General features: G+C 44.4%; 3 protein-coding genes across 5 annotated transcripts; all 3 read left to right on the top strand.

Annotated features, from left to right (window-relative positions):
* Positions 1-19,340: 19,340 nt before the first annotated feature.
* On the top strand, positions 19,341-49,968 carry LOC120982122 (gastrula zinc finger protein XlCGF28.1-like). Of its 3 annotated transcripts, none has more exons than XM_040412073.1 (5): positions 19,341-19,351; positions 36,919-37,019; positions 41,885-42,494; positions 45,053-45,130; positions 45,229-45,905. In XM_040412073.1, the coding sequence occupies exons 3-5, from the start codon at positions 42,023-42,025 to the stop codon at positions 45,750-45,752; spliced, it is 1,074 nt and encodes a 357-aa protein (XP_040268007.1). In that variant the 5' UTR covers positions 19,341-19,351; positions 36,919-37,019; positions 41,885-42,022; the 3' UTR covers positions 45,753-45,905. The 3 variants fall into 3 exon arrangements, with proteins under 3 accessions (XP_040268007.1, XP_040268005.1, XP_040268006.1); XM_040412072.1 differs by lacking the exon at positions 19,341-19,351 and adding an exon at positions 33,748-33,769; XM_040412071.1 differs by lacking the exons at positions 19,341-19,351; positions 41,885-42,494; positions 45,053-45,130; positions 45,229-45,905 and adding exons at positions 33,641-33,769; positions 48,725-49,968.
* A 2,890-nt stretch (positions 49,969-52,858) lies between these two features.
* Positions 52,859-56,980, top strand: LOC120981475 (REST corepressor 1-like). Its single transcript, XM_040411016.1, has 7 exons — positions 52,859-52,874; positions 52,974-53,051; positions 53,228-53,280; positions 53,574-53,735; positions 54,679-54,773; positions 55,043-55,122; positions 56,967-56,980. Exons 1-7 carry the CDS (start codon positions 52,859-52,861, stop codon positions 56,978-56,980), a joined length of 498 nt encoding a protein of 165 aa, XP_040266950.1.
* A 7,747-nt stretch (positions 56,981-64,727) lies between these two features.
* Positions 64,728-65,563, top strand: LOC120981474 (REST corepressor 1-like). Its single transcript, XM_040411015.1, has 3 exons — positions 64,728-64,825; positions 65,002-65,054; positions 65,348-65,563. The coding sequence occupies exons 1-3, from the start codon at positions 64,789-64,791 to the stop codon at positions 65,561-65,563; spliced, it is 306 nt and encodes a 101-aa protein (XP_040266949.1). The 5' UTR covers positions 64,728-64,788.
* Positions 65,564-72,089: the final 6,526 nt, after the last annotated feature.

The raw sequence follows: 72,089 nt of genomic DNA, 5'->3' as shown, positions 1-72,089 counted from the left end.
GCCCAGACAGATGTCAGTTGTGCAAGAAAGAGGGAGGCCGCTCCTGAGAAGAGCACAGACAGCAGAGCAAGGAACGCTGGTCCCTGGTCTCCCGCTCACTGTAGCCCGCAGGGTCCTTATCCTGTAGTGAAGAGTTGGGTGCTGCATCCATAGCACCTGCTCCACTGCAGTCAGGCAGACTTAGCCCCATCCCCTTCCTCTCTCTCTCTCACCGGAGGCCCTGCACTGTGATGGCCTCCTCTAGCCTGCTCCTGAGGTTCACTGGGTCTCTGGTAAGTTCAGAATGTCACCCTCTAATGACCTGACATATTTGCTGCCGGCCCCTCTCTGTGCTGCAATAAATGACAAAGGCTGTTTGTTGTCAGACATAACCTGATAGAGCCTGCAGAGAATATACAGAACTTGTCCTCTGCACCTCCCCCCCCCCCCCCCCCTATTTGCTGCCTGGACACAGTTGTGTAAATGTAATGTAATATTTATAATATATCTAATGTTTGTCTATCTCACAAATATATTTCTTCATCATCTATCTACCCATATATCTTTATCATCTGTATCTATCTATCTAATATTTATCTATCTGTCTATCTTTGTACAAAAGAAAATTCCACGGCACTACCAAAAGTTGTTCAGTGCAACGTTTCAGTCCTCTTACCAGGACTTTTCTCAGTGGTATAAAAATACTGCTTGAGAAAAGTCCCAGTAAGAGGACTGAAACTTTCCATTGGTGATTAAAGAACACTACTTTTGAACAACTTTTGGGAGCACTGTGGGATTTTCTTTTCTATTCAGGGCGGGTTCACATCAGCGTTATGAATTCTGTTATTGCTTTCCATTATAACATTGTTATAACAGAAAATAACGGAATTTGTAAGACGGAATTCAAAACAGAAACTTTTAAGAGGCATTCCGTTTTGATCCATCATAATAGAAGTCTATGGGTCCTGTCGACCTCTTCCCTTGCATCACATGACCAGGAGCAGATCATATTCGTGGCACGTGACTGGCTGCAGGCTGCGTCAAAATGGATGTTGATATCCAGGGTCCCAAGCAGAGCAGCAGGTGCCAACCTCATTAATCAGATAAGTATGCTTCCTTTGGCAGGTCTGCCCAACCGTCCCCTTCCCCTCAAAATTGGGAAACCCCTTTAAGTTCTGTGTTCAGGCTATTGTTTGATTTATTTTTAATTTCATTTGTTCAAAACAATGAAATCTATTCCTATTATATTAGGCGTATTTCAGGTGCAGAATTATAACCGTTGTGCCACAATCTGCGACTTTTCCCTGTTAGGAAGCTGGATTACTTTTAGAAGTGGCGTTGGATGCGCTTTAGTTATGTGGAGACCAGCGCCTCTACATAACTTCTGCGATCCACTGCCAGAGCAGGGGATTTAATAAGACCGGCATCTAATAAATGACCCCCCTATGTTTTACATTACTATATTTGTTTTAATTTACGGAAGTGAATAAATGTGTCTGTTGGTACAATACTTAAGAATATGGGGCCCCACTTTTAATTTTGCCCAGGGCCACATTTTGTCTAAAACCGGCCCTGCTTAAAGGGGTTGTCTCATCTCAGATCATGGGCGGACTGGTCATAGACCCTACAGGGAAATTTCCTGGTGGGCAAATGCCCAAAGGGCCACCCAAGCCCTCCTCTTTGCCGCCAGCCAGATACATAAAGATCTGATGATCTCAGCATTAATTAATGTAGGATCATCAGGCACTCAAACATCTATCCAGTGGCCACAGTATTTTGTGCTGCACTGTGGTATCTGGTTCTGCTGGGATAGCGGAGCAGGCGCCATAGCAGACAAACCGCAGACATTTAACACTTCAGATGCCATGGTCAATCCTCCCGATCAGAGGAGCCGGAGCTTGTGTGCAGCAGCCCCTGTGATTTCCCACAAAAATTAAATAAAAACTGATCAAAAAGTAGAACTCACCCCAAAATGGTATCATTGAAAAGTACAGATCAACTTGCAAAAAATGAGCCTGTACACATAATTACAAATAAGTTATGGGGGTTGAGATATGGCAACGAAAAAATAAAACAGATTTTTTTCCAAGTTTTTTATTTTATCAGTATCAAAGCACAATAAAAACTATACATATAAGGTTTTACCGGATTTGTACTGACTTGTAGAATGAAAGTAACCGGTCAGTTTTATTGCATATCGAACGTCAAAAAAAACAAAAAACTTAAAACTGTGAGAATTTTTTTTTTTTTTCCAATTTCCCCCTATTTGGATTTTTTTTTCCAGCTTCCCACTACATTATATGCAATATTAAATGGTGGCGTTGGAAAGTTCAACTTGTCCCACAAAAAACAAGCCCTCATACGGATATGTGAACAGAAAAATTAATTAAGCTATGGCTCTGGGAAGGGCAGGGAGTGCAAAACGAAAATGCAAAAACCTCCATGTAGAAGGGGTTAAAGGGTGTGTCTAGACTTTTGCCTCACCCTATATTGAAGGGTTATCCCATAAAAATAAAAAATCTGTCTTACAGTATTTATGAGCATCAGTTGTGGTCAGTTTTCAATGGTTTGTTGTAAGAGACATCAATTATTTTTGAAAAAAGTAAAAAGGCCTGACTAAGGCTACTTTCACACTTGCAGCAGTCTGATCCGGCGGGCAGTTCCGTCGTCGGAACTGCCCGCCAGATCCGCCGATCTGCCGCTGACTGAAAGCATTTGTGAGACGGATCCGGGTGCGGACGGATCCGTCTTTCCGCTTGTCATGCGGACCGACGGATCCGTCTTGCACATTTTTTCACATTTTTACCGATCTGAGCATGCCGGAGCGACGGATCCGGCATTCCGGTATTCTGAAAGCCGGATCCGGCGCTAATTCATTCCTATGGGAAAAAATGCCGGATCCGGCATTCAGGCAAATCTTCAGTTTTTTTCGCCGGAGAGAAAACCGTAGCATGCTGCGGTTTTCTCTTTTGTCTCATCAGTCAAAACGACTGAACTGAAGACATCCTGATGCAAACTGAACGGATTACTCTCCATTCAGAATGCATGGGGATATGCCTGATCAGTTCTTTTCCGGTATAGAGCCCCTAGGACGGAACTCTATACCGGAAAAGAACAACGCAAGTGTGAAAGTAGCCTTCAGGCTAAACATAGATGTGAAAAGAGCCATTTACATAACTTGGTTCTCAGAATCATTTTCTCAAAAAAGTCCAAGAGAACAGTTTGACATTGCTCACCTTGAAAAGCATGTATGAGGAGAAGAATTTGGGCATGCTACCTCTACATGATGGACTTTTGGTATCATAATTCATTTTGTAAGTATTCATAAAATGTTTATCATGTGGAGTCACATCTTGTATATACAATAAACCAAAAACCAAACCAAAAACATTTCTTAACATATGAGATTAATTAGCAGTATGTAGTATGCATGCATAATATCCGAAAAAGCAAAGGTAAGAATGATGGTACAGAAGATGCTTCAGTACATTTCTTTTTGAAGCACCATTCTACTTTTTCAGGGATTAGCATACAGTAAATCTCATTGTGCTAAAAGTTGATTTGTAGCTACTTTAGTTTTTAGAGTTAAAGTGAGTCTCAAACCAAAACCAAAAAATTCTCATTACTCTTGAATTGTAAAACTCAATCACACTTTGAAAGCAGGACGTATTTGTCAATTCTTGATGTAGGGACTGTGTGGTCAGTCATTTCCCTGGGCAGGACCTTTCTTGACCCTAATTCCGAAACTCACAATAAGTATTATTTCTGATTACATAGTAACATAGTATATAAGGCCAAAAAAAGACATTTGTCCATACAGTTCGGCCTGCTATTCTGCAAGTTAATCCAGAGGAAGGCAAAAAAAAACTCTTGCATGACTGTATGACAGGTCCTGGTTGGACTGTAGTGAAGCTGCTTCTGTGTGGATAAATGGATTTATTATAGTCTTTCAAGCAGCTACATAGCTTCAAAAGGTAGAGGACAAATTACAACAGCAAATCAATTAGTGTATTTGGTTGCCATAATACACAATAGAATTTCTAGTCAAGCCTCCTCTGAGGCATCACAGATTGTATCTTTTTCTGTAATTTGCTGTTTCCTCGTATTAATATTGGCACACATAAAATATGACAGAATGCATACAAGCAGGGGAGAACTTGACAATGGAGTCTGAATAAATGCATTATCATTAAAACGATCAGTAAGGCAAAATAGAAAAGATTAAAAGCAAGTAAGGAGGTTATGGTCTTCACCGCAGTGACATGAGCCTCAACAGTCTGACCTCTAAAATCTATGGTGTTACGTATCTGTTTAATATGTCTTTGTAAAGATAAAATGATATTCAGATCTGAACTGAAAAAAAGAAAAAGACACAAAGAAGAAAACAAAATGTAAGGCGTGAAATCAAGTAAAAGTTCTAAGAAAGCACGGTCCGCATTCTGTAGAGAACCAGTTGAGTTTAGACTTTGTATTTGTGTTAACCTCAAGGCAGCAGGAGCACTTATAAGAAATGAAGCAAAGATGGATGGAAGGAGGATCCATGGAAACATCTTGGGGAACCTACGTTGAATATAGATGTAGACTTTGTAGTTGATGTTCACAATCTTCAGGCAAAAGTAAATGGCGAGCCATGTGGAGAACAGCAGAGTGCAGAGTATTAGAGACAGATACAAAATAGTAGTTGTAAACTGATCATGAATAATTTGATAATGTCCTGCTGCGAACACAATGAAGTCAAGGCTTGCATGAAGGACTCTGTGGAGAAGGTTGAATAGACTAATTCCAGAGATGAGTTGATCACTTATTTCAAGTCTTTTGTTCTTCATCCAGTCGAGAAAATTCACAATCAATATGAACATATATCCAGGGAATGTTATCAATAGAGAAATCAAATGTGCAACCAATACAGTGATATCCCAAATTGTAGCCATATTTGTATTAATGTTAGTAGATTGGTATTATCAGACTATTATATATCAGACTGTATAGAAGGCAAAAAGTTGTGTGGTGACTACTCGTCTTAAAGAAATGCTTCTGTCTTATAAACATGGAGAAAAAACATAAAGCTGAGATGGAAAGATGCAAAATATATGACTATCGGATATATGAAATGCAAATATTTTTCCATGTTTGGATAGTTTCATTGGAATTTGAATGCTCAATTGAGGCAGTGTGCCAGGCCGAGAATATAATGTCCATGAACTGATGGGGTCTGTCCATAAAAAATATGTATTATGTATCCACAGGATATGTGATAAATCTATGGTCACTGGTGGTCCGAGCACTGGGAGCCCCATCGATCTGGAAAACAGGGGTAGAGTGGCCTCTATAGATCACAGGAAGGATATCTTCTACCATTGCTGGCCCTGTCTGACATTATTCACAAGGTTGCACCAAGGAGAACCACCTTAACTTGCAATTACACAAACATTTTTGGAATGGAAAAAAATCAGGATGGCAAAGCTGTGTAAGCATCAGGTGGATAGTTTGAAGGTGGATAAATCACTCTGGTTTGACATTGCTCACCATGTTGGACACTTACTGTTTGTATGTGGAGATGTTCTTCTGAACTACATTATTACATTACGGTGTGAAAGGTCCTGGTTAGACTGTAGGGATGCAACTCTGGAGTGCAGAAGTGTATGTATAACAGTCCATGAGCAACTTCACATCGATGCAAAGTAGAAAAAAATAGGTTTGATACAAGATTTTAATGAAACACATTTACTAGAGTATACACTGGGGCAGATACCTTGAGGTTTTCTTGTTATAGCCACTGAAGGTTCACTTTGATCCTCTCTAGATACACTGACTGACAAAACTATTAACACACCCAGATTAAAATGTCAAAGTGCTGCAAAACTCTACATGCAGGTATGTCTCAAGCAGATGTGTAATTGATTCCAGATGTGGTCTGATTAGACACTAGATGTTACCACAAGATGGCATAAAAGTTCTTCCCCACTGCCCTATACACAGGCTCTCAGAGGCTACTTTTGGGTAAAGTACCTTTTGGTGAGAGATCCTTTACTGCTAGATATGCCTCTATGGCACACTCAGACATTTTGCCCAGTTGGCAGACTTTGAGAAGTGGCACATCATTTGACTGAAAGAAGTAGGACTATAATTTTGATAAATGGCCCACCATAAGGGATGAGTGAACAACTTTGCGATTTCGGGTACCTGAATCCAGACTTTTTCACTGAAGTCCGGGTTCGGTGTATGAGTGATTTTATTGTTTTCCATTATAACATGGTTATATTAGAAAATAATAGCATTCTTAAGACAGAATTCAAAACAATATGGCCTTTTAGGGGTAAAAAAAAAGAAAAAAGCAACAACTCACCTCACCAACCTGATCGAGCTGCAGCAGCTTCATCTGTCGTCACTGAATAGGACCTGCCAAAGGACCTGTAATGTGCGCGATGACATCACCGCATTCTCCCATGTGGTGATGTCATCACACATATCACAGGTCCTTTGGCAGGTCCTGTTCGGTGAAGACAGGAGAAGCTGCCGCAGCCCGATCAATTGGATGAGATGAGTTGTTGGTTTTTTTAACCCCTAAATGGCCATATTGTTTTGCATTCCATCTTAAGAATGCTATATTGTTTTGCATTCCATCTTAAGAATGCTATTATTTTCCCAGGGACCGTGGGGATCAGAAACTGCAAAAAGCGCATCAAACCGCAGGTCTGAATTGACCTGTGGTTTGTTGCGATCGCCGACATGGGGGGGTCACGGGACCCCCCCGTGCATTTAGCCTAGGTGCCTGCTCAATGATTTGAGCAGGCACCTTGTTCCGATCACTGCCGGCCGGGCGGCAGTGATCGGAACAACACATGACGTACCGGTACGTCATGTGTCCTTAAGTACCAGGACATCATGACGTACCGGTACGTCATGTGTCCTTAAGAGGTTAATGGGGTTTGGGTCAAATTCAGCCGAACCCGAACTTCCACGGGTTCGCTCATCCCTACCCACTATATATGCCTTTCTGACAGTTTTTGTACAGTTTTCTTCAATATTATCAGTACATTCACACATAGAAAGTGTCTTTCCATTCCAATGACTCCTTCTTGGTGTATTAATTTTTTTGGACAAAGAGTGTATTCGACATTATTGCATATAAAAAGAATTATGATTACAAATGGGATTTATTATCCTTCCATTTTGTTTTATATTGTTCCTAAGTACAAAAATTTTATTTTTTCAGTTGTTTTATAAATGCTTATTTTTATCATAATTAAATATTAGACATTGAAGGGAACCGTACTGCAAAAATATAGGACATCATAATACAGAGGATAAATTACCGATGTCTAATTAATATATTCCGTTACCATATTATACAATAGAATTTCTAGCCAAGCAATAGCAATTAAGCCAAAGAGTGTGCAGCCTTTTCTGTAACTTGCTGCTTCCTCTTATTAATAGTAATAAGCCGAGAATATGACACAATGCGTATAAGAAAGGTAAGGCATAAAGCCACAGCGGATATAAAATTGCTATAAATATAGAGGTCAGTAAAGCAAGATAGAAAAGATTAAAAGTAAGTATATAGATGAATGTCTTCATTGCAGTGGCATGAACCTCAGCAATCTGAGCTCTAAATGTGTTATCATTTATGCGTTTAATATGTCTTCTCAATGATAAAATTATATTCAGAGCCGAACTAAAAAACAGTAAAAGACACAAAGAAGAAAAGACAATGTAAGGTGTGTAATAAAGTAATTCTAAGAATAAGTGATCGGGATTCTGTAAGGCTGTAGAGTTTAGAGTTTGCTTTTCTGCTAATTTCAGGCCAACAGGAGCACTTATAAGAACTGAAGCCAAGATGGATGGAAGGAAGATCCATGGGAACATCTTGGGGAACCTACGCTGAATATAGACGTAGAATTTATAGTTGGTGTTCACAATCTTCAGGCAAAAGTGCATGGTGAGCCATGTGGAGAAGAGCAAAGTGCAGAAGATTACAGCCAAATAGAGAATATTAATGAAAAGAAGACTATGCGCAATTGTATGATATCCTTCTGTGAACACGACATAGTCAACACTTGCTAGAAGGAATCTGTGTATAAGGATGAACAGACCAATCCCAGAGATGAGTTGATCACTTATTTCCAGACTTTTGTTCTTCATCCAGTCCAGAACATTCACAATTAATATGAACATATATCCAGGGAATGTTATCAATAGAGAAATCCAATGTGCAACCAATACAGTGATATCCCAAATTGTAGCCATATTGGTAATAATGTTAGTAGATTTGTATTATCAGACTATTATATATCAGACTGTATAGAAGGCAAAAAGTTGTGTGGTGACTACTCGTCTTAAAGAAATGCTTCTGTCTTATAAACATGGAGAAAGAACATACAGCTGAGATGGAAAGATCCAAAATATATGACTATCGGATATAGGAAACGCAAATATTTTTCCATGTTTGGATAGTTTCATTGGAATTTGAATGCTCAATTGAGGCAGTGTGCCAGGCCGAGAATATAATGTCCATGAACTGATGGGGTCTGTCCATAAAAAACATGTATTATTTATCCACAGGATATGTGATAAATCTATGATCACTGGTGGTCCGAGCACTGGGAGCCCCATCGATCTAGAAAACAGGGAGTGGAGTGGTACATCACAGCTTTATTCACACAGGGGACTTGGGGACCCTCATTCTCATAATTGGTTGGGTCCCAACTGTTGGACCCCCAGTGACCATACATTTATCACATACCATAGGTGATATATTAGTAATAATTGTTAATGGGATAGTGGCCACAGTATATGGTGATATGGTGCCATGTAAAAACTATGGGGGTCATTTATAAAACAGAAATACACTTAAATTAGGCGTATTTCTGGTGATGATTGTTGTCAAAGGTGCTTTGCACTGCAATCAGCGACTTCTCCCTGCTCATGCAAGGTCTAAAAAAAGTAGGCATGGTGTGGACGGTGAAGCAGACGGGCCTGTTTTAGGTGTAGAAAATGGTCTAAATGTAAGACAGTTAGGAAGCTGTCTTACATTTGGAAGCGGTGGTGGATCCGGTGGATCCGCCGAATCCTGGTCTTAATAAATGTGCCCCTATGTGACACATGTAGAAGGGGTGGTACTAGAAATCATTTATTTTCTCAGGTGGATGCAAAGCACTGTGGGGTCATTTATGGGCATATTTCAGGCATAGATGGCAGCACAGAGGTTAGTTGTGCATTAATCTGCGACCTCTGCCCGCTCACACCAGGTCTAAAAAAGTGGGTGTGGCGCAGGCGTGGAAGTGGACGGGCGGGTAGGCCAGTATAATTACCGTTTTCTACTGCTGTTTCAGGCATAGAAAAAGATCTAAATATAAGACAGCTAGAAAGCTGTCTTACATTTAGAACTGGCGGAGGAACCGCCAAAGTTAAGAAAAGGACGGCGCCTCTTCCTAACTTCGGTGGAACCACTACCAGCTTAGGGGTTTTATTAAGACCGGCGTCTAAAATGGCACTCTTAATAAATGTGCCCCTGTATTCTTAAAGGGGTTGTCTCACTTCAGCATGTGGCATTTATTATTTAGAAAAATTTAATACAAGGCACTTACTAATGTATTGTGATTATCCAAATTGCTTCCTTTGCTGGCTAGACAAATTTTTTCATTACATTAGGCACTGCTCATTTCCATGGTTACTGATATTATTATTGATACGTGTTTTGATACCTGTGCCGTCTTCTTGATTGATTGATTTGATTATGTTACTATGTTACCTTGAATATACCGCCTTTTTTTGGGCATTGACGTCATAGGGAGGTTCCTATCCTCAATCATTGATGTGTGTATATATATCTGTTACCTACAATGTACATCTACTTGTTGAAAAAGGCAGTTTAGCCGAAACGCGTCCTTTATTATGGGACATATTGTTATATGAGAATAAATTTCTACGAGCATTCAAGTCACGTCTGCTGGGATTTTCCTTTTAACTACACATGGAACCGGTCCTATCCCGCGCGGCGTGCATCTTAGCGTGTGCCGGCCGATTTATCTTTACACTTGTCTACAGGAACGTGTACCGCTATCAACAGATGTCTTCCGACACATCAACACTGAGTTTTGCAGATGTCGATGCTGAGAGGATACATCCACCTCTGAATTCCTTAATATCCCTAAAAGCGAATTCCAGAAGCGGCATTGGGAACGCGAACGCAGGAGACTTACCTCGTATGAGTTACATGCGACCACCTTGGCAGAGTACTTTAAGGTCAAAAGGATCCCTAGAGGCTTAAGGGTTCATTTACGCCCTACTTTCTTCTCCAACGATCCTGAATACACTAGTAATTTCGAGAAAATTATTAATAAATGCTCTTATGACCTTATTCTGATGACAATCAGACGCATACATACGGCGGTAACCGAATTACAGACACAGATTGCAGTTACCGAACAGTAGCTGAGAGACTCCTTAACCTCAGAAGAATTCGGGAAATTGAAGGAGTCCGTGCATAATTATATCTCCACATACCGTAAAGAAACGGAGATAAAGAAAAGGTCCAAGTTCTTGCGTGATAGCGAAGATTATCATTTAAATCTTGTTTACAAATGGCAAGATCCCTCATGGCATCAGAAACCAGGTTACAGACGGCCCGCAAGACCCGGATCCTTTACCTCCAGCTCCGGAAGCGAGTACATGGGACCACAAGACACCCGCTCTTCTTCTTCTTCTTTTTTTTTTCGGAGAGGCAGTCAGCGTCCACAAGGAGGAGGAGGCCCGCGGGGCGCAAGCACCGCAGCCACCGCTTTCCTCACAGATCTTGAGTCCTGTACAGATGTCGGCCCTCCAGAAGGGACTTTCATTTAGTCCTTCTACTCATTTTGACACTTTTCAGTATGATATTGATTTAAACCATTTTTTTCGCAAATTGCGATTAAAAGCTCACTTTTTGGATCATGGTAACAGAACTGCTGGTCCGGATGATGGAGAGAGACCTAGTAGCCTATGCTTGAGAGATTTAGGTCTGAAGAACCCTAGTAAATTTATGCCCCCCAAATTCTATCACCCGGTTGAGACTTATATAGAACTGGTCTATAGGGACATTAAGAAGCATATAGACAAGATTAAGAGTGGGGAACTGCGGTTTACACACAATGTGACACCACAAGAAAGGACTACTATCAAATCACTAATGGATGATAAGAGTGTGGTTTTAAAGCCAGCAGACAAAGGGGGCGCCATTGTCCTTATGGACAGGGCAAAATATGTAGCAGAGGTGAATCGACAACTTTCAGACCATAACACATATGAACTCTTGACCACAGATCCGGTTTTTCGTATTAAAAGAAAAATACTGAAGATTGTAGATCACTTTGCTACATTAGGTGTTTTTGATAATAATATGCACACCTTTTTGATTAATCAAACACCGATAACACCCGTGTTTTACGTGCTCCCCAAGGTGCATAAAACCTTAATTGACCCCCCAGGTTGCCCAATAGTGGCCTCAGTGGGATCCATCCTGTCCCCATTGGCAATAATGCTTAAGAAGATACTTACACCCCTGATAAGGGATATCCCATCTTTCTTGGCAGATACACAACATTTTCTCAGCACTATTGCACAATTAGGTCCTGTTCCGCCAGACAGCTTGTTGGTGACGATTGATGTGGTCAGCCTGTATACCTCCATTGAACACAGTGGAGGTATACAGGCTGTTAAGTCATTTTTGGAAAGAAGGAATTATTCCATCATTGAACGTGAATTTTTTATACAGCTGCTTCACCTTCTCTTATATGAAAACTATTTCATGTTTGAAGATTCTTATTACCTGCAGAAATGGGGGACCGCGATGGGGTCGAATGTGGCCCCGCCCTATGCAAATGCATATATGTCGAAATTTGAGGATGAGTTTGTATACAACACTGAATGGTACCATAATCACATTTTATTGTGGAAAAGATTCATCTATGACATTTTTTGCATATGGGCGGGGCCACATGAGACCCTAACGTCTTTCATCCTACATCTGAACCATGCGCGCACTGGTTTACAGTTCACAGTCACGTATGATAATCACACGGTTAGTTTCCTGGAAGATAAAACACCAAGAGTGGCATTGATCCATAAATACCATCCTTTCAACCAAAAATTGGATAATATTGTAAAGAAACATTGGTATTTGTTAAAAAAAAGCACACCCCCAGATTGATGAATTCAAAAATCCGCCCCTTATTTGTAATTAAAAAAAACAAAGTTAGTACGTGCGGATATTGGGAGTATTCGAGGTACCCTCAAACAGAGTGTACTGGCCACACAGCGGAAGGGCACTTTTCCGTGTCTGCATTGCTTCCAGTGCTCTAACATAATCAAAGGGATCACCCACATACTGGACGCACTTACCCAGTGGATGGCTTCTTCACGTGTAAATCAGCCAATGTTATATATTTAATAAAATGTCCATGTGGGTTGTTATATATTGGGGAAACAATACAGAGCGTCAGAGATCGCATTGGAAAGCATAAGTCAAACATCAGGACCAAGAATTTACTTTTACCAATTCCCTCCCATTTTGAGAAATATAACCACACAAGTGCTCAATTGAAGTTTCAGGTTATAGAGCAGGTCACCAGACCCAGGCGGGGAGGTGACATTAAAAAACTATTATTGCGCCGGGAGGCTTATTGGATCCATACCCTAGATACCTTACATCCAAGGGGTCTCAACAGAGATTACGAAATTATGCATATTTGAGGTCTGATTTTGTTTACCTGTGCATTTTCTGTTTACCATCAAATATTAATTTATGTATTATTATTTTCTAGACATCGACTACCTAATGAAGGATTTTCTCTGCTGTACTGGTATTTAATAACATTTAATAATTATTGATATGTGTTTTGATACCTGTGCCGTCTTCTTGATTGATTTGATTATGTTACTATGTTACCTTGAATATACCGCCTTTTTTGGGCGCTGATGTCATAGGGAGGTTCCTATCCTCAATCATTGATGTGTGTATATATATCTGTTACCTACAATGTACATCTACTTGTTGAAAAAGGCAGTTTAGCCGAAACGCGTCCTTTATTATGGGACATATTGTTATATGAGAATAAATTTCTACGAGCATTCAAGTCACGTCTGCTGGGATTTTCCTTTGAACATTTCCATGGTTACGGCCACCCTACAATCCACCATTGGTGGCCGTGCTTGCACACTGTAAAAAAAGGCACTGGCCGGGACCGTGGGAGCTCACATAGGCTGGTGCTTTTTCCTATACTGTGCAAGCACGGTCACTGATGCTGGGTGGTCGTAAACATGGAAACCAGAAATGTATAACCTGATGGAAAAAGGAATCCAGCCAGCAAAATCAGCAATATGGACAATCACAATACATTAGTAAGTGGCTTTTATTAACTTTCTCTACATGATAAATGCCATTTGCTGAAGTTAGACAATCCCTTTAAGTTATATATTAGCATATTGTTTCTTGAGGAGGTAACAAGCTTGGTTGTTCCTCTCACACTTGGAGGGCACCATTGCCCTAATAGTAGAACAGTAGCCGAAAAGCCTACAGTATACAGTCTCTTTGTGAGGCCTATATTTCTGATCATGTCTAAGATGGTTCCCAATCTTTGTATGAACCCTTCATGCCTCTATAGATCATAGAAAGGATATCTTCTACCATTAGTGATGGACGATTCGTATCCATATCCATACTTCGCCAGTTTACTGAGAGAGTGACAGATTGGGATGCCCCTCTGCCAGTAGACCTACTGCCTAAATGGGAGAAATGGAGAAACTCCATTAAGGTACTGGAAGAACTGGAAGAAATATCCCACGCTGCTATTCATCCACTTCAATTTCAATAAGTCTGAGGAAAGAGATTCACATCTTTTGTGATGCATCTACCGAGGCAATAGCGGCTGTGGCTTATCTCAAGATCATAGATCCCTCTGGAAGATCCCATGACGGTTTTCTACTAGGAAGGGCTAAGATAGCTCCAAAACCTGCTCACACTATTCCAAGATTAGAATTGTATGGCGCAACCCTGGCTGTCGAAGTTGCAGAATTCCTGCAAAATGAAATGGACACTGAAATTGATCAGGTTAAGTACTACACTGACAGCAAGGTCGTACTTGGCTACATATGCAACAGTGTAAGGAGGTTCTATGTGTATGTGGCTAACAGGGTAGAACGAATAAGGAAAATCAGTAGACCTGAACAATGGAACTATGTCCCGACTGGTTTGAATCCCGCAGACATTGCTACAAGGTCAGTGCCAGCAGTTGTCCTCACGCAAACCATTTGGTTTTCAGGACCCAAGTTTTTAACGGACCAGTCTTCTACAAACTCAGAAGAAGATATCGATTTCCACCTGGTGGATCCAGATACTGATCCAGAAATCCGCCCTGAAGTAATAACATTGAGTTCCAACATCTGCTCAAGAAGAAACTTGGAGGTGAGACGTTTTGAACATTTCTCTTCTTGGAAATGATTGGTGAAGACCATAGCAAGATTGAGTCATATTGCACAGACTTTCCGCAAGTCTAATCAGACATCGTCTTGTCATGGATGGCACACCTGCAAGGAGTCACCTAATGCATTAGAGTATGAGAAGGCAGAGTTATTTGTCATACGTTGTGTGCAAGAAGAAGCCTTTGCAGAAGAGATTCAGTGCCTGAGAGGCAACAGACCAGTCTCAAAGGGTAGCCCACTATTCACAATAAACCCAGTAATCGACAATGAGGGCATGCTTCGAGTCGGTGGACGGCTGAATAAGTCAAACCTGCTAAGAAGAGAACAGAACCCCTTGATAGTACCAAGAAGCCACCATTTGACAACCTTGATTATCCAGCATTACCATGAGAGAGTCAGACATCAAGGAAGACACTACACAGAAGGTGCAATCAGAGTTGCAGGGTTCTGAATAGTTGGAGTGAAAAGACAAATAGCCGGAATCATTCACAACTGTGTCAAATGTCAGACGTTAAGAGGTAGACAGCAGTATCAACAGATGGCTGACCTACCCGCAGACAGACTGAGTGAAGATACACCCTTTGCATATGTCGGAATCTATATATTTGGACCATGGACAGTAACGGCTAGAAGAACACGTGGTGGTCAAGTCAATAGCAAAAGATGGGCTGTAATGTTCACTTGCTTAAGTGTAAGAGCTGTACATATCGAAGTAATCGAGTCAATGGACACTTCGAGTTTTATCAATGCTCTAAGGAGATTTCTTGCTCTAAGAGGTCCCGTGAAGATGTTGATATCGGATTGTGGAACTAACTTCATTGGTGCTTGTAGAGAGTTACAGATAGACCGACAACAAGTTAAAAATTATTTGAGTGATCAAGGCTGCGTGTGGAAATTCAACCCACCACACTCTTCACACATGGGCGGAGCATGGGAACACATGATAGGGATGGCAAGGTGCATACTGGATTCAATGTTGCTTGATGTGAGTTCTTCACGCCTTACCCATGAGGTGCTCATCACATTTCTTGCTGAGGTTGCAGCAATAATCAAGACTGTTGACCGCCATATCTACAGACCCAGAACTTCTGACTATTTAAACTCCAGCTACATTATTGAGCCGGAAGATTGGACAGATTCCAGCGCCAAAGGGTATCTTTGATGAAAAGGACATATATAAACGTCAGTGGAGATACGCTCAATACCTTGCAGATTGTTTCTGGGACAGATGGAGGAAAGAATACTTCACACTTCTCCAAGGACGTAAAAAGTGGCAAACCCAGAAGCCTAACTTAAAAGAAGGGGACCTGGTCCTGCTAAAAGACCAGCAAACTCACTGGATCCAGTGGCCAGTTGGACTTATTACAAGTGCCAGTGCCAGTGATGATGGAAGAGTTCGAAGTGTGGAAGTCAGGATCGTTAAGGACGGGGACGCAAAAACCTTTCTGAGACCACTCACCGAGACAGTCCTAATTATGCCTGCTTCCAAAAATTTCTGATCCAGTAATATAGCTAGCTTATAGACTTGAGAAGGCTGGATAGCGTTTTACTGTATGCAATGTTAATAGTATGTTAAAAGGAAAATAATTGTAGTGGTATCTCACGATACCAGGCGGGGAGTGTGCTGCCACGCAGCTTTTACTGTCTAGCACAGGGGTGGGCAATTATTTTTTCGATGGGGCCACATGAGAAACTGAAAATATTTTGGAGGGCCGGGCCAAAAGGCTAAACTCAATACTGCATAAAATCAATTGTATTTCTTTATAAAAAGCAGTAAATATCATTGTTGGACAACTGGTACGAGTACTTGTTATAGTTAAACAATGAAAAAGTGAGGTTGCCTTACAAGAAAAAAATTTAAATTTATTAAACAAAATTTCCCAAAACAATGAACATTTTTCACTATTTGTGACTCATATTAGTGAAAGCCATTGTCCCCCTGTGAATCCAGCCATTGTCCCCTGTGAATCCAGCCATTGTCCCCATGTGAATCCAGCCATTGTCCCCTGTGAATCCAGCCATTGTCCCCCTGTGAATCCAGCCATTGTCCCCTGTGAATCCAGCCATTGTCCCCTGTGAATCCAGCCATTGTCCCCTGTGAATCCAGCCATTGTCCCCTGTGAATCCAGCCATTGTCCCCTGTGAATCCAGCCATTGTCCCCCTGTGAATCCAGCCATTGTCCCCCTGTGAATCCAGCCATTGTCCCCCTGTGAATCCAGCCATTGTCCCCTGTGAATCCAGATTCCAGCCATTGTCCCCTGTGAATCCAGATTCCAGCCATTGTCCCCCTGTGAATCCAGCCATTGTCCCCCTGTGAATCCAGCCATTGTCCCCCTGTGAATCCAGCAATTGTCCCACTGTGAATCCAGCCATTGTCCCCATGTGAATCCAGCCATTGTCCCCTGTGAATCCAGCCATTGTCCCCCTGTGAATCCAGCCATTGTCCAATGTGAATCCAGCCATTGTCCCCTGTGAATCCAGCCATTGTCCCCTGTGAATCCAGCCATTGTCCCCTGTGAATCCAGCCATTGTCCCCATGTGAATCCAGCCATTGTCCCCTGTGAATCCAGCCATTGTCCAATGTGAATCCAGCCATTGTCCCCTGTGAATCCAGCCATTGTCCCCTGTGAATCCAGCCATTGTCCCCTTGTGTACAGAACACCCCCCCGGCCCCCCCATCATATACAGAACACCCCCCCCCCCCTTACAATAGTACACACCCCTCCCCCCCCCCTTGCCTTTAGAAACGTAATGCTCAGAGATGATCAGCCATGTGTTAGTCACACTGACTACACACAGCACAGGGGGAGGCGGCCGCAGCTTCATGCTTGTCGGCTCTGTGACTGTCAGTGTCAGACAGTCACAGCCGATACTATGAGAGCCGCGGGCGCTGCGCTGTTACAGAGAAGGGAATAATTGCGGCCGGCCGGGTCCCGGGTACGGCTCGCACGAGGCACCCCCCCCCTGCTGTGTCTTACCTAGACAGTACTGCCGCTGACGCTGCCTCCCTGCCACCGCGCCATGCCACACGCAGCACGCCGAGTCGGAAGTCCTCTTCATTCGCGGAGGAGGGGTATCGTTGCTTGGCACGCCTCTGGCTCCGCCCGGGGGCCGGATTAAAAGGTCCGCCGGGCCGTATACGGCCCGCGGGCCGTAGTTTGCCCAGGTCTGGTCTAGCAGTTGTTATTACAAGTTATGTTACTATATTATTTGGTATCATCCTTACACCCCTGCTGTTTCTGGCTATTTGGTTGCTCCCACCCTCCATTTCCTGCTGTAACTCCATTTTGTATAGTTGTTATGAAGTGACTGCAGAGTGTGGGAGCTGTGTAACTTCATTGGAAATTTACAGATGAAAAAGCCTCTATGTTTATACCCTTGCTACCTTGAAGCATAAAGAAGCATTGGAAAACACCTATGGAGTCTTTATTCATTGAGTAAACTATCTGTTAAGGTGATCATTCAACCTGCTGCACACATCCTTACAGACTGGGTCTACAAGAAGCCTGGGGCACTTTATACTGGTACATTATGGGGGGCATTAGAAGGAAGGGGGAGAGGAGCATTATGGGGGCACTGTATAGGGGCATTTTATACTGGCACATTATCGGGGCACTATGGGGACATTAGCTCAACTGGTGGCATTAGAAGGGGGTATTTTTTTCACTGTCACATTATAAGGAGAATTATTACTACTGGGGGTGGCATTATGGTGGGCTTTATTACTCCCCCATGGTATGACCCCCTAGTAGCAGCACCATCCTCTTCCTGCTCTGCTATCCCTCTGCCCCTTCTCCAAATCCTTATTATGAAATCTTTCTCATTAGGATAAAACTCATCAGCTCCACCAAGCCCCCGGCCAAAGTGTGGAAGTGGCGTCCGAGATCCCCAAGGGCCAAGCCAAGTAATTGTAAGTTTTCATATGAAATATGTTTGTTATACACATATAGCCTACACTGTGCCACACAATATACAGTATAACTTCCGCTACTTCGACCGGCGCAGGTGGATAACATCACCGACCAGCAAACCACTCTCTGGTCGGATCACGTGAGACGCCGCGAAGAACGAGCAGAGTGACTACCTCGTGGCAGGAGGTAGGAAACTAACCGCAATATTAAGCAACATAGTTGCTGAGACTATCTATCAGACCAGGCTCTGGATCCGCCACTGGACACAGCTCGCAGTCGGTCTCTTACAGCAGGCTGGCCTGAGATTGTGTGAAAAACTATTTGTTACAAAGATTGTTTTCCTCTTTGTGTATGTTTAGGTAAACCGGGGGAGGGGGCGCCACAAGATTAACTTGCACAGGGCACCTGAACACCTAAGGCCGGCCCTGTGGATGAATATCGGACGATTCGTTTGCGTTCGCGGCGAGCCCCATTTACTTTAATGGCAGGTGAACCTGAAAAATATTCAGGTCCTATTTGCAGCCAGTAAACACTTACTAGAAGTACACAAATAGTCCCACAACATGGACAGTGATATACCAGAGGGGGATCACTGGCAAAAATTCCCACGAAAAAAGTTTATTTTAATCAGGGGCCATTTTTATGCGTCTTAAAGGGAAACTCTCAAAAATGTGTCCTGCTGGTGCCTAGAAATTTTTTATTTCCTATCGGTTTGATGTATACAAATGTGCAGCACTCCACGTTTTTGTATCGTTCAAAGTCCATAAAAAAAATGCATATGTTAACATAAATTTTATTTTTACCATGGAACTGTATGGTGAATGGACTCCACTGTACGGCGTCAGTCTGAGGCATCTGTTAACGCATACATTTTTGGTATACATTAAATGGATGGCAAAAATAGGATGTGAACCCAGCCCTGGTGTCAGAATAAGCACCAGTACACAGCGGAGCAGAGAGGGGATACCGCCATGTATTGACAGAGCGCTACCTGGTCCTGGTGGTCAGGGGTGAGGAATGTGTTTCCCAAGGATCATTTTCTACTGAGAAATACAGGGCACAGTATACTACACTAGAATCTATATAATATAAAGATATTAGCCCTAACCCCGAATAATAATACAATTTGGTGGTCATTTATTCTATAGAAATATGTCTATGTTAGGCGTATTTCTGACACAGATTGTGGCGCAAAGGTCCTTAGCACTGCAATCTGCATATTTTCCCGCTAATGCCAAGTCTAAAAAAGGATGGTGTGGGCAGGGAAAGGGATACAGTTATGGCCATACAGTTTTTGTATACCACCGCCATACATTGACCGGATATCACCTCTGTATGGTGACTGGATAACACCGCCATACTGTGGCTGGATAAAAGGGTATAACAGGGCACAGTGCAGGGAATGACTAGGGGCACTGCACAGGGTGTGGTAAGAGGGCACAATGCAAGGTATAAGGGGGCACAGTACGTGTTGAGGGGCACAGTACGGGGTGGGGGCACAGTCACATGACCCTGTGACATTAGAAGGTCCTTATGGTGAATGCGGTGCATACACCACCATAATGAGAGGCAGAGGAGTGAGACAAAGGTGTGATTATGTGGCTACAGCTAGAGATAAAAAATGTAACTGTCGGCCAGTACAGGCACCAAAAATTAGGCAGTAGGCATTCACCTGACAGCAAAGAACTTTGATTCTGTGGCTGGAGGTACATTAGGCGGTCACAGGATAAATATGTAACTGTCGGCCAGTACAGGCCCCTAAAATTAGGCATTCATCTGACATAAAAGGCTTTTTATGCCTCTGTATATACATAAGGCAAGGACCATTGTTTTTTCTGCGTGGTGGCAGATATGTGTGGGCTGGCATGAGGAAATTCAATTACACATGGTCATCACAGGTGTTGAATTCCTCCGAGATCTATGCCTAATTCACTTTAAAAAATGTGAGGTATTCCACACTGTCGTGAGCTAAGCGAGTGCACTTATTGGTCACAATCCCGCCTGCTGCGCTGAATGTCCTTTCGGACAGGACACTCAACGAGGGGCAAACCAAGAGTTCTATGACAAATTGTGCCAGCTCTGGCCACAGATCAAGCCTGCACACCCAGTAGTAATGGGGTTCCTCGCTTTTCAGAGCGTCCACATCGGCCGTTAACCTGATGTAGTCAGACACCTGTCGGTCTAGACATTCCCTGAGGCTGGATCAGCAGGGCGGCTGTCGATGGGTTGGCTGCAAGAATGATCTCATATCCGAAGTGACCAACATTTTAAAACCGCCCTCTTTTTGCAGGTGCGGTAGGATTGGTACCAGCACCTTTTTCGCTGTGGTGGAAATTCATCTGCCAGTGGCGGAAACAGAAGAATGCAGCATCTCTCGCATCAAGGCCTGGAAATGCTGCATTCTGACAGCCCTCTGTGATGCTGGTAACATATCCGCCATTTTGAGTTTGTACCAGGGTCTAGGTATGTTGCCACCCAGTACAGGTCCTTGACCTTTATGCTTTTTATACGGGGGTCCCTCTTCAAACACTGGAGTATGAAGGCCCCCATTTGCACTAAATTAGAAGTGCTGGAGCGCTCTGGCTCCTGCTCTTAGCCCAGGAGAATGTCGTCCTCGGTCTCCTCCCCCCCCAGCCACGGACAACACCAGGGATCCCTGAAAAGTTTAAAGCCTGCTCTTCTTTCTCCTCCTCCTCCTCCTCCCCCCTGCCACCATCCTCCTCTGACTCCTCTTCAGACTCCTGCTGACTTGTCTCAGATGGAGTAGCTAGCCTGGGAATTCATTCAACATTGTGACTTCCTCATCTTCCAGCTCCTGGTACTCTATGGCTTGATCAATGACACAACGCAATGCACGCTCCAGAAAGAAGGCATAAGGTACGATGTCACTGATGGCGCCCTGGCTGTGACTGACTAGTTTGGTGATCTCATCAAATGGCCGCAGAAGTCTGCATGTGTCTCGCATGAGCAAAAAAAAACAAGCTCCCCAGAACCTGTCCTGCTGCAAAGTTCGTACAGGTAGTAGTTAACGGCACATTTCTGCTTGAGTAGCCTATCAAGCATATACAAGCTGGAGTTCCAATTGTGATATGTGTCATGCTCATGGGTCAAAGGAACCCCTTAATATATCACAGGCATACATAAAACAAACTAACAGATCCAGAGTAGGCCAAAAGGAATGCTTTTTTAAACAAATGATCAGACCCCACCAATAGGAATAATCTTGGACAAACAACTAGGAAACAATGGCAGATGTAGAACCACTGGGCCAAGTGACCAATTTGACTTAGGGCCAAACCCTAAGGCCTCATTCAGACAACCGTATGTGTTTTGCGGATCCGTTCTTCCGTGAAAAACCGGAACGGATGGTGTATTTTTGCGGATAACATACGGAAGCACTTCCGTATGATCCGCATTTTTGCGGAACCATAGACTTGAATGGGGCTACGGAACGTTTAATGCGGACAACTATAGGACATGTGAGTTTATTTTTGCGGATCCGCGGAACGGAACTACGGATGCGGACAGCACACGGTGTGCTGTCGGCATCTTTTCAGAGCCCATAGAAATGAATGGATCCGCATACCATCCGCAAAAATGCGGAACGGATGCGGATCCGTTCATACGGTCGTGTGAATGGGCCCTAAGGGCGTAATTCCTGTGCTCTCCTGGTATTCATTCTTTAACCCCTATACAGGGATCTGGTCTTCTCTGCAGGGGAGTAACCGGAGCAACTGCTAAACAGTCCTGGTCATTTGGCAGTTGACCTGCAAGGAAAAGACACTGTAGAAAGACACAAACGGTCCAAACCAGGAACACAGGTAAACAAGCAGGAACCCAAGCCAACATGCAAGATAGGACACTGTTCAGACACAGACCAAGTAACAGGAACCCAGAGAACCCACATCATCAGGAACCCATGCGGAACTGGATACAAGGAGCATGGCACTCACTGACAGACAGGACAAACTCAGAGACATGCAGACAAAGCCAGGACCCATGTGGGTATGGACACAGAGAGTATGGTGTACACAGGCAGACAACATATAAACATGTCTGGACACCATGTGGAACTGGGTGCATGTTGGTCAGACATGAACATTGAACATGCAAAATACAAAACAAAGTAGAAAAGTACAAACACCCAGACAGACTAGGACCTAGCGACATTGTACAAACTCCCAGACAGACTAAGACATGGATGAAATATCAGGATGATGACTCAAGTCAGGGTCGAATCACAAACACTCAGGTCAGTAGAATGCACCCTACACACAGAATTCCTGGAGACAGACTGAATCAGGCACACAGCTCACAGGTCTAAATAACAGGTTGATTCCAACACTTGACCACCTCATATCCAGACGCACAGATCAGGGAAATATTAACACTACGTGAAAACAGAGCGCATTCAAGTCACAGGACGCAGTTCACATGCTAGAACACCGCAGCCAGCAAGCACCAAGCAGCCAATACGCAAGAGTACATGCAGCTAGCCGACATGGCAACAAGTGTCACGGGGCACTGCACTGCGACAATATGTTTGCTACTAACAGGCTACGGAAGCGTTGGTGAGATATTATAGAAAACAATCTAATCAGTTTTCACATGACAAATATAAAATTAAAGTAATAATCCCCCTCTGCATGTTACAGTTTGTGTTTATTCTGTTTCTCACACTGGAATATCAGTCAATGAAATGCTAAACTATGACATAAAATATATCTAAACTGCATGAAAAGTCCTGGACAGGCTGTAGTGAAGCTTCTCTTGTATGAAGAAAATAGATTTTTGAAATTTTAGGATCACTTATAAACTGGTTAAATGCAAGATTTTTATTTTTTATCACACAGCGTTTTAACTTTATACAGTTTTCTCCTTATAGTCAATTAAGATTTATTTTAATTAACTGTATGAGGTTCATCGCAATTTAAATATAATATATTTTCCAGCTTTCATTGTCTCTGAAACAAATAAGTTGTATTTATGAAGCTGTTTTATGAAGGTTTACTTATCTGAGAGCTAGATGTCCAACTCATTGCAGGACTGTACTGGAAGACAACAAGGTGTAAAAAAAACCTAGAAGGGGAGTTTTCTGAGATTTAAATACTGACGTCCTATCCTCAGGATAGGTCACTGTTTGAGAAGGTACCGGTGCTCCTGTAAGTGCTGCTGCCTTCTCACAACTTACCAAGCACAGTCCCTTACATTGTATAGCGGCTATGCTTGATATCGCGCTCAGCCCCATTCACTTGTGTTTGGCTTATCTGCGTCTAAGCGAGGAGACAGATGAAAGGGTCGTCACTTGGCCTTGGCGAGGAGTCCCGAGTGTCAGACCTCCACTGATCAGATACTAATCACCTATCCAGACTGTACCAGTTATAAGAGCATACACGGTCAGCACTTCCCCTCTAGCACCAGTCATGCGGACATAGGTGGACCAATGGTGGACCAACAACAGTGACGAGGTATAAGTATAAGAAAAAAAACAAAAAGATCCATGGAACTCAGCGATCTAATTTCATTTATTGCAGAACATAAAGTGCTTGGTGCATGGGGAGAAATAGCACTGGGTGAATAGCAATCGGCCAAGAGGATAGGTCATCAGTATTTAAATCTCGGGAAAACCCCTTCAATGCAGCAAATTGAATTTCTGCATTTAGTTGACTTATTATACAGCAAAGCTTTTACTTAGAAAAACAGATCCAAACAGCATGTAACTTTTTCCGTAGCTTGCTGCTTCCTTGTATTAATATCGGTACGCCAAGAATATGACATAATGCATAAAGGTAAGAGATAAATCGAGTCTTAAATTGATATAAATGTGCTATGATTAAAATGAGCAGTAAAGCAAAATAGAAGAGATTAAAAGTAAGTAAGGAGACAACTGTCCTCACGGCAGTGACATGAGCTTTTACTATCTCAGATCTTAATGCTATGGTGTTATCATTTATGTGTTTAATATGTCTTTGCAGAGATAAAATTATATTCAGAGCCGAACTGAAAAACAGTAAAAAACACAAAAAAGAAAACACAACATACGGAAGAAATTCTAAGAATATATGGCCTAGATTCTGTGCAGTCTGGGTAGAGTTTAGAACTTGTTCTTGTGTGATTCTCAGGGCAGCAGGAGCACTTAGAGTAACTGAAGCAAAGATGGATGGAAGGAGGATCCATGGGAACATCTTGGAGAACCTGCGCTGAATGTAAATGTAGACTTTGTGGCTGATGTTCACAATCTTCAGGCAAAAATGAATGGCGAGCCATGTGGAGAAGAGCAAAGTGCAGAATATTAGAGAAAAAAAGAAAAGATTATACCAGCGCCAATATTTTCTAATTGTATAATAGTCATATACGAATTCCATGTAGCAGAAGATTGTATGTTGCAGCCTGTGAACAAGGATACATAGAGTAATCCCAGAGATGAGTTGATCACTTATATCCAGCCTTTTGTTCTTCATCCAGTCCAGAATATTGACAACTAATATGAACGTGTATCCAGGGAATGTTATCAAAAGACAAATAAAATTTACAACCAATCTAGTGAACAAAATTGTTGTCATATTGGTATCAATATTACAAAATTGTAAAGAAGGCAATAAGCAGCTCGATGAGCAAACGTTTCTGTTCTGCACAAACCTGAGACAGAATATACTGTGTATCTGAGATGCAAATGAAATCTCCATTGGATATATGAAAGGCAAATATTTTTCCAAGGTTGGATAATTTGATTGGAATTTGAATGCTGAACGCCATTATTGCTCCAAAGAACAGGAAAATAGTGTTCATATTAGAACATCCTCAGATGTCATGTAACTATTTTAGTTGTTTAAAACACTGTACTTGCCCACCATCAAAGGGATATATAATAGATATTCAGCCAGTTAATTGAGTCTCTGTGTCAGAAAGTGCACTAAAACATTGCGGCTTGAACCCTAGTTGGTGGCGGAGAAGTCACGCAAGTCATCCGGCATGCAGAGATTAAATACAGCAGCGTGTGGACCATTTTTAGCCCAAGGCATCTCATCAGGCCTTTTTTAGTCAAATGCATCCCCCACTGTCAGTCCCTTCGGGATCCATGCCTCATTCATCTTAATAAAGGTGACGTAATCTAGACTTTTTTGACCTAGGCCACTTCTCAGTGACAATACCTACTGCTGCGCTGAAAGTCATTTCTGACAGGACACTTGAAGCGGGGCGAATTGGGATAGCTCAGGCCACAGGTCAAGCCTGCACACCCAGTAGTCAAGGGGTTTATCGCTCCTCAGAGTGTCGATATCTGCAGTTAAGGCGAGGTAGTCTGCTTCCTGTCGGTCGAGTCGTTCTCTGAGGGTGGACCCCGAAGGGCTGTGGCGATGCGTAGGATTTGAAAAGCTCTGCATGTCCTCCATCAACAACACGTCTGTAAAGCGTCCTGTCCTTGCCGGCATGGTCGTGGTAGGAGGAGGATTACTTTTACCTCTTCCCCTGTTAGATTCCCGTTGTGCTGTGACATCACCCTTATACACTGTGTAAAGCATACTTTTTAACTTGTTTTGGAACTGCTGCATCCTTTTCGACTTCCGGTAATTAGGTAACATTTCAGCCACTTTCTGATTATACCGGGGGTCTAGTAGCGTGGCCACCCAGTACAGGTCGTTCTCCTTCAGCCTTTTTATACAAGGGTCCCTCAACAGGCATGACAGCATGAAAGACCCCATTTGCACAAGGTTGGATGCCGAGCTACTCATGTCCCGTTCCTCGTCCTCACTGATCTCATTGAAGGTCTGTTCTTCCCCCAGCCACGTACAACACCACGGGTACCAGATAGGTGAAAACGAGCACCCTGGGATGCCTGCTGTGGTTGGTCTTCCTCCTCCTCAAAGCCACATTCCTCCTCTGACTCCTCTTCCTCAGACTCCTCTTCCAGCGTTGCCGCAGGTCCAGCAAGCGATGCTGATAAGGCTGTTTCTGGTGGTGATGGTGACCACAACTCTTCCTCTTCCTCTTCACGCTCATCTATGGCCTGATCCAGCACTCTTCGCATGGCACGCTCCAGGAAGAAAACAAATGGGATGATGTCGCTGATGGTGCCTTCGGTGCGACTGACTAGGTTTGTCACCTCCTCAAAAGGACGCATGAGCCTACAGGCATTGCGCATGAGCGTCCAGTAACGTGGCAAAAAAATACCCAGCTCCGCAGAGGCTGTCCTAGCACCCCGGTCATACAAATACTCGTTGACGGCTTTTTCTTGTTGGAGCAGGCGGTCGAACATTAGGAGTGTTGAATTCCAACATGTCGGGCTGTCGCAAATCAAGCGCCTCACTGACATGTTGTTTCGCCGTTGAATATCGGAAAAGTGCGCCATGGCCGTGTAGGAACACCTGAAATGGCCACACACCTTCCTGGTAAGCTTGAGGACATCCTGTAAGCCTGGGTACTTATGCACAAAGCGTTGTATGATCAGATTCAACACATGTGCCATGCACGGCACATGTGTCAACTTGCCCAAATTCAATGCCGCCAACAAATTGCTTCCGCTGTCACACACCACTTTGCCGATCTCCATTTGGTGCAGGGTCAGCTACTGATCCACCTGTGCGTTCAGGGCGGACAGAAGTGCTGGTCCGGTGTGACTCTCTGCTTTCAGGCAAGTCAACCCCAAGACGGCGTGACACTGTCGTATCCGGGATGTGGAATAGCCCCTGGGGAGCTGGGGGGGGTGCAGTTGATGTGGAGCAAGACGCAGCAGCAGAAGAGGACTCAGCCGAGGAGGTAAGCGAAGAGGATGGAGTAGGAGAAGTAGAGGAGGTGGCAGCAGGCCTGCCTGCAAGTCGTGGTGGTGTCACCAACTCCTCTGCAGAGCCACGCATTCCATGCTTGGCAGCCGTCAGCAGGTTTACCCAATGCGCAGTGTACGTGATATACCTGCCCTGACCGTGATTTGCAGACCAGGTATCAGAGGTCAGATGGACCCTTGCCCCAACACTGTGTGCCAGACATGCCATGACTTCCTTTTCCACAATAGAGTACAGGTTGGGGATTGTGTTTTGTGAAAAAAAAATTCGGCCGAGTACCTTCCACTGCGGTGTCCCAATAGCTACAAATTTTTTGAAGGCCTCAGACTCCACCAGCTTGTATGGTAAAAGCTGGCGGGCTAAGAGTTCCGACAAGCCAGCTGTCAGATGCCAGGCAAGGGGGTGACTCTGTGACATTGGCTTCTTACGCTCAAACATTTCCTTTACAGACACCTGACTGTGGGCAAATGAGCAGGAACTGCTGAAGGTGAGAGGCGGAGTGGCGGGTGGTTGAGAGGGGGCAAGGAGGACAGCAGTGGTTGACGTGGCTGAAGATGCTGGACCAGGAGGAGGATGGTGGCTTTGAGTTTGTGTGCTGCTTGTACTCATCATGTGTTGATCCCATAGGCGTTTGTGATGTGAGATCATGTGCCTTCGCAAAGCAGTTGTACCTAGGTGGGTGTTGGACTTCCCACGACTCAGTTTCTTTTGGCACAGGTTGCAAATGGCATCGCTGTTATCAGAGGCAGACACACAAAAAAATGCCACACTGCTGAGCTTTGCAATGACGGCATTCTGGTGGTGGCAACAGCATGCGTTGATTGGCGTGCTGTCTGGCTGACCCCGGGTGCCGATACATGCTGTCTGATTGTGCCACTAGCTCCTTGCGATGACCTCCCCCTGCTTCCAACTTGTCTCCTCCTCCTCTCTGTCTCCCCATCTGAACTTTCCCCCTGTTCTTCTTCTCTTCGAGCGGGCACCCATGTGACATCCACAGACACATCGTCATCATCAACCGCTTCACTTGTATCTGAAAACTCAGCAAAGGAAGCAGCAGCGGGTACATCATCATCATCACACCGTACGTCCATGTGTGTAATGCTGCCTGACTGAGACATATGCCTGTTATCTACATCCTCTGGCAATAATGGTTGCACATCACTCATTTCTTCCAACTGATGTGTAAATAACTCCTCTGACAGATCAAGTGAAGCGGCTGTGGTGCTAGTGTTGGTGGTGGCGGCAGGCGGGCGAGTGGTAACTTGAGAGGTGCCCGAAGCTGAGCTGGAGGAGGATGGTGCGTCAAGGTTCCGAGCGGAAGCTGTAGAAGATTGGGTATCCTGTGTTAGCCAGTCAACTATGTCCTCAGAACTTTTCGAGTTCAGGGTACGTGGCCTCTGAACACTGGGCATTATTGTAGGGCCAAAGGAAATCACAGCACCACGACCACGACGGCCCCTGCGGGGTGGCCTGCCTCTGCCTGTCATTTTTTTTTAGATTAGTGATACTATGCGTGCAAGGTACTGTTCCACCAGATATGAGTGGTGGGCAGTGGGCACAGTACACTCTGTGGGCCTGAGACACACTGGCAGGCAACTGCAATTATATTACAGAGAAAAAATGTTATTACTTTTTTATCTGCAAGCTACTGTGCCACCAGATATGAGTGGTGGGCACTGGCAGTGGGCACAGTACACTCTGTGGGCCTGACACACACTGGCAGGCAACTGCAATTATATTACAGAGCAAAAATTGTATTACTTTTTTATCTGCAAGCTACTGTGCCACCAGATATGAGTGGTGGGCACTGGCAGTGGGCACAGTACACTCTGTGGGCCTGACACACACTGGCAGGCAACTGCAATTATATTACAGAGAAAAAATTGTATTACTTTTTTATCTGCAAGCTACTGTGCCACCAGATATGAGTGGTGGGCACTGGCAGTGGGCACAGTACACTCTGTGGGCCTGACACACACACTGGCAGGCAACTGCAATTATATTACAGAGCAAAAATTGTATTACTTTTTTATCTGCAAGCTACTGTGCCACCAGATATGAGTGGTGGGCACTGGCAGTGGGCACAGTACACTCTGTGGGCCTGACACACACTGGCAGGCAACTGCAATTATATTACAGAGAAAAAATTGTATTACTTTTTTATCTGCAAGCTACTGTGCCACCAGATATGAGTGGTGGGCAGTGGCAGTGGGCACAGTACACTCTGTGGGCCTGACACACACTGGCAAGCAACTGCAATATATACTGTATATACACTCACCTAAAGAATTATTAGGAACACCTGTTCTATTTCTCATTAATGCAATTATCTAGTCAACCAATCACATGGCAGTTGCTTCAATGCATGTAGGGTTGTGGTCCTGGTCAAGACAATCTCCTGAACTCCAAACTGAATGTCAGAATGGGAAAGAAAGGTGATTTAAGCAATTTTGAGCGTGGCATGGTTGTTGGTGCCAGACGGGCCGGTCTGAGTATTTCACAATCTGCTCAGTTACTGGGATTTTCCCGCACAACCATTTCTAGGATTTACAAAGAATGGTGTGAAAAGGGAAAAACATCCAGTATGCGGCAGTCCTGTGGGCAAAAATGTCTTGTGAATGCTAGAGGTCAGAGGAGAATGGGCCGACTGATTCAAGCTGATAGAAGAGCAACGTTGACTGAAATAACCACTCGTTACAACCGAGGTCTGCAGCAAAGCATTTGTGAAGCCACAACACGCACAACCTTGAGGCGGATGGGCTACAACAGCAGAAGACCCCACCGGGTACCACTCATCTCCACTACAAATAGGAAAAAGAGGCTACAATTTGCACGAGCTCACCAAAATTGGACTGTTGAAGACTGGAAAAATGTTGCCTGGTCTGATGAGTCTCGATTTCTGTTGAGACATTCAAATGGTAGAGTCCGAATTTGGCGTAAACAGAATGAGAACATGTATCCATCCTCTGATGGCTACTTCCAGCAGGATAATGCACCATGTCACAAAGCCCGAATCATTTCAAATTGGTTTCTTGAACATGACAATGAGTTCACTGTACTAAAGTGGCCCCACAGTCACCAGATCTCAACCCAATAGAGCATCTTTGGGATGTGGTGGAACGCCCTGGATGTGCATCCCTCAAATCTCCATCAACTGCAAGATGCTATCCTATCAATATGGGCCAACATTTCTAAAGAATGCTATCAGCACCTTGTGGGATCAATGCCACGTAGAATTAAGGCAGTTCTGAAGGCAAAAGGGGGTCCAACACCGTATTAGGGTACTTTCACACTAGCGTTTTTCTTTTCCGGCGCTGAGTTCCGTCCTAGGGGCTCAAATCCGGAAAAGAACTGATCAGTTTTATCCCCATGCATTCTGAATGGAGAGTCAGACCTTCAGGATGCATCAGGATGTCTTCAGTTCAGTCTTTTTGACTGATCAGGCTTTTCAGAAAAACGTAGCATGCAGTATTTTTACCTTCGGCCAAAAATCCTGAACACTTTGACTGAACGCCGGATCAGGCCTTTTTCCCATTGACTTGCATTAACGCCGGATCCGACGCTGTGTGTTCAGTCAAAACGGATCCGGCTTTTGCATGTTAAACCCGAAAAATGTGAAAAGTCCATAAATGGCGGATCCGTTTTTTCCAATGCATTTTTTCACTGTGATCAAAATCCTGATCAGGATTCAAATGTAATCCGTTTTCACACGTTTTTCCGGATCCGGCGGGCAGTTCCGGTGTCGGAATTGAACGCCGGATTAAAACAATGCTAGTGTGAAAGTAGCCTTAGGCGGCCATATTAAGCGTGCTTCTAGGACTAGACCTGCAGGTGGCAGCACTGCATTGGTATATACCAGGGATGGCCAACCTGTGGCTCTCCAGCTGTTGGAAAACTACAACTCCCAGCATGCCCAGACATCCTACAGCAGGGCATGGTGGGAATTGTAGTTTTACAACACCTGGAGAGCCGCAGGTTGGCCAGCCCTGGTATATACGGATACTGTATACTTCACATACTGTAATGGACACCATTTCATCAAATTATACAATAGCCAATCTAATGATGATGGCTCCACTTAGGGACTTAAAAAAAAGTATTTTAAAATATAAATAAATTCTATCCCAAACTTAAAATAAAAATTAATAAACATGAGCTGAGCGCTGCGATTGGCCAGCGCTACAGCATAGGAGAAAGAGACGCCGGCAGGTTCCCCTGGGTGGAGCCTAACTATGAAGATACCGGAGAACAGAGCGGCGCCCGGGGATAACCGTAAGTGCAGGGGGATCCCTGGGCGCCGCTCTACACGTCTGTATAGTTAGTTTAGGGCTCTTTCACACTTGCGTTATTGTCTTCCGGCATAGAGTTCCGTCGTCGGGGCTCTATGCCGGAAGAATCCTGATCAGGATTAACCCCATGCATTCTGAATGGAGAGAAATCCGTTCAGGATGCATCAGGATGTCTTCAGTTCCGGAACGGAACGTTTTTTGGCCGGAGAAAATACTGCAGCATGCTGCGCTTTTTGCTCCGGCCAAAAATCCTGAAGACTTGCCGCAAGGCCGGATCCGGAATTAATGCCCATTGGAAGGCATTGATCCGGATCCGGCCTTAAGCTAAACGTCGTTTCGGCGCATTACCGGAACAGACGTTTAGCTTTTTCTGAATGGTTACCATGGCTGCCGGGACGCTAAAGTCCTGGCAGCCATGGTAAAGTGTAGTGGGGAGCAGGGGAGCAGCATACTTACCGTCCGTGCGGCTCCCCGGGCGCTCCAGAGTGACGTCAGGGCGCCCCAAGCACATGGATCACGTGATCGCATGGACACGTCATCCATGCGCATGGGGCGCTCTGACGTCATTCTGGAGCGCCCCGGGAGCTGCACGGACTGTAAGTATACCGCACCCCCGCTCCTGCTATGGCAACCAGGACTTTAATAGCGTCCTGGCTGCCATAGTAACACTGAAAGCATTTTGAAGACGGATCCGTCTTCAAATGCTTTCAGTACACTTGCGTTTTTCCGGATCCGGCGTGTAATTCCGGCAAGTGGAGTACACGCCGGATCCGGACAACGCAAGTGTGAAAGAGGCCTTAGATGCTTTATTCTGGTGAAAGGTCCTCTTTAAGGGCACCCCGTGTCCGAAAACACCCATACTATTAAAATATATATTTTTTAATTATCCCATACAGTGAATGGCAAAACAGGAAAAAAAAATCAATATGGCCGATTCGCCATTTTTTCATAATTAGAAGTGATAAGAAGTAATACAAAAGTCATACATACCCTGAATAAAATGAACCCTCACACAGCTCCGTAGATATACTGGTAACTATAAAGAAAGTTATGGGGGTCAGAATATGGCGATGAAAAAAACATTTTTCCACGTTTTTTTTTTTCTGTAGCAGAGAAAAACTATGTAAATGTGGTATTGCCGTAATCGTACTGACCTGGAAAATGAAGGTAAAAGGTCAGCATTACTGCATAGTGAACGCTGTAAAAACAAAACCCATAAAACTGGCAGAATTGCATTTTTCCTCTAATTCCTGGATTTTTTTCCAGCTTCCCACTGTATCCTATGCACTATTATATGACGCCATTAGACAAAAACAAGCCCTCCTATGGCTATGTGAACTGAAAAATAAAAAAGTTATGGCCCCGGGAAGGCAGAGATTAAAAATGAAAATGCAAAAATGTAAGGGGTTAACAAGAACGGATTGCAATGCGTCCTGGGAGATGGCTATAATGGGACAACATGGCGCAAGATGCTGCACTAAAATTTTTGTCCGATATTTTTGTCAGAATATATCGGAGCCTCCAATGCAAATGTGAACCAAGCCTTAGGCGGCCATATTAAAAAAAATCGTATGTGTTGCGGTTGTAAGATTTTCTGCGCATAGTGAGGTCCGTATACGACATGGACCCCGAGACCGCCAGAAACAATTGTCTGCAGGTGCGTGAGTAATCCACGGACCAGAATGGCGAATTTCTCCACACGGATTTTACGTCTGTGTGGAAAAATGGGGTCGTGAATGGCACTAGTGACCTCTATGGGTCCGTGTTCAGACGGAAAATACGCCGTCGTCCATTTCTGTTCCTCACACCTTCTCATGGCTGACATATTTATCCAAAACTTAGCGCCACATTTGTCATTGAGGTAAAATGGCGTGTCAAAGTATCATATTCCTATTTGTAACACCACAGGGGTATGGCTTTTTATTCAATGTGACACCCCAAGGTATCTCTAGCTGACCCTGCTCCAGCTCTTACAACATGGCTGACTAAAAACACGTAAAACTAAACCTCACATATACTTCTATATGAAAACACAACCACAACAACATGAGCCACGGGGTATTTCCCGCCAGTCACTCCTGTGAAACGCATCTAAAAAAACTAATAAAGTTTTGCTTTTAAAAAAAAAAAAAAAAAAAAAAGGTCTGAGACGCTGAAAAGGACGAGGATTCCGGGAGACGTAGTCGTACGTGTATTGCTTTACTCACAAACGTCCGCAAGGAAGAACTTCAAGTCCCATCATCCAACGGGGGTTGCTAGGTTCAGCGCATCAACCAATCAGAATTAGAGAACGGCAAAACAGCTTTTGTGGGGCGAACCATAGCCTTCGCACATGCGCAGACAAAGCCGGGGCAGGTAAGTGCTTGAGGAGCTGGGACACGGAGATGACAGTGTAGACTGGATGGGTGTGTGTTGTTAGGGTTGGTTCTGCAGAAAAACGCTGCATATGTGAAAGCATAGCAGTTTGTTGATGTATATACTAATATGGCAATGTATATATATACATAATATAGGTCACATGATGCATCATTTCCAGTTCTTCACATAGGTGGCTGTCTACATACACAGGACTGTGTTCACCACATGATGGGGACACAACAGGTTGCACTTAAAGGGCATCTGTCAGCAGTTTTGTACCTATGACGCCGGCTGACCTGTTACATGTGTACTTGGCAGCTGAAGGCGTCTGTGTTGGTCCCATGTTCATATGTGCCCGCATTGCTGAGAACAATGATGTTTTAATATATGCAAATAAGCCTCTAGGAGCAACGGGGGCGTTGTCGTTACACCTAAAGGCTCTGTTTTCATGCAACTGACACAGCCTCTGCACTTTCAATGAAGTCAAGACCAGGCGTGATAACGTTTTCACTACCTGGTCCTGTCCATCACAGAGCAGAGGGCAGAGAGCACAGTCTCTAGGTGTAACGGCAACGCCCCCATTGCTCCTAGAGGCTCATTTGCATATAATAAAACATCATTTTTCTCAGCAATGCGGGCACATATGAACATGGGACCAACACAGATGCCTTCAGCTGCCAAGTGCACATGTAACAGTTCAGCCAGTGTCATGGGTGCAAAACTGCTGACAGATGCCCTTAAAACATTTGGATTAGGTACGAATCCCACCCCTTCCCCCAGAACCATCACATTTCCGTTATTTGAGCACGCCCCTGGTGCTCCATACTGACGTCACTCTCCTTTTAGATTGACAGCGCTAGACTTCTGGTCTAGCGCTGAGATCTTGCGCGTCTAGAAGGGCGCGTGCACACAACATCTTTGGCTTCATCCCGATGAGCGAAGATGCACACTGTGCATGCGCCGTTCACTTCACTGAACCCGGAAGTGGCGGCGCCCTCGGCTTCTGAAGTTTCAGCAACCCTACGAGACTATATGCCTGGTTGTTTAGGGTGATCCGGGTGATAGAGCCGCTTTAAAGGGGTGCTCTGGGCATTTCATCTTAGTAGTAACCTGTGGAAGGAAGATCTATTACTTAGTACTAACCCGTCCCTCGCTCCCCCGTCTCTGCTGCGCTCACTCAGGGTGCGGGCTCTTTTGCCCGGGTCTTGACCTGTTTTACCAAAATAAGTAAAGGGGTCTGCAGCAAAGCGATGGGCTCTAAGGCCCTATTCACATGACCGTTTTCAGAACAATGACAATCTATGGGTGTGAATACTCACCTTAACACTGCCTTAAGCAGTGGTTTCCATGGCAACATAGCTGTGGAAGCCTCGGATCTTTCAGGGGGAACCGATGCTACCGTAGGGAAGTATTATCGCCGATCACAGACATTGGCCCTGACTGGTCTGCTGTGTGAAAGAGCAGCCACCCAGCATCTATGACTGTCTCTCTGCCCCGGTGCGAGCGATATCTTTGAAGAGACAACGGATGTCATCAAGGGTTACAAAATACAACTCGCCCCGCAAAAAACAAGCTGTTGACTGAAAAATAAAAAAGTTGTGGATCTTAGAAGACTGGGAGAAAAAAATGAAAACTGTCTGTGCCAGGGTTAATTTATCACCATGAATAAGGCCTCATGCACACGACCGTATTTTGTTTCAGTTTTTTTTTGCGGATAGGATGCGGACCCATTCATTTCAATGGGTCCGCAAAAAACACGGACAGCACACCGTGTGCTGTCCGCATCAGTATGTCCGTTCCGTTGCTCCGCCAAAAAAATAGTGCATGTCCTATTTTTTTTCTAGTTTGCGGACAAGGATAGGCATTATTACAATGGATCCGCCAAAAAAACGGATCCGCAAAAAAAAGTGATGCCATACGGAACGTCATCCGTTTTTTTTTTGCGGACCGCAAAACACCTACGGTCGTGTGAATGTAGCCTAATGCAGTACTTATGTTGGGCACGTCGGATATTTGATGGGTGCGGGTCTGACTCCTGGCACCTCCGCTTATTAGCTGTTCGTAGAGGCTCCAGTGAGCGCCGCTTCCTAGGCCGCTGAGGTCACGTTCGTTGGTCACATGGTCCACGTGCAGCTCAAGCGAAGGGGGATGTGCTGCGATACCAAGCACAGCCGCTATCCATCCACCCCACCAATCAGATATTGATTGATGACCGATCCAGAGGGTAGGCCATGAATATTGCACTCCTGGAACACCCCTTTAAGATGAGAAAACTAAAGGGGCTGTCCTCCCAGTGATGTCATTAGTTGGGGTTTCATCTCCGTTTGGGATGGTGCTGCCCAGTGAAAGTACTTGCTGTACTGGTACTGGTGTAACATGGGCATAGATTTTTTTATTTTTTTTCCATTTAGTTGATAAAAAACTAATATTCAGTTTTTTCTTGCCATTTACCCACAATGCACCTATTTTTAAATGCCTCAAAGATTCATAAAAGAGCCAACGACTGCACGTGTCCACCCTGACCTTCGCTCGACTCCAATTTCTCAATTGGGATATGCTAGAAAAGAGAGAGACTGTAATACACAATTTAACCACTGGGTGGCCACATACAAAGTAGGCATCTCGTGATACAGTATCTCAAAAGATCTCAGGAATTTGTTTTCTTAATGCTGGTCATCTTGGGATATGTTGAGCCAGGAAGAAAGGTAAGGAGGACACCTCTGTAGAAAGAGGAGCGCTAGAAATGAAATTGTTCCTGTTCCTACATCCTAAAATAGATAGAACATAAAATCAAAAAAGGTGTGAGGCATGGAATGTGGAGAGGTGACCTTCTGAGGTTCCGCCTCTGACATGGACAGCCGGTTACAATATCTATATGGCCATAGTGGTTTTGCTAGTGGTCTCAGTCAATCACAGCGGTGCCTCCTATACGAAAGAGGTTGTCTGTCAACCTCTGTATTTGGGTAAGATTCCAGTTATCTCACTCAGTCTTTGACATTTGGTTTAGTGGATTTACTGAAGAACGTCTCTAGACTCCGAAAGTTATCATCTCTAGGCACATTGTCGATGTGGTTCTTAGGATGGGTCCAGCCCTGAATTTCATTGGCTTTTGGACAGATTTATAAATTTCTTCTGATATTTTGCAGAGATCTAATCATGGACCAGGAGGTGACATCTAAGGGCGACACAGAAGACTCACCAAGCATAGGTGTACCAGAGCACGGAGCAGAGTCTGAACCCATCACAAGTGAGTAACATTGTGGCATGGACATCTATTAGATAGTTTCCGTGTACAGGAATCAGTCATTGTCTTGTAGGCAGGTGACAGGTTTGGCTGACTGATGGTTACCTTGTTCTTCAGACATGCTGCAAAATACTTGACTAATAAGACCATACGTGGCAGGATGAAGGTCCTCATGCAGATTCACTAGGAGAGCCCTAAAGACAATCTGAGACTACACTAGTGTCCGTGACCCTGATTCCACCGCTGGGTCATTTAATAGTTCTCAAAAAGTCACTGTTGAGCAGATGGACACTGCTAGTCCTCTCAGTGTAGTCCTCAATATTCGTGAGCGGCCAGCCCTTTGGGCAGCCTTTTCCCTATTTACAGTATAAGGAGTAAGCTGTCAATCAGCCTGAACACCAGGACTTTCCTACATATTAGTGGCAGTGGCAAATGTCTTTAAATACATAGTGCCGGGGGTCCGTGGGCTTGTGGTGGGGTCACAGACTTTGAGGTTAAAAGTCCAAAAACAACTTTATTTTTCTCTAAACAGTCCATGGCAGCCAAATTTGAACACTCACTTTGGGAATCACTTCATGGGTACACAAACAGAAATCAAATACCTGCCCGTCTGTGCGCTAACTATACAGAGGTTTACCTAACCTAGGTACCTCCATAAACACAGGGAGATTGGGCTTTACACAGCCAACAGGTCACGCAGCTTCCAGGCTCTCTGGCACTGAATGAGCGTTTTAACCTTGTATTTATCCTCGTAAAGAAAGCTGTACTGGAGTGAGGGAAGGAATGGCAGCTCTCTCTACCAACCGACCATCCCATAAAAACACTTAAAAAACTACTTTGCTGAAACGATCCAGCTTCCCTGGATTCCTCACCTCACCCATCTGAGCATTCTGGGTGTGATATACACCCCTTCCAGTACTTTACCAGCCAAAATTTTACAATAGGTAAAGACATAGGCTGTATCAGCTCAGCATGGCCACAAGTTTTATTGCAAATTTGGTGGGAAAAAGAAAAGTCACAAATTTTACCACCAGCTGTTTTCTTATTTCCAGTTCTGTCTAGAGTGACTTCCAGCTAGTGGATATAAATATAGCTTCAAAGTCAGTTAGTAAAAGCCCAATCTGCTTAAAGGGGGTTTCCACTTTAAAATAATTATTTATGGAGGCAGCTATAATTTTATGATGTATTTCTTTTACCTTTACCGCTCCTATCGATCGTTCTGGGATGTCCATACAGCTCTTTCTTATTTTCCTGTAATGTTATGGCCTTGGGTGGGCAGTAATAGGGGAGTGTCTCTGTAACTAGCTCGGTGGGAGGAGCCATAAACTAGCTGGGTGTGGGAGGAGCTATAAACTAGCTGGGCTTTGTTAGGGGCAATGATAGGGGAGTGTCTATGTAACTAGTTTGGTGGGAGGAGCTATAAACTAGCTGGGTGTGGGAGGAGCTATAAACTAGCTGGGCGTTGTTAGGGGCAATGATAGGGGAGTGTCTCTGTAACTAGCTCAGTGGGAGGAGCTATAAACTAGCTGGGTGTGGGAGGAGCTATAAACTAGCTGGGCGTTGTTAGGGGCAATGATAGGGGAGTGTCTCTGTAACTAGCTCGGTGGGAGGAGCTATAAACTAGCTGGGTGTGGGAGGAGCTATAAACTAGCTGGGTGTTGTTAGGGGCAATGATAGGGAAGTGTCTATGTAACTAGCTCGGTGGGAGGAGCCATAAACTAGCTGGGTGTGGGAGGAGCTATAAACTAGCTGGGCATTGTTAGGGGCAATGATAGGGGAGTGTCTCTGTAACTAGCTCGGTGGGAGGAGCTATAAACTAGCTGGGTGTGGGAGGAGCTATAAACTAGCTGGGTGTTGTTAGGGGCAATGTAGGGGAGTGTCTATGTAACTAGCTCGGTGGGAGGAGCTATAAACCATCTGGGCGTTGTTAGGGGCGGTGCTGGAGCTGTGGCAGAGAAGGGAGAAGTGCATCATGGGTTTGGTTGGAAACAGGAACTGCTACACACAGAATGGAAAGAAATAAGAGCAATTGGTTTGCATGGTGAAAACGTGTCAGGAGAGTCCAAAATGTTAAAAAAAGGACATACAAAATATACATGAGATAAGCAACTACTTGCACGTATCTTTTAAAAACTATAGTAATCCTGGAAAACCCCTTTAAATCCAGTTGTCAGAGGCCACAGTAACGCAGGCAATTTTACTCTCTGAAAAAAAGTCTAGTACAGGTATTAGTACACATAAGACTTGCTATTAATGAGCGCGCTGTGAGCGGCACAGGCAGCACAGCAATACTGCACAACTACGAACACTAGTTGGTTTGAAACGCTATTTTTAGTGGGACTTGTGCCTAATTCCTAATGTCAGTGTTCTTATTTTTCTACACATGCTGGATTGTCGTGTCTCTGGATCGATACTGCTGACATCCAGTTACAAAGCTCTGTCCTCGCAGGTCACAACCAAGGGTGGTCGGCCAGTAAGGCGCTATGTTTTAAGTAAGGAAGCTGCTGATTTGTCAATTTGGGCGTTTCGCCAGCCCAGTCTTTACTAGTACTGCCAGCCTGACGGGGTGGGCAGCCTCTTGTAAGAGATGCTGTGGGCACTAGTCGATCTGTAAGACCCTGTGTGGCACTGGTTAGGGTTAGGCCTTGTGTCCGTGAAAAAAATCAGTTCATGTCCGTGTTCGGTCTGTGTGCTTGTTTTTTGACCTCGGTGTGTCATCAGTATTCCGTGGACACTGCTCAGCTGAAACACGGTTGTTGGGCGAAACACGGACGCAGCACGGATGCCATCCATGCATCCGCAGTGGCATAAATTGCAACCTTAACGTTATGTACACCTACGTGTCATATATTTGGATTACTGCAACTTACGTACTCCTCCTCGGCTAAAAATACTGCTCAAAAAATGGTAAGATAAGTATTTTTCCTCTTTTGGAAAAAAGTGTAGTGCGGCGTCTGGATCCCATAGTGTATTGTGTGTGGATAACTTAACATTTATAGAAATTCTGTGATCTTCAGGAGGTACTGCAGACCAGTTATGAGACCTGGTCATTCTGATAGCTTGGCATTCAGTACTACTTCAGCTTTCTTTGCTGTAGAAAGCAAGAGATATTGAACATCGGGTATGAAGAAGCATAGGTTAGGTGCTTTTATCTTGCATTGTGTGATGCCCGGTTTGACATCAACACAGTGGAACCTGTTGGACCCTACAATAAGTCAGTTCGGTCCGTTGAGGTAGGTTTCAACAGAGCCGCAACATAAACGGCTCTGTCATGCGGTTCAGCCCTATACAACTAGTAACAAACGATACCTCTGTTTTCTCTGTAGGTACCAGCGTTATTGAGGACTTTTATTAGTATGTAAACGAGCTATTGGAGCTCCAGGAGGCCCTGGTGCCCCATACTGATGCCCCTCTCTTTCAAAACACGCCCCCTCCACTTAGATTGACAGCGCTAGACTTCTTGTCTAGCGCTGAGATCTCCTTGCCTTGTAGAACGGCATGTGCGTACAAGATCTTTGGCGTCATCCAGATGAGGTAAGATGAATTCTAGACACACGCCATTCACGTCACTGAACCCGGAAATGGCGGGCAGTCAGCTTCAGCTGAAGAAAACAAGGGTATCGTATCAATCAACTTCATCACCTCTACCAGGCTATATGCCTTGGTTGTATAGGGTTGTTCCTGGTGACAGAACCGCTTTAAAGGGGTTATCCTATGAATTTACTTATCTGCTGATCTGAAGGACTTGCTTCCCTTTCTGTAGGTAGGAAGCAGCTCACCAAGCATCGGCATCATTCCAGAATGCATTGTATTTAGTCTGTCACGCCGGTGACAGGTTTGAGAAGGTCTGAAAGAATATCTGCACATGAGTGATCTGACAGCCTCTTTTGGTTTCACTTTGTCTGTGTGTTGCTGGTATGTCCACACCCCCTGTTCAGGTGTGGATCATGTCACCTTCACCTCTCCCTATTTAGTCTGACTTTACCCATCACTCCTTGCTCTGGATAGCTTCATTTGGTTTTTGGAAGAGCTGGAGTGTGGTTCGTGGTGAAGTCCTGTTCGTCCATCATCCATCAGCCTCAGAAGTTAAGTGTTTCGCTTGTTGTGTTTTGTATCCCCCCCCCCCCCCCACCTTTGTTGTTTACTAGGCCTCAGCGAGACGCTGGTTCCTTCACCAGGGAAGGAGCGGGTTGTCTCTGCCCGGTCATTACTATTAGGGCAACTGAGGGCCACCAGGGTTTTCTAGGTTCCTGTGTATGGGCATCTCTACCATCGAGAGGTGCCCATACGGATAGGAGTTAGGGCCAGGAGCAGGGTTTTATAGGTGGTGACCCTTTTCCTTCCCTAGCGGTGAGGCCTAGTGTCTTTTCCCTTCCTTCTTGTTGTCCTTTGGTGTTCTCCCCTACAACATCCGTGACATAGTCCTTGTCAAGCCCTTCCTCTTCTGCATAGAAAATAGTCCCTCACATCTAGCCCTAGAGATACATATGGTATATAATGTCCCCAACACTTTCCTTCTCCACTGTCTATAGAGAGATATAGTTATATACATCTAAGGATTTAGAAGTTGGGATAAATTAATGAAAGGTGTCTGGGATGCCTCACTATGAGAAAGGAGCCCAAGCTCCTGAGCATGTCAGTCCTCCACTGAATGCAGAAGGTGGACCAGAAGGAGAAACAGAAGGGAGCGCCACCAGAGAAGAAAATGCAGTGTACATAAAAATCAAAACGGTAGGTTTATTGCAATTTGACCAATAATTTTTTTCTAGGATAACCCGAAATCTGCTGCATTCCAATCCAAGGTAAAATTATCTACTGTAATAACAATTTGCAGGAGCCTGTGATCTGTTTTTTTGTTCTTTTTCCAGCTTTGGGTTTTCAAGCACTTCTTTAAGAACACTTCTCATGCATCGCACCCACTAAAATTCATATTTCTGAAGACTTATATTCAGATTTTCCTTTGCTGTCTGTTATATTGGCATCTTAACATAGATATAAAATTGAGAATGCAGAATACTGGAGAGGAGGTTGTTTTCGGCCATTCAGATGAGGGTACTCCTAAAGGACAGGGAGAGAACTGTTCTGGCCAGTCAGGAAGAGCCACTCGATTCTCCTTTCAAGAAAACAGCGTCCTCATCTCCAAGGTGGTGGAGTATTACGATCAGATAATTGGCCAGAAGGCTATCAAAGTGCCAAAATCGCGGAAGAAGGCCCTGTGGATGAGAATTACAGATGCAGTGAATGCCGTGGGCCCTCACGTGCGCAGTGTAGACGTCTGTAAGAAGAGGTATCACGATATCAAGAGACACGTGAAAAAAAAATTGGCCGAGGCCGAAAAACATAAGAGGCTGAACGGGAAAGAACCGCCAGGGGACGTGGAGCTCACCGACTACGAAGAGGAACTGAGGAAAATTCTGAGCACTGAAATCACAGATGATGTGAAGATCAAGGGATACATAGATACTGGCCTTTCCTCAGGTAAAGGAACATCTTTTTTTCCCTTTAAAGGGTTGTTTCAGCTGTATGCCATCACTTTATAATCAGTGGGGGGGTCCAACATCTGCCCCTTCGTTCTCAGGATCGATGAGGATCTCATGGGTAGTACCCACACTGATCATATCGTAATGGCATTTCCAGCCATCATCTTGGAAGATTTAAAGGGTTACTCCTTTCAGTAGCTTTATGCTGACCAAATCAAGGACCAGCATGAAATCCAAGCTCCCTGGTTACAAAGAACTATGTAACCTGTCACGAGAGAGACCTGTCAGTCAACCCGAGCTGCACGGGAAGAAGCCTCCAGGAGCCACCCTTGTGACTCTTCTCCCTGTCTCCGTCTTGTTAATAGATTGGGCTCTCTCTAAAATGGTGCAAAGTTTCAAAGTGCAGCCTAGTTGTTTGTGACCAGGGAGCCTGTCGGAATTTCATACTGCCCAAACCATGGGCTCCTGACAGGTTCCCTTTAATCTCACTTTCTGTGATGGAGGACAAATAGTCCTGTTGAAGCACTTGTCAGTAGGTTTATCTAAGTTTTACATTGTTAATTAGCTTTACACTTAAATATACTACTCTATTTCTATATTTTCCCTTTTGTTTCTGATGCTCAAATGCAGACCTCTGTGTTTCTATGGTTACAGACTACAAACAAACCCTATGTAGTCTCATCCTGCAGTCTTACTTGGCTTTATGCCTCCCCTACTTCTACCAAATGTATGTTAGCAAAAATTAAGAGACAGAATAGGGAGTGGAAACATATTTATTAACAAATTGGCCAACCCCTTTGAAAGGGTTGTATAAAATTAGGGGGGAAAAAAAATCCTTTTTTTTTTTTTTTCTAGAGACAGTGCCACTGGTTTTCTATCAGTGTACTTCTATTAATTGGAAGCCTTACAATACAGTGAAATACAGAAGTATTGCAGTGTATTATATTAGCAACAAATATGATGGTGAAAGCCATAAAAAATAAATAAAAAAAAACAGGTTCCTATGCTCCATGTCGCTTCCGTAAAACATATCTCTAAATACTGTTGACAGAAGATCAGGTAAAACCTGCCCCATAATTATGTACAGAAAATAAAAATATATGTATAAAATAGGTAACAAATATGTGAAGTTTCTGGTTTTCATTAGTGATACTGGCAATACAATCCCCTTAAAAGACACAAAACGGTTGCCTCCGTAAGGGCTTACATAGCCAGGGAACAAATTGTTGAATTTATTACAAGTGAGTACTAACACAGCCAGCAGTCATTTTATTATGGTTTTCAATGTTTTTACACAGTCGTAATATGGCCACATTTTGGCTTTTGTATTACATCCACTTGGATCTTACCATGGTTCACTACAACCATGGGATTCTTGATGTTGTCGATGTAATATGGATGCTAAAAGTTGCCCATATTAGGGCCGTTTGAAAGTGGACTTAGACCTTTGGCTACTTTACTGATACCCAATCAGAAGTGTGTGAGAATCACATGACATTCTTGTTCTTGGACTCCTCTGAAGCAGAGGGTTTTCAAAGAGTCCCAGAGCATGTCACATGACCTTCCTTCTCAGTAGCAAATGTAACTTGCTTTTTTTCTTCAGTTCTCTTAATTGCTTCTTTGGTGGTGAGATAAGGCTTAGACATGAATGGATTTAAAGAAGTTCCCTGGTTTCATAATAAATATATTTTATCTGCTCATGTACCCGAAACACTGCATATTTTTGTCCATATGATTGTTTTTCCTGGCAGCACTTTCCTTCCCCTATTTTCAGCATCGCTGCATCCTGGCAGGATGTTTACCTGCACAACTTCCTGTTTCCATAAGCTTCCTGCTGGGTTTCTTAACCAACCCCAGCATGCTTTGCTCTGTAATTTTACTCAGGGTTTTGCAGCACCTGCCACATTGTTCTCTCTACGAAAATCTTGCCGCCTACTCCTCCCCTTTACATGTAAGATAGGAGGAGCAAGACCTGATAAAAATCAGGAAGCTGTTGAAAACAGGAAGTTCTTAATGTAAACATCCTGCCAGGATGCAGTGATGCTGAGAACAGGGGAAGGAAAGTGCTGACATGAAAAACAGGTATATGGGGCAAAAATATTCGGTGTTTGGGTTACTCTAGGCGGAGAGACAACTTGTAAATATGAAACTGGAGAAACCCTTCAAAGGGATCTGTACCTGTAATAGTTCCTATTATAAAAATAGTCCTAAGGGTCCATTCACACGTCCGCACCGGGCCGGCACCCCAATAAAAATGCCTATTCTTGTCTGCAGCTGTGGACAAGAATAGGACATGTTCTATTTTTTTGTGGAGCCGTGGACCGGAAGTTCGGGGCCGCGGACCGGAAATGCGAATGCGGACAGCACACTGTGTACTGTCCGCATCTTTTCCGTCCCCATTGAAAATGAATGGGTCCGTACCAGTTCCGCATAATTGCGGAACGGATCCGGACCCAAAGTGAGGACATCTGAATGGAGCCTAAAGCAAATACTCCTAGGCTGTATGCGATTGTTGCCACATACGATATATGACTGAGTTGTTTCCTTTTGTTTCAGAAATGTTTCAGGACTTTATGGGCTTGGGGGCATCTCCTGAGCACACTGCCGACAGCGACTTTGGCTCTACATCTTCTGGTAAATATATGGCAGTAAATACATACAATACTTGCATTCCTATAGCAAGTCGCTTGCGCAGGCATTAATACTAAGTTCATTTTTCCTCCATTTCCTAGATGAGAATCAAGAAATCATTGTGACTAAAGTGGATCCTCAAGATATTGAAGCAATGTCTGCCATCGAGAACTCTAACCAGCAGGGAATGCTACGGGATAGAGCTGATGTGGACAATGTAGACTGCGAACCTACGCTTGACCAAACACTAGAACCTGACGAGTGTGTCCATTGTCAGGGGAAAGCACTGCAAGAGTTGGGCAGCAGTATGCAACGGTTACATGCAGAGGTGGTGGCCATGAATCACATGCTGGACCTTCTAGTTGCCAATCAAGAGAAAGATCGTGTAGAAACTGCACGCCATCGGGAAGAGATGGCCCGTTATCGGGCAAGTAAGCTCAAACTTCTCATGGAAGCCAATGAAATTGCAGCCAAAAGGCTTTCGATGGAATCTTCCTTGGAGTCAAACTCCCAACGTCAACATGTGACTCTTCAAACAGGAGGTCCAAGTAACTTACGAAAGAACACCTTACGTACAAGGGGAGGAGCGTCTGCTTCACATGCTCGAAAAGGGGGGAAACTATAAGGATTTCTGACTTTCTCTGGAATTATGTCCTAAAGTGTTGTATTATATATCGGCTTTATATTAGTATTACAACATTTTTCAATTTATTTGATCGTTTTTGCTTTCAGTGAATGACCATGTCAGTATTTTCATTGCTGATATAAATATATACTGTATAGTTGTGTTGTGTTTTTTGTTTTTGTTTTATGGTATATTATTTAACATATAAAGTGGTTTTTCTTGCTCTACGGTGTTTGGAGAATGTTTTAACTGTAAGGTAGGTTATAATAGACCAGGCATGCTCAACCTGCGGCCTTCCAGCTGTTGGAAAACTACAACTCCCATAATTCCCGGACAGCCCACAGCTATCAGTCTACAGAAGGGCATGGTGGGAATTGTAGTTTTACAACAGCTGGTTGAGCATCCCTGCAATAGACTATAAGTACCTATTACAATAGTTGGAAGGTTAGCAACGTGACTGTCTGAGATACTTCTAAATTGGTTTTGTAGCAAAACCCAAAGACCTTGTCGCAGATTTTGCTACGAATTACCTTAAAGGGGTTTTCTGGGACTGAGTTTTCTAAACAGAAAATTCATACTTACCTGCTCCCTCTGCTCTGGTCCTCCTCGTTACCTCAGGTGTGTCCATGTTCCGGTCTCTGCCGTGTCAACATCCAGCACAGCAAGGGCATGGTTACATGCACCGCTCCAGCCAATGATTGGCTTCAGAGATGACACGCTGCTTGTGGCCAATCAGCTATTGTATGGCCTCTCCTGAGGAAAGGCCATCAAGATAAAAATCCTTCAAAACCCCATGACTATGGTGAGTATTAGCCAAACTAGTCTCCTGTCTGTTGATATTTTGGGGTTCTTGCCACTCGTCAGTAAAAGCAGGGTTTTGGTTGTCTAGATGAGGTGCCTTTGATGTAGGGGCTTCTGGTTCTCATTCAGAAGATCCAGCTGAAGATGAACAGCAATGCTCCATAGGAAAAAGTATCCAAATTACATCTCCTCCACAAGGAAGAAAACTGTGGAGGTAATTTACTAATGTGTATATTAGGTGTATTTCAGGCACAGATTTCGGCGCAAAGGTTTTTCTGCCGCAATCTGTAACTTTTGTCAGCTCCCGCCAGATCTTAAAAGGTCTAAAAAAGTCGGCATGGCGGGAAAAAGGGTGTAGCAAATGGTCTAAACCTACGCCGGCTCCTTATTTAGAAGCGGCATTGAATCCGCCGAAGTTATGTAGGCGCCTCAACATAACTTCAACAGATCCACCGCCACCACAGGGCCTCAGTAAGACTGGTGTCTAAAACGCCAGTCTTAATAAATGACCCCCGTCTCTCTAGTGTCAGCTATAGGTAGCTACCTGATGAAGGGCAAGAAACCCAAAATGGCTGTCTACAGATGGGAGTGTACCTTGGCTAATATCCCCAAGTTATGTTTTAAGGCTCTTTTATGGGTCAGACATTGAATTATAGGGTAGCTATTAAAGGTGGCACTAGTGCAAAGGCACATCATAATAGGGACATTTGGGTTGGCAGCCCCAGGCCCGACATCTCTGTGGGGCCCAACGCCACCCCAAAAGGTTCGCAACACAGGCACAGCGGCACTACGGTCGTGTGAATGGGTCCTAATAGTGAGTCTGTTTTCTTCCTTCTGGAGGAGAGGTAATTTGCTAGCTAGAAGGTTGAAAGGTTGATGGGCAAACACTAACATGAACCTTACGTACCCAAACGGCTAAACTACTGTCCTAAAAACTGGCCATTTCTGAGTAACTGTTTCTTTTCAAACAGATAAAGGCCAACTCTCCACTTTTGTACTGTGGTCCATAAGGAGACAAATGTGATGGAAGACGTATTTGTGTCAAAAAGCTCTACATGCTCTATTAAAAGACACGTCCAGGACTAGAAAAACATGGCTGTTCTTTTCCCCAAAAACAGTGTCATGTTTGACACAGATGATGTATGCCATTTTATCTCAGCCACCTTTACTAGAGTAGAGCTGAGCTGCAACGCTAGATGCAACCCAAGGGGATACAGGGAATAACCTTTTAAAGGGGTTTTCTGGGAGTAGAATATTGATGACCTATCCCTATGCTGTTTGATGTGGCCCTGGCCCTTTGGCGAATGTTCATTGGTCACGGGGCCTATGTACAGGTCAGTCCCATGCAACTGCAATACCAAGCACAACCATTTCACAGTTTACGGGGGGCAAGGCCATATTGTTCATTCAGAGTGTTGCAGCCTCTTGAAACATAGGCCACCTATACTGAACTCCCAGAAAACCCCTTTAAGAAATGTAATAGGAGAAATCTCAACTTGCAAGAAGATTCCAAGACATTGTCGAATGGCATATAAACTGCTTAATTTAGAGCACATGAGCCAAAAACAGCAATCATTTAACACACAGGCCTTTCTCAAACTATAGACAGACCTGTGTGCCATAGCGTTGCTGTTTTTGGCTTCTTTGCTCCAAGTAAAGCAGCTTATACTTCGTTTTCTGGGTGGATTTAGGTGGAACCCACTCCCCAAAATAGCTGACCACAACTTAACCTGGTTTACATTTAGATTTATATTACAAGAAAATTCCAGTCATGTATGTATACTTACCACACATGAAGTTCTACATGCAACACACAAAAAGAACCAACCAACCTCTTCCACACAACTAATGAAATAAGTCTACGCGTTTCAGACTACTGCCACCTACTATGATCCATCAGGGGAAACCGTTTTGTAATTTTGTGGTCATCTTCACATAAAATAAATTGTAGCAGTGACTAAAGCTTTTCAACTCATTACATTTGAAAGTAACACTCTTTAACTAGAAGGTAGTTTTAAAGACATAAGATGTTTGTTTGGAATGTTAAGGACTCGCCTATAACCAATGTTTTTGGTCCATAGTCAATGTGTGATATAGTGTATACTGCTCTTTGTGACATTTATTGTACTCAAATAGTGTATAGTAACTTCTATTTTATACTTCCAATGTAGGAGAACCCATCTCACCAAGTGGATGTGAGTCACCATCTCCAAGTGATGAAGAAGATGGAAAAGATAAACCTAACTATACTCAGCAAAAATTCAGGTGCCGGAAGTCCAGCAAACAAAAGCCCATGGAGATAAATTCAAGTAAGGAATTTGCTAGCTGTAAGGAATCAGATAGTGTCTTCGAGAATATGAGTTCTCCAGAAAATGAAGTCAAAACTCAAAATGAAGACGATGAAGAAAAGAACATTAGCAAACCACGTCTACGTACATCAACCGTGGAGTCTAAGTATAAGAGCAAGAAACGTGACAAAGATTCCCTAGAGATTTCAAAATTCTCTATCCCTTACTGCCCCTTCAAGGTGCAGAAGACTTATATATGCACCGAATGTGGACGAAGCTGCATCTCCACCTCTCACCTCATCATACATCAGAGGTCCCACACTGGAGAACGGCCTTTCTCTTGTAATGACTGTGGAAAAAGTTTCGCCCGAAAGTCTTCGCTGGTAATTCATGAGAGGATCCACACAGGAGAACGTCCATACACCTGCACACATTGTGGGAAGAGCTTCACTAGCAGTGCCACGCTCTCCACTCACATAAGAATCCATACTGGAGAGAGGCCATATGTCTGTTGGGAGTGTGGGAAAAGTTTTACCAGTAACTCTTCTCTCTTTATACATAACAGGACACACACAGGAGAAAAGCCATACATCTGTGTGGAGTGCGGGAAGACTTTTTCATACACATCCGCTCTTGTCATACACAAGAGGTCTCACACGGGAGAGAAGCCATTCACCTGTGACGAGTGCGGAAAAAGTTTTGCTGACAACTCTCGACTAGTAAAACATAAGACTGCTCATACCGGAAATTGGGCGTTTATCTGTGCTGTGTGTGGTAAAGGTTTCACTTGCTACTCAAACCTCAATGTTCACCAGAGGTCACACACGGGGGAGAGGCCATACGCATGTAATACGTGCGATAAGAGGTTTGCTCTCAATAGGGATCTTGTCCGCCATCAGACAACCCACACCGGTGAAAGGCCCTATGCTTGCTCGGAGTGTGGCAAGTGTTTCACTCGTAAGGCTCACCTGACCACCCATGTCAGATCTGCTCACGTGTAAAATCAGTCAAGGTGGTTGAATAATCAAAATAGCAAAAAACTTTTCTACATGGTCAGCTATGGTGCCACATGATCTTCTAAAAAGCTTTATCAGATAAGTCAGAAGTACAAGGCACGGTCTTCACAAAATGTGACCTAATTTGAGGTATCACAGCACATAAGACGTAAAGACCAGAAGTTTTGTGAACTTTTCAGCTATTTGATGTCAGTTTGCACTAGTCAAAAACTTTGTAATATCTCCAGAAAATATAAATTTAGAGTCTACAAGTCAGGGGGCATTGTTTGTGATTCTGAAAAAGTTCAGGTTTTTTTTTAGCACTTCTACTTCCAGCTTGGTCTGGACACAACAGCTTCCTTTCCCCTCTCTGCGTTGGAAGGGGGAAGGCTTAGCTACTGAAATGAGCCTGTCAGTCGCAACACGGAAAAGGAAATGGGAGCTCTCATGTCCAGACTAAGACGGAAGTACTGGGTGGGTCAAAAGTCTCAGGACACCCTTTTATTTCAGAAACGAAAGGGAAAATGAAATATCTGAATACCCCAGTAAGTAATGGATGAGGGGGCCTATCTTTTAGGCTATGTCCGGAACATGGCTACCATATTGGATCAAGAGCAAATTTTTCCAATTGGAAGGGGTCATGTAGCATATAGAAGACCAGAATTTTCTCAGAAATCGATTGCCGCAATCAGATTTGCAATATCTCTTATCAACACAGAAAGTTCAAAACATTTGAGCCTTCAGCTCTGTGTTCAGCACCACTAGGAACAACGCATTGGTGCAACAAAGCTGTGCATCATAGGAAACATTCCCAGTTGTTGTTGCAACTTTCTTTGTTGATAACGTTTGAACCACAAGATATTCCAAATCTGATTACGGCAATCAATTTCTGAGAAAATTCTGATCTTCTTTGATAAGCTACATAAACCCCTTCCCATTCGAAAAATTTGCCATTGATCCAATATGGTGGCTTTCAAGATGGTGGCCATGTTCCAGACATAGGCTTAAAGATAGGCCCCACTCACCCATTACTTGCTGGGGTATTTAGATATTTCATTTCATCTTTAGTTTCTGAAATAAAAAGGGTATACTGCGCCTTCCTGTGAAGTCTGGGATGTTTTGAGTGCTTGCCCATCCAGGTCAATTATTTCCATTGCTTTTGAATTGGGTGATTCAAGTTCCGGGTTTAAGCACCTATCCACGGTCATTTGGGGTGAGCCACCCTAACGCTTAGCATATTGCGACTTTTGACGTGTTGGGACCAGGTCTGCCAGTGGATCTCTGAAACTGGAAATTCCACTATAGGCGCACTTACTCTTTAGCAGGCAGCCATTATAGAGTGGTTTTTTTTTGTATCATTCCCGTGCAATTCTGCTTTTATGTCTTTCTATGTGTTTCTATAGATATACAGTATATGCCATGCATATTATCTGACACCTAGAAGTAAAGTCAGCAGATTTGTACCTATGACACTGGCTGACCTGTTACGTGTGCACTTGGCATCTGTGTTGGTCCCATATTCAGATGTACCCGCATTGCTGAGAAAAATGATGGTTGAATATATGCAAATTAGCCTCTAGGAGCAACGGGGGCGTTGCCATTACACCTAGAGGCTCAGCTCTCTCTGCAAGTGCCGCACCCTCTCCAGTTTGATTGACAGGGCTAGGCAGTATAAATGTGAACACAACTTATCCTAAAGTCAATCAAGGTGCATGAGATACAGCAGTTGCAGAGAGAGCTTAACCTTTAAGTGTAATGGTAACGCCCCCGTTGCTCCTAGAGGCTCATTTGCATATAATAAAACACTTTTCTCAGCAATGCGGGCACATATGAACATGGGACCAACACAGACGCCTTCAGCTGCAGAGCGCACATGTAACAGATCAGCCGGTGTCATAGGTACAAATCTGCTGACAGATGCCCTTTGAACAGACTATGGATGATATTGATGGCTCGGTATAACGTGGATTTATACAGTATTACATATCATTTTGCTTATTTGTGCCGTGAGCTGCTTTGGCTTAATATTATTGTTGCTTTGTACTTCTTTGCTATGTTACGAAATGTAATAAATTCCAAAAACCATACATAAAAGTGGCGCGAATGGTGACCCGCTGCAGCTAGTCACTGGCTGACAGTGATGGCCAGTTCGCTCGCGAACACATGCGGGCTACCATCTTAAATCACAAGTCCGGCGATGCACAGGTAAGTCCTTACCTGTGCCTGCGCCGCGAGCCGGTCTGACACAAATGCGGTCACCGGGAGCAGGCAGTTCCGAGAACAGCCCGATGAAGGCCACCGGAACTGCCTGCTCCCGCTGACCGCATTTGTTTCAGACCGGCTCGCGGCGCAGGCACAGGTAAGGACTTACCTGTGCATTGCCGGACTTGTGATTTAAGATGGTAGCCCGCATCTTTTCGCGGGCGAACACGGCGAACTGGCCATCACTGCTGGCTGACCGGTCATTTCCTGTGTCTGAATGACAGCATGAAGCAGGAGGGTGGCAGACCAGTCAACCCCTCTTTTTGTAAAATGTGGTCTTCATAAAGTTATAGTATAATATAAAAGTCATACATTTATAGTACAAGTATGACATTTCTTTTGCTATTCACTATGACAGGGATTATCAGCCTCCAGAACTCCAGCTGTGGTGAAACTACGACTCCCAGCATGCACAAAGCTGTTTTCAGACCTCTCATAGAGGTAAGTGGAACATGCTGGGAATTGTAGTTTCACAACAGCTGGGGGAGGTCCCTGACCCCTGCTCTATGGATTGGGAAGTGCTTATTACTGGGGCAGAACCTCTTTAAACAGAATCTGTCACCCTGATTCTGGACCAGTACTGCAGATCGAGACCATAAGAATCCTGTCACTTTAAGCCATGCAGTGACCTCACAGGGTTCCATGACATCACTGCAGTTTTATGACACGTGCTGACATCACAGTTAGACAGGAATCAGTGAAGACTTTTCTCTCCATGTGAGCGGACAGAATTCACCTGCTCTCCTGAACGACCGTCAAAATGATGAAGCTCCCAGGTATGACAAACTGGTTCCTGTAGATGTTTATCGGGTTCTTCTTCTCCATGAGTGGAGATAAATATCTACAAATGTAAAGAATCATTTTTACCTCTACAGAAGTGGGAAAACACGACGACCGTGAGGATCTCGGTGCCTTGATGTGGTCTCCTAATAAAGATCTAACAGAGGCCAAATGTAAGTGTCCCGCTCTGTAGTGTGCGTCCCCCGCTCTTCTATCTGGGGTCTTCACCTCAATATCTTATTTAGACGCCATTACAATAAATAAGTTGGTCACTTCTATATTACATAGGACGCGGCTTTCATGTCATAGAGGCCATAGACATAACCGATCTTCTGTCCTTGTTTTTCAGTGGATGAATACATAACGAGTGCCAAAGCGCTTTATGGCTATGATGAGGTGCAGGTAACGTATGGCCAGTCCTAGAGGTGTTCTTAGATGGAGCCAAATAGTAGGACATACCCTCCACAAAACTCCCTCACCTCCCCATGCTCCACTAATGACCCTCACATCCAGAAAGTCCAAGGCCCAAATTGCTCCATCCAAATCACTCATGCAGCATGGCCCAAATCCCCAATCTCAATGGGTTCCACACTTCTACTGATAATGATGTAGGAGATGTCCAGCAGATCTCTAGACTTCTTCCTGCTCTATGGAGATATCCTCGTTCTCCACTCACATCATCACTTCTCTTGTAGGCGCTCGGCTGGCTCCTGGTGCACGAGCACGACATGGAAGCAGCCCTGGCGGACATGCCAAACTTCACTCCTTCGGCTGAAGAGTGGACAGAGGAGGACAAGTCCTTGTTTGAGAAGGCTTTTGACATCCATGGAAAGTCCTTCAAAGATTTTCAGAAAATGGTAACTTCTGTGCAGAGGCCATTAATGATACATAAGGGTCTGTTAAAGCGCTAGATTACAATAAAGCTGCGGGTTAATGGGCGCCTGTCATGTAGGTGTTAATATCAGAGCGGTTGGCTGGTTTTGATGATGCTTTCTGTGTGTATAACAGTGCCTAGGATTTCCGATTACTTTATGACCACCATGCAGTGCCCCATTATTACAGAGCATTTATCAGATCCCCAGTACTACAGCCTCATTAAGCTTCATTTCTCAACTCTCTGGCTGCCCAGTGTCTTCATGCATTGGCTGTCACTCCTTTAAGACCGTGCCTCATCATTACACGTAACAGAAGATAGATGGGCTCTGTGAATGACGGGGCTTCCATCTGTTTTAGTAAATACTTGAACTACTCATTCCATTGCACTGTTCCTTTGTTACCCCTCCTGGAAATTTGGAATACATTGACTATTTCAGGGATGGCCAAACTGCGGCTCTCCAGCTGCTGTAGAACTACAACTCCCGCCATGCTGTAGGCTTATAGCTGTAGGCAGTGTGAGCATGCTGGGAGTTGTAGTTTTGCAACAGCTGGAGAGCCTCAGCTTGGCCATCCTTGGACTATTTGGTTACTATTCCTCTTGTCAAATGGATGTTTCACAATTTGTCCAATCACCCTGTTGACAATGGTAATGAAAAACTCTTAGTTGTCAATATGTATTAATATATTTCCACGAGGAATAACAGAGGAACAGCACAACACATGCTGGGAAGTACATGTATTTTGTAACACAGGCATGTCCGAAGTGCTGACTGGTCCTCTTTACATCCCCCTTGAAACCACCAATCAAAAGTAAAACCTCCCGATCCTGGGGCTGAGATCCTGAAACCTGCACCACCGGGCCCCTGAATAGGCTTCTTTTACCCCATCTGTCTCCATGCGCAGTCACTAATTTTCCACTTGCAGCTTCCTCATAAATCTTGCGGCAGCATTGTCAAATTCTACTACGACTGGAAGAAGACGTCTGGGAAGGGTCACCATGCCCGAAAGCGTAAGCACAGGTAAGTCACAGCTCTGGGGGGTTATGATTCATAACACAGCTCTGTAGAAGACATCTGGATTCATGTGGTGACCACCACCAATGAGGAGAATACAGTGGGGAGACAATTCCCCTATTAGTCCCATACATTTGGTAAATGTATCCTCCCTGGTTCTGCGGCACACAGACAGAAGTGATGACATTGTCTTCAGCTGCAGTTTATGCCCCAGGTCAGGTCACCTATGATGTTCTCCACATGGTGACTTCTTTCTCTGTACTCTTCTCTACCAGTGCTGCTCAGACGGATAACACCAGGTCTGACCCAATACCCACAGCGAGCCATCAGCATGCTGGGAAAAAGCGGAGGAAATGTGAGTGTTATTTACTGCGTCTTCCATATTCATTCAGGTTCTACATCTGTATGGACATCATAGAGGGGGTTCGGCTCTTGACCCCACTGTGAGCCAGAACACAGCAGCCGCTCGCACTCTGACAGGCTCGAACCCTCCATGTATTACATTGACTAGGATGAATGTCCACCATGTAATACTGGTGACCACTGCATGGGAAATCTTGTGGAGTGAAGCTGAGCAGATGTCCTACAGAGATCCTGCTTGTTACACAAGGGCTCTGGGACATGGGCACCAAAAGTGTCTTCTAGAAAGGGGTGGAGAAGAGGGAGGACTACAAGTGTGGCAGATACAGTCCTGATCAAAAGTTTAAGACCACTTGAAAAATGGCCAAAAATTATATTTTACATTGTTGGATCTTAACAAGGTTCCAAGTAGAGCTTCAACATGCAACAAGAAGAAATGAGAGGGAGACAAAACATTTTTTGAGCATTCAATTAATTGAAAATAACGATTAAACTGAAACAGGCTGTTTTTCAGCTGATCAAAAGTTTAGGACCACATGCCTTTAAAAGGCCAAATCTGTGCAAAGATGTGGATTCATTGTCATTTTCTGTCAGGTAGTCACACGTTGTGATGGCAAAGGCAAAAATACTCTCCCTATTTGAACGTGGTCGGGTTGTTGAACTGCATAAGCAGGGTCTCTCACAGCGCGCCATCGCTGCTGAGGTGGGACGCAGTAAGACAGTCATTTGGAATTTCTTAAATGATCCTGAGGGTTATGGAGCCGGAAGATCCAATTGGCTGTCCGTCAAGACACTGGAGATCCTCGACCCAAATTAAGGCCCTTACTGGTGCTGACTGCAGCCCCATAACCATCAGACGGCATCTGAGACTGAAGGGCTTCAAAAACGAAAAACTTTAAACTGCTCGTTTGGACTTTGCAAGAGAGCACCAAACATGGGACATTCAAAGGTTGAAAAAAGTTTTATTCTCTGATGAGAAAAAATGTAACCTTGATGGTCCTGATAGTTTCCAACATTACTGGCATGACAAGCAGACCCCACCTGAGATGTTTTCTACACGCCACAGTAGAGGGGGCGCCATAATGGTCTGGGGTGCTTTTTCCTTCAGTGGAACAATGGAGCTTCAGGAAGTGCAGGGGCGTCAAACGGACGCTGTCTATGTCCAGATGTTGCAGAGAGCATTCCTCATGACTGAGGGCCCTCGTCTGTGTGGTAACGACTGGGTTTTTCAACAGGACAACGCTACAGTACACAATGTCCGCAGGACAAGGGACTTCTTCCAGGAGAATAACATCACTCTTTTGGCCCGTCCTGCGTGTTCCCCTGATCTAAATCCAATTGAGAACCTTTGGGGATGGATGGCAAGGGAAGTTTACAAAAATGGACAACAGTTCCAAACAGTAGATGGCTTCGTGCGGCCGTCTTCACCACTTGGAGAAATGTTCCCACTCACTTCATGGAAACGCCTGCATCAAGCATGCCGAAACAAATTTTTGAAGTAAACAACAATAACGGCGGAGCTACTCATTACTGAGTTCATGTTTGGAAGTTGGATTTTTGTTTTGGGGGGGTTTAGTTTTTTTTTGGAGGTGTGGTCCTAAACTTTTGATCAGCTGTTTCAGTTTATTCGTTGTTTTCATTAAATTGAATGCTCAAAATTTTTTTGGTCTCACTCCCATTTCTTCTTGTTGCATGTTGAAGCTCTACTTGGAACCTTGTTAAGATCCAGCCATGCTAAATAGGATTTTTTTGCCATTTTTCAAGTGGTCTTAAACTTTTGATCAGGACTGTACCTGTAAATGTCTGCCAGAGGTTGACGTCATATTCTTGTGTTTTCAGTGAATCACCGTTAGAAGAACCTACTTGTTCTATGAAACAGGAAGAAAACGTACGAATCTGAACAACGACCAACATATTTCCGTCATTAGAAATATAATTGTAACTCCGTGTGAATGTGTACAATCCTTCAGTGTTCAGGGGCGTCTCCGTATAGAAACGTTTTATAGTAGTAGGAATTCGAGAGATTAACACCTTCCCAACCAGGCGATTTTCAGTTTATTTATTTTTTGTGTCTTTGTTTTTTACTCCCTGCCGTCTCGGAACGATAACTTTTTCCATTCACATAGCCGTATGAGGGCTTGTTTTTGAGGGACAAGTTGTACTTTCTAATGTCATTATTTAACCCCTTCCCGACCTGTCACGAGGGTGTCAAGAGCCACGCCTGACTCCGTTATACCCGGGGTCAGGAAGTCGCAGCGGGTGGCTGCGCGCTCTATGTAGAAAGATAGTGCTGTTTCTTTATGGTAGCTTTCTGGGTTTGCCTTGCAACCCTTTTTGGCTCAATCAGGGATCCGCTGCTCCTTCTCCTCAGCTGTTTCTTGTCCAGCAATCCCAACCTCCTTTATATTCCCATCTCCCACTTCTCTGGTTGCCAGATATAGAGCTTCCTGCCTGGACTTCTATACTGACCCACTGGAGCTGTGTAGCAGTGTTCCCTGGTTGTTGTTCCAGTACGTTACCCTCCGGATCCCTGTTGGGCCTTTGTGGTCTGCTGTTGTCGCCCACCTGGGATTAAATGTTTTTCTGTATTGTCTGTCCTCTCCTTGGTGTTTTCCGCTTAGTGCCAGTGGTGCGGACTAGTGATCCCACCGCTCCGTTCTCTACATAGGGCTCATCTTAGGGAAAGCCAGGGTTTAGGCACGTGATCAGCGTACGGGTGAGGAACCCATCTAGGGACGTCAGGGCAGTCAGGTGCCAGCCGCAAGGTGAGTCAGGGGTCACCACCTTTCCCTCTCCCTTGTACAGGGCCTTCCCATTTCCCTCCCTTTGCGTGACGCCGGTCATTACACGACCAGGCCGTAATAGTATGGTGCAGCGGGACGTGACTTACCGCCCACCCCCGGGCATAATCACTCGGGAACCGGGGTGCGATGGCTGCTCTGCCGAGCAGGCAGCCGTGTTAGCAAAGGGCTGTGGGAGGTATTTCCGCCCCCCTGCAGCCCCGATCGCTGCTATTGGCCTGATTCCACTGGCATGTGCATCGCTCATCCGGCTGCAGGGAGGGCAGGGGGTGTCATCTGGAACAAGTCAGCAACTGTCACCAGTGTTTTGGGTCCCCTGCCAGCGCTGCTTTTGGCTGGAACAACGCTCCAGCCAATGGCAGCGCTATAGCTGCTCAGGAAGAGGCAGAACTTGCCTGCATGCAGCCATTCTAGCTGGTGACTGCGTGCAGAGAGATTCTGTGCTGCTGTTGGCTTGCTGGGATTTGTGGTGCACCATCACTGCGATTTAACCCTTTCCTGCTGAAAGAACAAACAAAGAATAGCTGCACAGTTTTTTTTTCATTTGCAGCTGTTCCAGATCCCTAAACCACCCTCCGTCCCTGTCCCTTCACATATGCTCATTTTGCACTGCAAGTTTATTTTTTTTGCAGAAAATAATTTTTTTTTAGATGACCTTTTTTTCTGCAAAAGACTTTTTTTTGTGCAAGACTTTTTTCTAAATTGAAATTCACTGCAACTACAAGCCCCTTCACGTGAGAAAACACTACATACTCCCCTCACACTAAATAAAGTTTTACACATTTCACACATCACAACCCAATAAAATAAAAATGCCCCGTCCATCCCGAGTATACTCAGCTGAAGAGGCATATACGCCATTTCTGCCTCCGATACTGAGACTGCTAGCGAGGGAGAAGAGGATGTCACTTTCCTCTTCTCCCTCATCATCTTCATCCGCTGATGAGGGACCCTCTAGAAGGCGCCCCAGGGTAGCAGCGGAGGCAGCCCCCAGAGTGACCCCATATGGACCCCACCCCCTGACGATCATCAGCCTCAAATTCCAGAGTTTGTGGAAAAACTCTGGAATCCAAATTGACTGCACGGGCTTCACAGAAATAAATTTTTTCAAAATATTTTTCTGTGAAGATTTAGTAACTTTTATCGTGGCCCAAACAAATTTATACGCCCAGCAGTTTATTACCCAGAACCCTACATCGCCATTCGCAAGACCCCTTGGTTGGACCCCAGTTACAGCAGCAGAAATGAAAATCTTCTGGGGGCTTCTGCTGCATATGGGGCTTGTTAAAAAAACTGAAATTAGACAGTATTGGAGTGCGGATGTCTTGTACCACACTCCAATATTTAGTAATTCCATGGCCCGGAATAGATTTGAGTCGATTCTGAAGTTTTTGCATTACAACGATAATGCAGAGTGTCCGCCCCAAAATGACCCAACATTTGATCGGCTTTTTAAAATTAGGCCCGTCCTTGACCATTTCAGCACCAAGTTTGCTGAAGTGTACACCCCAAAACAAAATATCTGTATAGTTGAGTCCCTGGTACATTTCAAGGGGAGGGTAAGATTACGCTAGTACCTGCCCAGCAAGCGAGCAAGGTATGGCATAAAAATGTATAAACTCTGTGAGAGTAGCTCCGGGTACACCTATAAGTTTCGGGTTTATGAAGGGAAAGATTCTCGGATAGAACCCCCAGAATGCCCCCCCCCCCCATCCTAGGAGTTAGTGGGAAGATAGTGTGGAACTTACTGCACCCACTGCTGGATAAGGGTTACCATCTATATGTGAATAATTACTACACAAGTCTACCACTGTTCCAGTCACTGAGTTCCAGAGGTACTGTGGCGTGCGGCACAGTACGCAAAAATTAGAGAGGCCTCCCTAGATCCCTGGTAGGGCAACCACTTAGAAAAGGTGAAAGCAGGGCTCTACGCAATGAGAACATGCTGGTGGTTAAGGACAAGAGGGACGTCCTCGTACTGACCACTATTCACAGTAACACCAGCTCCACTGACGCTGTACATGGTACCACAACCACTGTCCCCAAACCAGACTGCATTCTAGACTACAACAGCCACATGGGCGGGGTTGATCTTTCAGATCAAGTTCTGAAGCCCTACAGTGCCACACGAAAAACAAAAGTGTGGTACAAAATTCTGGTCGTACACATTGTAAAGACGGCAATGTAAAATGCGTACGTGCTATATAAGTCTAGCGGACACACAGGAACATTTCTTCACTTTCAAGAAGTAGTGATCAAGGCCCTAATGCTTCCAAACCAAGCAGAAGAGGGTCCTAGTACTTCTGTAAGTCACACTGGCCGTGTTGTACCAGGACAACATTTCCCAGCTAAAGTCCCCCAGACAGCAAGAAAGGGAAGGACCCAAAAGAGATGCAGTGTGTTCAAAAAGGGGGTATTAGGAAGGACACCATTTACCACTGCGAAACCTGCCCTGAAAAACCTGTCCTGTGCATGAAGAAGTGTTTTAAAATCTACCACACATCCATGGAGCATCAATTTAATTTCATCCTTTATGCTTCCTGTAATATTTTCACTTTATATCTCTGATTTAGTCCACCTCGCTTGCATATCCATGTTCCAACAACCACTACATATTTTTTTCTGTGAGACAACCGTGCCCTTTACACCCCTTAAAATGTTCGTACAGGGGTGCACTTTCCAAAAAGGAATCACTTTTTGTTTGTTTTTTAATTTCTGGGGACCTCAGGAATTTTTTAAATGCGACATGGCAACTAAAATCCATGTCTGTTTAATAAATTCAAGTAAGGAATTTGCTAGCTGTAAGGAATCAGATAGTGTCTTCGAGAATATGAGTTCTCCAGAAAATGAAGACGATGAAGAAAAGAACATTAGCAAACCACGTCTACGTACATCAACCGTGGAGTCTAAGTATAAGAGCAAGAAACGTGACAAAGATTCCCTAGAGATTTCAAAATTCTCTATTCCTTACTGCCCCTTCAAGGTGCAGAAGACTTATATATGCACCGAATGTGGACGAAGCTGCATCTCCAGCTCTCACCTCATCATACATCAGAGGTCCCACACTGGAGAACGGCCTTTCTCTTGTAATGACTGTGGAAAAAGTTTTGCCCGAAAGTCTTCGCTGGTAATTCATGAGAGGATCCACACAGTAGAACGTCCATACACCTGCACACATTGTGGGAAGAGCTTCACTAGCAGTGCCACGCTCTCCACTCACATAAGAATCCATACTGGAGAGAGGCCATATGTCTGTTGGGAGTGTCGGAAAAGTTTTACCAGTAACTCTTCTCTCTTTATACATAACAGGACACACACAGGAGAAAGCCATACATCTGTGTGGAGTGCGGGAAGACTTTTTCATACACATCCGCTCTTGTCATACACAAGAGGTCTCACACGGGAGAGAAGCCATTCACCTGTGACGAGTGCGGAAAAAGTTTTGCTGACAACTCTCGACTAGAAAAACATAAGACTGCTCATACCGGAAATTGGGCGTTTATCTGTGCTGTGTGTGGTAAAGGTTTCACTTGCTACTCAAACCTCAATGTTCACCAGAGGTCACACACGGGGGAGAGGCCATACGCATGTAATACGTGCGATAAGAGGTTTGCTCTCAATAGGGATCTTGTCTGCCATCAGACAACCCACACCGGTGAAAGGCCCTATGCTTGCTCGGAGTGTGGCAAATGTTTCACTCGTAAGGCTCAGCTGACCACCCATGTCAGATCTGCTCACGTGTAAAATCAGTCAAGGTGGTTGAATTATCAAAATAGCAAAAAACTTTTCTACATGGTCAGCTATGGTGCCACATGATCTTCTAAAAAGCATTATCAGATAAGTCAGAAGTACAAGGCACGGTCTTCACAAAATGTGACCTAATTTGAGGTATCACAGCACATAAGACGTAAAGACCAGACGTTTTGTGAACTTTTCAGCTATTTTATGCCAGTTTGCACTAGTCATAAACTTTGTAATATCTCCAGAAAATATAAATTCAGAGTCTACAAGTCAGGGGGCATTGTTTGTGATTCTGAAAAAGTTCTTTTTTTTTTTTAGCATTTCTGGACACAGCAGCTTCCTTTCCCCTCTCTGTGTTGGAAGGGGGAAGGGTTAGCTACTGAAATGAGCCTGTCAGTCGCAACACAGAAAAGGAAATGGGAGCTCTCATATCCAGACTAAGACGGAAGTACTGGGTGAGTCAAAAGTCTCAGGACACCCTTTTATTTCAGAAACGAAAGGGAAAATGAAATATCTGAATACCCCAGTAAGTAATGGATGAGGGGGCCTATCTTTTAGGCTATGTCCGTAACATGGCTACCATATTGGATCAAGAGCAAATTTTTCCAATTGGAAGGGGTCATGTAGCATATAGAAGACCAGAATTTTCTCAGAAATCGATTGCCGCAATCAGATTTGCAATATCTCTTATCAACACAGAAAGTTCACAACATTTGAGCCTTCAGCTCTGTGTTCAGCACCACTAGGAACAACGCATTGGTGCAACAAAGCTGTGCATCATAGGAAACATTCCCAGTTGTCGTTGCAACTTTCTGTGTGGATAACGTTTGAACCACAAGATATTCCAAATCTGATTACGGCAATCAATTTCTGAGAAAATTCTGATCTTCTTTGATAAGCTACATAAACCCCTTCCCATCGGAAAACATAGGCTTAAAGATAGGCCCCACTCACCCATTACTTGCTGGGGTATTTAGATATTTCATTTCATCTTTAGTTTCTGAAATAAAAGGGTAGACTGCGCCTTCCTGTGAAGTCTGGGATGTTTTGAGTGCTTGCCCATCCAGGTCAATTATTTCCATTGCTTTTGAATTAGGTGATTCAAGTTCCGGGTTTAAGCACCTATCCACGGTCATTTGGGGTGAGCCACCCTAACGCTTAGCATATTGCGACTTTTGACTCACCCTGTAGACGTGTTGGGACCAGGTCTGCCAGTGGATCTCTGAAACTGGAAATTCCACTATAGGCGCACTTACTCTTTAGCAGGCAGCCATTATGGAGGTTTTTTTTGTATCATTCCCGTGCAATTCTGCTTTTATGTCTTTCTATGTGTTTCTATAGATATACAGTATATGCCATGTATATTATCTGACACCTAGAAGTAAAGTCAGCAGATTTGTACCTATGACACTGGCTGACCTGTTACGTGTGCACTTGGCATCTGTGTTGGTCCCATATTCATATGTACCCGCATGGCTGAGAAAAATGATGGTTGAATATATGCAAATTAGCCTCTAGGAGCAACGGGGGCGTTGCCATTACACCTAGAGGATCAGCTCTCTCTGCAAGTGCCGCACCCTCTCCAGTTTGATTGACAGGGCTAGGCAGTATAAATGTGAACACGACTTATCCTAAAGTCAACCAAGGTGCATGAGATACAGCAGTTGCAGAGAGAGCTTAACCTTTAAGTGCAATGGCAACGCCCCTGTTGCTCCTAGAGGCTCATTTGCATATAATAAAACATCACTTTTCTCAGCAATGCGGGCAAATTTGAACATGGGACCAACACAGATGCCTTCAGCTGCCAAGTGCACATGTAACAGGTCAGCCAGTGTCATAGGTACAAATCTGCTGACAGATGCCCTTTGAACAGACTATGGATGATATTGATGGCTCGGTATAACGTGGATTTATACAGTATTACATATCATTTTGCTTATTTGTGCCGTGAGCTGCTTTGGCTTAATATTATTGTTGCTTTGTACTTCTTTGCTATGTTACGAAATGTAATAAATTCCAAAAACCATACATAAAAGTGGCGCGAATGGTGACCCGCTGCAGCTAGTCACTGGCTGACAGTGATGGCCAGTTCGCCCGCGAACACATGCGGGCTGCCATCTTAAATCACAAGTCCGGCGATGCACAGGTAAGTCCTTACCTGTGCCTGCGCCGCGAGCCGGTCTGAAACAAATGCGGTCACCGGGAGCAGGCAGTTCCGAGAACAGCCCGATGAAGGCCACCGGAACTGCCTGCTCCCGCTGACCGCATTTGTTTCAGACCGGCTCGCAGCGCAGGCACAGGTAAGGACTTACCTGTGTATTGCCGGACTTGTGATTTAAGATGGTAGCCCGCATGTTTTCGCGGGTGAACACGGCGAACTGGCCATCACTGCTGGCTGACCGGTCATTTCCTGTGTCTGAATGACAGCATGAAGCAGGAGGGTGGCAGACCAGTCAACCCCTCTTTTTGTAAAATGTGGTCTTCATAAAGTTATAGTATAATATAAAAGTCATACATTTATAGTACAAGTATGACATTTCTTTTGCTATTCACTATGACAGGGATTATCAGCCTCCAGAACTCCAGCTGTGGTGAAACTACGACTCCCAGCATGCACAAAGCTGTTTTCAGAACTCTCATAGAGGTAAGTGGAACATGCTGGGAATTGTAGTTTCACAACAGCTGGGGGAGGTTCCTGACCCCTGCTCTATGTATTGGGAAGTGCTTCTTACTGGGGCAGAACCTCTTTAAACAGAATCTGTCACCCTCATTCTGGACCAGTACTGCAGATCGAGACCATAAGAATCCTGTCACTTTAAGCCATGCAGTGACCTCACAGAGTTCCATGACATCACTGCAGTTTTATGACACGTGCTAACATCACAGTTAGACAGGAATCAGTGAAGACTTTTCTCTCCATGTGAGCGGACAGAATTCACCTGCTCTCCTGAACGACCGTCAAAATGATGAAGCTCCCAGGTATGACAAACTGGTTCCTGTAGATGTTTATCGGGTTCTTCTTCTCCATGAGTGGAGATAAATATCTACAAATGTAAAGAATCATTTTTACCTCTACAGAAGTGGGAAAACACGACGACCGTGAGGATCTCGGTGCCTTGATGTGGTCTCCTAATAAAGATCTAACAGAGGCCAAATGTAAGTGTCCCGCTCTGTAGTGTGCGTCCCCCGCTCTTCTATCTGGGGTCTTCACCTCAATATCTTATTTAGACGCCATTACAATAAATAAGTTGGTCACTTCTATATTACATAGGACGCGGCTTTCATGTCATAGAGGCCATAGACATAACCGATCTTCTGTCCTTGTTTTTCAGTGGATGAATACATAACGAGTGCCAAAGCGCTTTATGGCTATGATGAGGTGCAGGTAACGTATGGCCAGTCCTAGAGGTGTTCTTAGATGGAGCCAAATAGTAGGACATACCCTCCACAACACTCCCTCACCTCCCCATGCTCCACTAATGACCCTCACATCCAGAAAGTCCAAGGCCCAAATTGCTCCATCCAAATTACTCATGCAGCATGGCCCAAATCCCCAATCTCAATGGGTTCCACACTTCTACTGATAATGATGTAGGAGATGTCCAGCAGATCTCTAGACTTCTTCCTGCTCTATGGAGATATCCTCGTTCTCCACTCACATCATCACTTCTCTTGTAGGCGCTCGGCTGGCTCCTGGTGCACGAGCACGACATGGAGGCAGCCCTGGCGGACATGCCAAACTTCACTCCTTCGGCTGAAGAGTGGACAGAGGAGGACAAGTCCTTGTTTGATAAGGCTTTTGACATCCATGGAAAGTCCTTCAAAGATTTTCAGAAAATGGTAACTTCTGTGCAGAGGCCATTAATGATACATAAGGGTCTGTTAAAGCGCTAGATTACAATAAAGCTGCGGGTTAATGGGCGCCTGTCATGTAGGTGTTAATATCAGAGCGGTTGGCTGGTTTTGATGATGCTTTCTGTGTGTATAACAGTGCCTAGGATTTCCGATTACTTTATGACCACCATGCAGTGCCCCATTATTACAGAGCATTTATCAGATCCCCAGGACTACAGCCTCATTAAGCTTCATTTCTCAACTCTCTGGCTGCCCAGTGTCTTCATGCATTGGCTGTCACTCCTTTAAGACCGTGCCTCATCATTACACGTAACAGAAGATAGATGGGCTCTGTGAATGACGGGGCTTCCATCTGTTTTAGTAAATACTTGAACTACTCATTCCATTGCACTGTTCCTTTGTTACCCCTCCTGGAAATTTGGAATACATTGACTATTTCAGGGATGGCCAAACTGCGGCTCTCCAGCTGCTGTAGAACTACAACTCCCGCCATGCTGTAGGCTTATAGCTGTAGGCAGTGTGAGCATGCTGGGAGTTGTAGTTTTGCAACAGCTGGAGAGCCTCAGCTTGGCCATCCTTGGACTATTTGGTTACTATTCCTCTTGTCAAATGGATGTTTCACAATTTGTCCAATAACCCTGTTGACAATGGTAATGAAAAACTCTTAGTTGTCAATATGTATTAATATATTTCCACGAGGAATAACAGAGGAACAGCACAACACATGCTGGGAAGTACATGTATTTTGTAACACAGCCATGTCCGAAGTGCTGACTGGTCCTCTTTACATCCCCCTTGAAACCACCAATCAAAAGTAAAACCTCCCGATCTTGGGGCTGAGATCCTGAAACCTGCACCACCGGGCCCCTGAATAGGCTTCTTTTACCCCATCTGTCTTCATGCGCAGTCACTAATTTTCCACTTGCAGCTTCCTCAGAAATCTTGTGGCAGCATTGTCAAATTCTACTACGACTGGAAGAAGACGTCTGGGAAGGGTCACCATGCCCGAAAGCGTAAGCACAGGTAAGTCACAGCTCTGGGGGGTTATGATTCATAACACAGCTCTGTAGAAGACATTTGGATTCATGTGGTGACCACCACCAATGAGGAGAATACAGTGGGGAGACAATTCCCCTATTAGTCCCATACATTTGGTAAATGTATCCTCCCTGGTTCTGCGGCACACAGACAGAAGTGATGACATTGTCTTCAGCTGCAGTTTATGCCCCAGGTCAGGTCGCCTATGATGTTCTCCACATGGTGACTTCTTTCTCTGTCCTCTTCTCTACCAGTGCTGCTCAGACGGATAACACCAAGTGTGACCCAACACCCACAGCGAGCCATCAGCATGCTGGGAAAAAGCGGAGGAAATGTGAGTGTTATTTACTGCGTCCTCCATATTCATTCAGGTTCTACATCTGTATGGACATCATAGAGGGGGTTCGGCTCTTGACCCCACTGTGAGCCAGAACACAGCAGCCGCTCACACTCTGACAGGCTCAAACCCTCCATGTATTACATTGACTAGGATGAATGTCCACCATGTAATACTGGTGACCACTGCATGGGAAATCTTGTGGAGTGAAGCTGAGCAGATGTCCTACAGAGATCCTGCTTGTTACACAAGGGCTCTGGGACATGGGCACCAAAAGTGTCTTCTAGAAAGGGGTGGAGAAGAGGGAGGACTACAAGTGTGGCAGATACAGTCCTGATCAAAAGTTTAAGACCACTTGAAAAATGGCTAAAAATTATATTTTACATTGTTGGATCTTAACAAGGTTCCAAGTAGAGCTTCAACATGCAACAAGAAGAAATGAGAGTGAGACAAAACATTTTTTGAGCATTCAATTAATTGAAAATAACGATTAAACTGAAACAGGCTGTTTTTCAGCTGATCAAAAGTTTAGGACCACATGCCTTTAAAAGGCCAAATCTGTGCAAAGATGTGGATTCATTGTCATTTTCTGTCAGGTAGTCACACGTTGTGATGGCAAAGGCAAAAAAACTCTCCCTTTTTGAACGTTGTCGGGTTGTTGAACTGCATAAGCAGGGTCTCTCACAGCGCGCCATCGCTGCTGAGGTGGGACGCAGTAAGACAGTCATTTGGAATTTCTTAAATGATCCTGAGGGTTATGGAGCCGGAAGATCCAATTGGCTGTCCATCAAGATACTGGAGATCCTCGACCCAAATGAAGGCCCTTACTGGTGCTGACTGCAGCCCCATAACCATCAGACGGCATCTGAGACTGAAGGGCTTCAAAAACAAAAAACGTTAAACTGCTCGTTTGGACTTTGCAAGAGAGCACCAAACATGGGACATTCAAAGGTGGAAGAAAGTTTTATTCTCTGATGAGAAAAAATGTAACCTTGATGGTCCTGATGGTTTCAAACGTTACTGGCATGACAAGCAGACCCCACCTGAGATGTTTTCTACACGCCACAGTGGAGGGGGCGCCATAATGGTCTGGGGTGCTTTTTCCTTCAGTGGAACAATGGAGCTTCAGGAAGTGCAGGGGCGTCAAACGGCCGCTGGCCATGTCCAGATGTTGCAGAGAGCATTCCTCATGACTGAGGGCCCTCGTCTGTGTGGTAAAGACTGGGCTTTTCAACAGGACAATGCAACAGTACACAATGCCCGCAGGACAAGGGACTTCTTCCAGGAGAATAACATCACTCTTTTGGCCCATGCTGCGTGTTCCCCTGATCTAAATCCAATTGAGAACCTTTGGGGATGGATGGCAAGGGAAGTTTACAAAAATGGACAACAGTTCAAAACAGTAGATGGCCTTCGTGCGGCCGTCTTCACCACTTGGAGAAATGTTCCCACTCACCTCATGGAAACGCCTGCATCAAGCATGCCGAAACAAATTTTTGAAGTAAACAATAACGGCGGAGCTACTCATTACTGAGTTCATGTTTGGAAGTTGGATTTCTGTTTTGGGGGGGTTTAGTTTCTTTTTGGAGGTGTGGTCCTAAACTTTTGATCACTGAAAAACAGCCTGTTTCAGTTTATTCGTTGTTTTCATTAAATTGAATGCTCAAAAAATGTTTTGTCTCACTCCCATTTCTTCTTGTTGCATGTTGAAGCTCTACTTGGAACCTTGTTAAGATCCAGCCATGCTAAATGTAATTTTCTTCCATTTTTCAAGTGGTCTTAAACTTTTGATCAGGACTGTACCTGTAAATGTCTGCCAGAGGTTGACGTCATCTTCTTGTGTTTTCAGTGAACCATCGTTAGAAGAACCTACTTGTTCTATAAAACAGGAAGAAAACGTACGAATCTGAACAACGACCAACATATTTCCGTCATTAGAAATATAATTGTAACTCCGTGTGAATGTGTACAATCCTTCAGTGTTCAGGGGCGTCTCCGTATAGAAACGTTTTATAGTAGTAGGAATTCGAGAGATTAACACCTTCCCAACCAGGCGATTTTCAATTATTTTTTTTTTTGCGTCTTTGTTTTTTACTCCCTGCCGTCTCGGAACGATAACTTTTTCCATTCACATAGCCGTATGAGGGCTTGTTTTTGAGGGACAAGTTGTACTTTCTAATGGCATTATTTAACCCCTTCCCGACCAGCACCGTAATAGTATGGCGCAGCGGGACGTGACTTACCGCCCACCCCCGGGCATAATCGCTTGGGAACCGGGGTGCGATGGCTGCTCTGCCGAGCAGGCAGCCGTGTTACCTAAGGGCTGCGGGAGGTATTTCCGCCCCCCTGCAGCCTCAATCGCTGCTATTGGCCTGATTCCACAGGCATGCGCATCGCAGGGGGTGTCATCTGGAACAAGTCAGCAACTGTCACCAGTGTTTTGGGTCCCCTGCCAGCGCTGCTTTTGGCTGGAACAACGCTCCAGCCAATGGCAGCGCTATAGCTGCTCAGGAAGAGGCAGAACTTGCCTGCATGCAGCCATTCTAGCTGGTGACTGCGTGCAGAGAGGTTCTGTGTCTTTCTGTGCTGCTGTTGGCTTGCTGGGACTTGTGGTGCACCACCACTGCGATTTAACCCTTTCCTGCTGAAAGAACAAACAAAGAATAGCTGCACAGTTTTCTTTTCATTTGCAGCTGTTCCAGATCCCTAAACCACCCTCCGTCCCTGTCCCTTCGCGTCTGCTCATTTTGCACTGCAAGTTTTTTTTTTGTTGCAGAAAATACATTTTTTTAGAAGACCTTTTTTTGTGCAAGACTTTTTTTCTAAATTTAAATTCACTGCAATTACAAGCCCCTTCACGTGTGAAAACACTACATACTCACCTCACACTAAATAAAGTTTTACACATTTCACACATCACAACCCAATAAAATAAAAATGCCCCGTCCATCCCGAGTATACTCAGCTGAAGAGGCATATACGCCATTTCTGCCTTCGATACTGAGACTGCTAGCGAGGGAGAAGAGGATGTCACTTTCCTCTTCTCCCTCATCATCTTCATCCGCTGATGAGGGACCCTCTAGAGTAGCAGCGGAGCCAGCCCCCAGAGTGACCCCATATGGACCCCACCCCCTGACGATCATCAGGCTCAAATTCCAGAGTTTGTGGAAAAACTCTGGAATCCAAATTGATTGCACGGGCTTCACAGAAATATATTTTTTCAAAATCTTTTTCAGTGAAGATTTAGTAACTTTTATCGTGGCCCAAACAAATTTATACGCCAAGCAGTTTATTACCCAGAACCCTACATCGCCATTCCCAAGACCCCTTGGTTGGACCCCAGTTACAGCAGCAGAAATGAAAATCTTCTGGGGGCTTCTGCTGCATATGGGGCTTGTTAAAAAAAACTGAAATTAGACAGTATTGGAGTGCGGATGTCTTGTACCACACTACAATATTTAGTAATTCCATGGCCCGGAATAGATTTGAGTCGATTCTAAAGTTTTTGCGTTACAGCGATAATGCAGAGTGTCCGCCCCAAAATGACCCAATATTTGATCGGCTTTTTAAAATTAGGCCCGTCCTTGACCATTTCAGCACCAAGTTTGCTGAAGTGTACACCCCAAAACAAAATATCTGTATAGTTGAGTCCCTGGTACATTTCAAGGGGAGGGTAAGATTCCGCCAGTACCTGCCCAGCAAGCGAGCAAGGTATGGCATAAAAATGTATAAACTCTGTGAGAGTAGCTCCAGGTACACCTAAGTTTCGGGTTTATGAAGGGAAAGATTCTCAGATAGAACCCCCAGAATGCCCCCCCGCCCCATCCTAGGAGTTAGTGGGAAGATTGTGTGGGACTTACTACACCCACTGCTGGATAAGGGTTACCACCTCTATGTGGATAACTACTATACCAACATACCTCTATTCATGTCCCTAACTTCCAGAGGTACTGTGGCATGCGGCACAGTACGCAAAAATTAGAGAGGCCTCCCTAGATCCCTGGTAGGACAACCACTTAGAAAGGGTGAAAGCAGGACTCTACGCAATGAGAACATGCTGGTGGTTAAGGACAAGAGGGACGTCCTCGTACTGACCACTATTCACAGTAACACCAGCTCCACTGCCGCTGTACATGGTACCACAACCACTGTCCCCAAACCAGACTGCATTCTGGACTACAACAGCCACATGGGCATGGTTGATCTTTCAGATCAAGTTCTGAAGCCCTACAGTGCCACACGAAATACAAAATATATATAATATATATAAGTCTAGCGGACACAGGAACATTTCTTCACTTTCAAGAAGTAGTGATCAAGGCCCTAATGCTTCCAAACCAAGCAGAAGAGGGTCCTAGTACTTCTGTAAGTCACAGTGGCCGTGTTGTACCAGGACAACATTTCCCAGCTAAAGTCCCCCCAGACAGCAAGAAAGGGAAGGACCCAAAAGAGATGCAGTGTGTTCAAAAAGGGGGTATTAGGAAGGACACCATTTACCACTGCGAAACCTGCCCTGAAAAACCTGTCCTGTGCATGAAGAAGTGTTTTAAAATCTACCACACATCCATGGAGCATTAATTTAATTTCATCCTTTATGCTTCCTGTAATATTTCCACTTTATATCTCTGATTTAGTCCACCTCGCTTGCATATCCATGTTCCAACAGCTACTACATATTTTTTTCTGTGAGACAACCGTGCCCTTTACACCCCTTAAAATGTTCGTACAGGGGTGCACTTTCCAAAAAGGAATCATTTTTTAAATGCGACATGGCAGCTAAAATCCATGTCTGTTTAATCAGGCCTGCAAAATTCAGTTTTTGCACTTTGCCTCTAGAGACCTGCTGTGCGCCCATACAGCAGGCTACAAGCACATATGGGGTGTTTTCAAAAAGGGGAGAAAATGGGGAACATATACTGGGGTGCATTTTCTCCTTTAACCCCTTGTGAAAGTGAAAAATTGGGGTCTGCTAGTAATTTTTCATTTTTTCAAATGTGTGCTTTGAAATCCCTTCTCTACTATTTCTGCCTTCTGTGAGACACCTGTTTGCTGAAAAGTACCCTTTCCACCACTTAAAATGTTCGTACGGGGGGGCTCTTTCCAAAATGGGGTCACTTCTTGGGGTTTTTTATTTCTGGGGACCTCAGGAAATGTATTTAATGCGACATGGCAGCTAAAATCCATGTCTGT

This window comes from Bufo bufo, chromosome 11 (genome assembly GCF_905171765.1).
Source record: "Bufo bufo chromosome 11, aBufBuf1.1, whole genome shotgun sequence".
Lineage (NCBI taxonomy): Eukaryota > Metazoa > Chordata > Amphibia > Anura > Bufonidae > Bufo > Bufo bufo.
The sequence above is the reverse complement of the archived record's forward strand: the minus strand, read 5'-3'. Positions and strand labels throughout refer to the sequence as shown.

Coding starts and splice junctions, on each gene's coding strand:
- LOC120982122 (XM_040412071.1), top strand. CDS start 33,747: ATGCGCAGACAAAGCCGGGGCAG. Junction 33,770..36,918: donor CGCAGACAAAGCCGGGGCAG/GTAAGTGCTTGA, acceptor GATATTTTGCAG/AGATCTAATCATGGACCAGG. Junction 37,020..48,724: donor AGAGTCTGAACCCATCACAA/GTGAGTAACATT, acceptor CTTCCAATGTAG/GAGAACCCATCTCACCAAGT.
- LOC120981475 (XM_040411016.1), top strand. Junction 53,736..54,678: donor TCAAAGATTTTCAGAAAATG/GTAACTTCTGTG, acceptor TTCCACTTGCAG/CTTCCTCATAAATCTTGCGG. Junction 54,774..55,042: donor GCCCGAAAGCGTAAGCACAG/GTAAGTCACAGC, acceptor CTTCTCTACCAG/TGCTGCTCAGACGGATAACA.
- LOC120981474 (XM_040411015.1), top strand. CDS start 64,789: ATGTGGTCTCCTAATAAAGATCTAACAGAGGCCAAAT. Junction 64,826..65,001: donor AGATCTAACAGAGGCCAAAT/GTAAGTGTCCCG, acceptor CTTGTTTTTCAG/TGGATGAATACATAACGAGT. Junction 65,055..65,347: donor ATGGCTATGATGAGGTGCAG/GTAACGTATGGC, acceptor CTTCTCTTGTAG/GCGCTCGGCTGGCTCCTGGT.